The sequence below is a fragment of the Rhinoderma darwinii genome, chromosome 5 (genome assembly GCF_050947455.1).
Source record: "Rhinoderma darwinii isolate aRhiDar2 chromosome 5, aRhiDar2.hap1, whole genome shotgun sequence".
NCBI lineage: Eukaryota > Metazoa > Chordata > Amphibia > Anura > Rhinodermatidae > Rhinoderma > Rhinoderma darwinii.
Window position 1 is genome coordinate 280440168 of NC_134691.1, and position 72089 is coordinate 280512256.

At 43.3% G+C, this 72089-nt stretch overlaps 2 protein-coding genes across 3 annotated transcripts in view; both read right to left on the reverse strand.

The window, feature by feature from the left end:
- Window positions 1-5011: 5011 nt before the first annotated feature.
- Window positions 5012-47770, reverse strand: NR1D2 (nuclear receptor subfamily 1 group D member 2). 2 transcript variants are annotated; one of them, XM_075827200.1, is made up of 9 exons: window positions 47418-47770; window positions 43925-44050; window positions 27002-27307; window positions 20462-20550; window positions 18746-18890; window positions 14408-15057; window positions 13471-13656; window positions 12832-13042; window positions 5012-5767 (listed from the first exon to the last, which is right to left on the reverse strand). In XM_075827200.1, the coding sequence occupies exons 2-9, from the start codon at window positions 43989-43991 to the stop codon at window positions 5571-5573; spliced, it is 1851 nt and encodes a 616-aa protein (XP_075683315.1). In that variant the 5' UTR covers window positions 43992-44050; window positions 47418-47770; the 3' UTR covers window positions 5012-5570. The 2 variants fall into 2 exon arrangements, with proteins under 2 accessions (XP_075683315.1, XP_075683316.1); XM_075827201.1 differs by lacking the exon at window positions 43925-44050.
- Window positions 47771-64518: 16748 nt separating this feature from the next.
- The window catches only part of RPL15 (ribosomal protein L15), an 8682-nt gene continuing 1111 nt past the window's right edge, over window positions 64519-72089 (reverse strand). Inside the window, exons 3-4 of the mRNA XM_075827202.1 lie at window positions 70564-70700; window positions 64519-64869 (exon numbers count right to left, since the gene is read on the reverse strand). Of these exons, the coding sequence (XP_075683317.1) occupies window positions 64564-64869; window positions 70564-70700 (443 nt within the window). The 3' untranslated portion in view covers window positions 64519-64563. The remainder of the gene's footprint in view (window positions 64870-70563; window positions 70701-72089) is intronic.

The window sequence follows — 72089 nt, forward strand, 5'->3', positions numbered from 1 at the left end:
GCCACTGTACACACTCACCTCTGTTCCCCTTTTCATATACGATTGAGAAGCGCTCTCTTAGGACAAGTAGACAGCACCAGGACTTCAATGAAGATGAAACCTTTCTGCGGTGAACCGAAACTTTGCTCACTTGAGGTGAATTGAAGTCCTGGTGCTGTCCTATGGTTTCTTCTACATTCAAGTTGGGGAACTGATTCATCCTCTGGTAATGTGCACATGGCCTAATATTTGGTGGTGTTGGAGGTCTGTGTTCATTTGTGTCTGGAATTTTATATATACATACATACAAAAATAGCACACTGAAAGTATATTAGGGCCCATATAAAAAATTAACACAAAGCTTTTTGTAGATTAGAAACAAAATCATGCAGTGCTGTTATTTTGTCATATCTAAGTACTAGCAAAAAAAACAAAAAACATGTACTAGCAAGAAACATGGACAGCAGCAACTGCACTTTATTAAAGAAGATCTCCACCTAAATTTATTTTAAAAAATATGGTTAAAATGGCAGTAAAAAGCATAGTTCAAACCCCCATCATTGCCCCATCTCTGTCCTGATTTAAGTTGAAGACCCGAATACGCTTAGACCAAAGCTGTTGCTGACAACTTATCTTAAAAGTCTTTCGTTGTTAGGCAGTGTATCCCTAGCAACCAGGCTGTCAGACAAAACTCAACGGTTTAGCTGAAAACAAAACTATCACTGTGCTGACAGCAGGGAAGGAAAAGGCAGCTTGGAAGTCATACCGTGCCATTCCCCATTTCAGTCTGTGGTATTAATTAGATATTAAATTATGTGGAGAATCTCTTTCGTTTTCTTTCTGGAGAAATAACAAGAAGTATTCAAGCACCACTAGAAGGCATGTACACACTCACTGAGGACAAAAGACTTCAAGGAGAACTCAAAAGGCTGGTGTCCACATGAGGCCCCATAGAGACAAAAATAAGACTGGTAAAGGTGACAGAAGTAGGACTAGTAATCAATATAGATTGATAGAATCAATATAGAATCTATATTATTTATTTATTTATTTCAGTTACTTATATAGCGCCAACATATTACGCAGCGCTGTACAGAGGTCCTCTTTTTTTACTGTCCCCATTAGGGCTCACGATCTAATTGATTACAAGTGGTCTCTGTGGACCTGGGACGTTTTCTGCTGCGTTCACCACCCTTCGTTGGGAACTTGCCTGCTTCCTCCTCTGTGAAACAAATTTGGATGTGCTGCTGATCTCCTGAGAGATGTAGGACTAGAAGAGCCAAGACAGCTGTAGAAATGCTGGGCTCTCATAGGTGCCAATCAGTGGGGCACCACAAATGAATGCTATAAATGGAGAGATCACTGCACATATGATAGTGGTAGTAAACTAGTTTTTTCCAAGGATTAAGGCTTTTCTTTTAAAATATTACTTTTCAACCTGATCTCCCGTCCTTTGAGGGACCAAACATTTCCTGAGATATTTAGCTGAGACAGACACAAACAGGCAGGTGATAAGGGAAATAAACCGTGTCTTAAAATTTGTCTGGTGTAAAATATGGCTCTTGTGACACGTGAGGTAATGTATGAGGCTTATGGGCATAGAGTATCTTAAAGCGCGCCTAACTTTTCAGAATAAGCTGATATATGTGTGTACATGAGGAATAATACTATTTCTGGCAATTATTTGACTGTGTGGTATTTTGTAGCAGTTTTCCTGTCTCTAATTCTCTGTTGTTTCTGAGCTAGTGGGTGCAGCCTAACTGCTATAATGTCTGTGATACACAGCACACATAGAGAAGAGAATATCCTACTCCTCAATCTAAGGAGATTATACGGCAGTAATGAGCAGTGTAGCTGTGCATCCAGCACTGGGGTGACATAAAACACTTACTAGACGCTACAGAAGCATCTCTGTGTGACTCTCTGCCTCCCTCTCACTCAGCTCCTTCTCCTCCCATTCTCCACAGATTTCAATGGGCAGCTGCAACCTGATCCTTTAGTGAGCTGATGAGGAGACGGATTTAGCAGTTAATTCAGAGAAAGTGAACAGTTAGGAGAGGGTGGGAGGAAAGGAGCCTGACTATTAGAGAAAGAGGCATTTTTTAAAAGTTTCTTATATTTGCTTATACTATTGATTTATGCAAAGATTGTTGAAAAGTTAGTGACCATTTAGCCTGTTACTTACATCTAGTAGAGGTGCCTATTTTTTTGACCTGCACAAGTGATTTCACTGGTTTTCAAAGAACTTATTTTATTAGTGTAATACTTGGCATAAAATCAGTCCTCCATTTTGAATGGCAATTTTATTTTAGAAGCAGATGGTTGAGTCGACCTGAAAGGCTATACCTATTTTCACAATGAAATATCTGCAGTTGTAGGAAATCTATACTATCTATACTAATCTGTAGCTAAAACTTTTCAGCAGGTTAATAAAGTAAAAAAAAAAACAGAAGCTTGTAGGGAAAATATTATACCTTACTATATCCTGGAATATTGTGATTTTTAAAAAGCTTTTGAATAATATACACTTGTTAATATTTTAGAACAGTGAGAACCCAGTGAAAACAATGTGATGGCATCCATTCAGTGAAATAGTCTATCCATTTGGTCTCACCCAATAAAGTCACCAAAGAATATTCATAGCTCATATTGTGGTTGTTTGTATGTATTGCATTTCACTGCACAAAATGGCTGTCTCCCACGTGTGTAAGCAACGGATGTGCATTACTGAAGCTCTCCATATCTGCTTCAAGATGTCTGCAGGTACGGAGCATCAGAATTCAAAATACTGCTCAGTCTTGCCCACATTCTAAGGTGCTACCCCAACCCCAAAATAAGACTTATCGTTCCTGGATCCCTGTTTTCAGGCTATATATTGATGATCCGTCAGTGGACAACCTAACATGGCATTGGTACACGCGTAATCTACTCAGGCCAGGCATCCCCCCTCCCCTTGCTCCGCATTATGTACCCGTTTACATTCACAGGAGTATTTGTCACATACATAGTCCTGCGTAAGAGAGGCAATACTCAACATGAGTAGACTATTCACGTGTGAGTGCCATGAAGAAGCCTCATGCCAGGCTGATCACTTTTCAACCCCATATAACACAAAAAAAACAGGAAATTCTGTTGCGATTGAAATGATGGCAGTGAGGTAATGGCCAACACTGGGCAAAACTGAACTTTTAGTTTTGCCTTGAAAGTTTCTTTATGCTGAACCAGTGCTCTTACTTCTAAAAATGTATCTAATGGGGAGACACAATCATTCAAAAAAAAAAAAAAAAATCCTAACTATATAGTTTTATAAGTCAGCTTTGCATCATATTTTATATAATTTAGTGGTGTCATGTTACACAAAGAGAAACAAAATATTATTTTACATAACATTGGCATACTGCCATTGGAAAGAGACCACCTAATAGATCGAATGCATTAGCCCTCTTTGTTGGGTAGTTTATTAACCCAATGGTGGGCCATGAAAATATAAAATGTTTGTAACAAAAAGCCCTGTAACTCATATCGGATTAAATATGTATGACATTTTTTCACAAAGCAGTGGTAATAGTTGGATCTTGTTATAACTGTTCAGCTACACATGGCTCCCTTACTACTGCAGAACTGATCGTGGACCTTTAAAGAAGATCATCCCCTTATTGCGATAAGCACTGCAAATCTTAGTTTGCGCAAATTTCCAAATATAAAGTGCATATCTCATCTATTTCAATACCTAGCACAGTCTTAAAAACATTTAAATTACATTTCTACACATTTTTTAATGCTGCACATGGATTTTGCTGGTTTGAGCACACAAGTATCTATAAAACCTTCCAACTTTTTTTCAAAGGAGACAGATATTCACAAAGGGATCAATAATCGGCAAAAGTAGGGTAGGCGCTGAACAGAAACACCCATGCTTGTGACAAATCCATTACACTACAGTAAATATCGGTCACCCCTCCCCCACAAACAATTACAACGAGTGCCATTTTGTACTGCTCATTAGCAACTATTGATTCCAGCACTTATGGGACCATGAAATGGCAATGAGGAACATTTATTCTACATCATCAGTAATATAGTATTATACATGGATGCAGATCAAGGTGGAACTGTCTCTTAAGAACACCTGTATGCACAAGCCCTTATAATAATGGGGCATTTTTCTTGTATTTGCCTGGACTTAACCATTGCTGTTACTTGCCCAACAGTCCTTTTGCACAGCAAGTCATTGAGGTTGCAGCTTGGCTGCAAAAGACCCAGTTGTACTGGGAGGCTTCCACGAACAAATGTCTGCAACATACAATTTAACATCTGTCAAAAATATACAATTCGTCCATTTTTCAATTATTGGATATCTTTATGCATTTTATAAATCTTATACATGGTAACTATTTGTAACTGCTCCCTTCACAGTTTAAAATATTGCAAGGAAGTTGGCATATATTCATCTGTAGGAATATTTACAGTCTTGAAAGTAAAAGATGATAATGTACACATAAATACAGAAAATGAATACACTCACACGTGCTAAAAATCTGGGTGACAGACAACAATCCCGATCATGGCGGAGGCACGTAACAGACCGGCAAAGCATTTGGAAATGATAAGATACACACTTTGTGATATATAGCATTTTCCTAAAAAGTGACTATCATGTGCTGGGTGTGTACTTCGCTATGAACAAATCGTATATAGCCTTGACTATGCCCAGTAGAGTTTTGGTGAAATAAAATTTGGTTCTTTAAATGGATTAAGTTTAGTAAAGCAAACTAGTGCCCCGTCTCTATTCCCGGACTCAAAGACATTCATTTGCCTTACTCTATTTTTACAGGTCCATGCCAAATTTCAAATACCGCCTACTAAATGCAGAATAAGGCTGGGTTCACACGACCTATTTTCAGACGTAAACGAGGCGTATTATGCCTCGTTTTACATCTGAAAATACGGCTCCAATACGTCGGCAAACATCTGCCCATTCATTTGAATGGGTTTGCCGACGTACTGTGCCGACGACCTGTCATTTACGCGTCGTCGTTTGACAGCTGTCAAACGACGACGCGTAAAATGACCGCCTCGGCAAAGAAGTGCAGGACACTTCTTTGAAACGTAATTTGAGCCGTTTTTCATTGAATTCAATGAAGAACAGCTCAAGATTACGGGCGTCAATGACGCCTCGTAAAATGCGAGTAGGAGCTTTTACGTCTGAAACGACGCAGCTGTTTTCTTCTGAAAACAGTCTGTAATTTCAGATGTAAAAGCCAGTTATCGTGTGCACATACCCTAAGGCTTGAGGAGTCTGTGTGTGATAATGTAACGCTGGAGCGTAAAGTGACGATTTTGTCTACGTTGTGTAGAGGCAGATAATTTGTCGGCTACACCAATATTCATGGGAAAATATTCTCTAGGACCTAATGCCTTAGTCATTTTACGAAATTCTAGTGAACTGCACATATGCTTTAGTTGACAAAAGACTTGCCTCTTCTATAGGCGATTTTTTCACTTGTTAATATATTGTGTCTGACATAACCATCGGGACACCTAATCTGTCACACATTATACAGTAGACGTCATATTAGTCATTTATAGGCCTACGGGTGAATTTTGAAAGCCAAAAGCTCCTCTGAGTGCATGTTGTTGAGAGAGCGCAGGTCTGCCAACTTCAGTAGGAGTCTGGTAAAGGTAGAGGCCTCGTTGGGATGATTTTTCATGATTAAAGTTCTCAGTGCACAGATCAGTGTTTCTTGCAATGCTTCAACAGAGTTTACATTTTCAATGCCAGAGCGATCTATGAAGCAAAATAGAAATAAAAATGAATCCTTAAGGATATTTTTAACAAAATATACAGTTATGAAACCACAAGCACAGGCTGTACATTTACATGAATACCACACTTTTTCCTTCCTTCTGGACTAAATATAGGAAAATCTTACACGCTTAGGGCTGATGCTGTGTGCACAGAACCCCTGGGGTCTATATTAAAGGTCCTGTAAACTGTCCACGAGCCCCTCTAAGGCTAAGCTCACACACAGTGTAAATACTGCTGAATTTATGTGCAGCATTTCTGCAGCGTCTTACGGTAGCAGCAAAGTGGATGAGATTTGAAAAAATCTCATCCGTGCGCAATGGAATAATTCTGCAGAAAATAAATGAAATTGACTTGCTTTGCGGATTCTTAATCTGCAGTATGTCAACTTCTGTATGTAAAAACACTGCGGAATTTCCGACCAGAAAATCTGTTCAGAAATTCTGCATTGTTTACGCTGTGTGAACATGGCCTAAGAGGCTTATAGGCATATATTGTCCCCTTGAAGCAATGTTTCTAGGGGAGAATACTGTTGTAATAGAAAATTAAATACTGCATGCCACATTATTTTTTCTTACAGATTCTCATGTAAAATGCTGTGACTCCATATTAAATCAGAGACACACAGAGGTATAGCTGGGGCACATAGGAGGTTATAGGTACTTTATTTCACACTGTGGCTTTAGTGACGCTTGTCGAAAATAGCCCTTATCGTTATCTGATTTCCACAGTGGCAGGACAATCTTAACACTATTTCAGGTAGTGCCCTGTAAGGGTATGTGCACACGACCTTTTTTCAGATGTAATGGAGGCGTTTTACGCCTTGAATTACGCCTGAAAAGACGGCTCAAATACGTCGGCAAACATCTGCCCATTGCTTGCAATGGGTCTTACAATGTTCTGTGCAGACGAGCTGTCATTTTACGCGTCGCTGTCAAAATACGGCGCGTAAAATGACGGCTCGTCAAAAGAAGTGCAGGACACTTCTTGGGGTGTTTTTGGAGCCGTTTTCTCATAGACTCTATTGAAAACAGCTCCAAAAACGGCCGTAAAAAAACTCTGAAAATCAGGGGCTGCTTTCCCTTGAAAACAGCTCCGTATTTTTAGACGTTTTTGACTCTGCGTGTGCACATACCCGGAGGGTATGTGCACACGCAGTGGTTTCAGACATATTTCGGGGCGTTTATGCCTCAAAAAACGCTTGAAAAAACGGAAGCTGAACGCCTACAAACATCTGCCCATTGAAATCAATGGGAAAAACAGCATTTAGTTCATACGGGGCATCTTTTTACGCCTCTGTTTTAAAAAACGGAGTGTAAAAAGACACTCCGTAAAAAGAAGTAGCATGTGGCTGGGTTCACACGACCTATTTTCAGACGTAAACGAGGCGTATTATGCCTCGTTTTACGTCTGAAAATAGGGCTACAATACGTCGGCAAACATCTGCCCATTCATTTGAATGGGTTTTCCGACGTACTGTGATGACCTGTCATTTACACGTCGTCGTTTGATAGCTGTCAAACGACGAAGCGTAAAATGCCTGCCTCGTCAAAGAAGTGCAGGACACTTCTTTGCAACGTAATTTGAGCCGTTCTTCATTGAAGTCAATGAAGAGCAGCTCAAGATTTACGAGCGTCAAAGATGCCTCGCATAATGCGAGGAGCTTTTACGTCTGAATCGACGCAGCTGTTTTCTCCTGAAAACAGCCTGTCATTTCAGACGTAAAAGCCACTTCTCGTGTGCACATACCCTGTCACTTCTTGAGGTGTTTTTTGGAGCTGATTTTCCATTGAACACTATGAGAAACGCCTCAAAAAACGTCTGAAAAGAAGCACCAAATTCATTTTCAGCTTCAAAAACGTCTGAAAATCAGAGGCTATTTTCCCTTGAAAACAGCTCTGTATTTTCAGACGTTTTTTGCTAAGCATGTGAACATACCCTAAGGGTATGTTCACACGATTAACAAAATACGTCTGAAAATACGGAGCTGTTTTCAAGGGAACAACAGCTCCCGATTTTCAGACGTTTTTTGAGCAACTCGCGTTTTTCGCGGCGTTTTCTACGGCCGTTTTTGGAGCTGTTTTCAATAGAGTCTATGAGAAAACGGCTCCAAAAACGTCCTAAGAAGTGTCCTGCACTTCTTTTGACAAGCCGTCATTTTACGCGTCGTATTTTGACAGCGACGCGTAAAATGACAGCTCGTCTGCACAGAACATTGTAAGACCCATTGCAAGCAATGGGCAGATGTTTGCCGACGTATTGGAGCCGTCTTTTCAGGCGTAATTAGAGGCGTAAAATGCCTCCATTACGTCTGAAAAGAGGTCGTGTGCACATACCCTTACAGTTTAGGAATGCTGCTGCAAACTGCAACCACTGAAACCATCGTGATCACATTGCCTTTAGGTTCTTTTACACGGGCCAATAATCGGGAAAACTAGCGTTCATATGGACACTCCTGCCTGATCATTGCCCTGTGTGGACAGGGCCATGATCAGCCAATGAATGGGGAAATGCAGAACAAAATATCATCGTTGTTGGTAGCACATCTACTTGTGTAAGAGATGTGCTGCCGACATGATGCAAATGCATGGGGACAACTGATCGTAGTAGTATTCGTTCGACCCCATACTAAACGATCATTGCTCCGTTTAGAGGGAGCAACGAGTGCCAAGCGACAAGCCGTATTGTCGATCGGAGCTGGTTTTAAAAGTGGTAGACATGGGAGATATCTGCCAGTGTAAAACCACCTTTTGTCAGCTACAATTTGCAGGTGTTGCCTACGAAGCCCCTTTCTAACCCTGATGCACATATGAACATTGTCTGTGCCCAGGTTCTTGGTGCATTTTGATATGTGAAGATAACCAGTTCATGCTATGGTATAATTTAGGGAGATCTGGTTTATAGTCATTATTTATTCACAATTACATTGTTTTCTTTGTCCTGCATTATATTTACATGGTCTATAAAATTAAGAACGGAGCTAGAATAATAACATCTACTTGCACCAAACAGCCCAACAATAATAATAAAAAAACATATAGACAAGACAGAATTTGAGTTTCTACTTTTCTGAGCAAGAAAGGTGTTCAGGGCAGTTGTCAGTTCCTTGCAGTACACAGCAGGGGGCGACAATGAGCACAGGTAAAAGCATCGCTAAAGGTAAAAATAATGTCAAATCTGTATTTCATTCTGAGATATGATGGGAGTCAAAGTGATGAATTGAAAAATAAAATAGATGTTTCAAAATTGTATAATGGTTGTCAGTTGTAATCGGAGCTGTTCCAATACTATTTACTTTTCCGATAAATACTCATTATTTGCTTACGTACTTTCCTTATTTATATACTTCAAGATTATCATGTGAGGAAACAGTCATTGCTGCTTTACCTTGACTAACACTTGCCCTTTTTCCAAAGACAACTAAGGACAATGATTACAATTCTGGTCATTCTTTAATATCAGTATAATAAGTTCTAAATATATTCCAAGACTGAAAACGCATGCCATTACTTTTTTGGTGCATTTCACTTTTTGAATATAGAAGAAAACAGATTTTCAATGCAAGAAAAGGTATTAACTCTTTCATTACCGGCCTATTTTGGCCCCAATGACCAAGCAATTTTCCCCATTTTTCCATCATCGCATTCGAAGAGCCATAACTTTTTTCGTTTTCCATTGACATAGCTGTATGAGTGCGTATTTTTTGCGTGATGAGTTTTATTTTTCAATGGCACCATTTTAGGGGTACATATAGGTCATTAATCATCTTTTATTAACTTTTTTTAGGGGGATGGAATAAAACCAGCAATTTTAGATTTACGCCGTTCACCGTGCGGCATAAATCACATGCTACCTTTATTCTATGGGTCCAAACGATTACGGCGATGCTAAATATGCAACTTTTTTATATTTTACTACTTTTACATTACAAAAACACTTTTAAGGCCCCCTGCTCATGCTGCAGATTTTGATGCAACTGAAAATCAGTTGCATTCATCTGTTTCTGCTGCAAGCACAAATTCTGCAACAAAATCTGCAGCGTGTGCAGGGGGCTTAAAAGAAAATAATTTGTTTTTGTATGGTTGCATTCCAAGAGCCATAACTTTTTTATTTTTCCTTTCATGTAGCTGTATGTGGGTTGTTTTTTGCGGGATGAAATGTAGTTTTTATTATACCATTTTGGGTTACATGAGACTTATTGATTAACTTTTATAAAAATTTTCGGGAAAGGGGGATGGAAATAAATGCAAGTCGTTTTTACGTCTTATCTTATGCCGTTCACAATGTGGTTTAAATAACGTGTTAACTTTATTGTTCGGGTCGTTACGATCACGGCAAAACCATATATGTGTATTTATTCGTTTTTTTTAAAATACTTTTGTTTAATTCTTCTTTTACTGTGCAGTTTTTTCATTAACTTTTTTTACATTAATTATGTTTTCAGTCCCATTAGGGGACTTTATAAAAAGGCTAATGCTTCGGAATAAGGCTCCTTAGTGACCGCCGTAAAAAAGCGTATCGGCGGTCACTAAGAGGTTAAGACACTATTAGCTTTTCTTGTTGACCTCCCAATTATGGATTCCAAGGACTGACATTGTGCTGTATAAATTATAGGGCTTGAGGAACTGGATAAAAAAGATAGATAGATAGATAGATAGATAGATAGATAGATAGATAGATAGATAGATAGATAGATAGATAGATAGATAGATAGATAGATAGATAGATAGATAGCCGTCTGTTCATGATATATATATATATATATATATATATATATATATATACACACACACACACAGTACCATTAGACACTATGGAATGGGAAATAATTAAACCAACATATTGTAGGATTGACAGAACCTGTAAGATTCTTTTTAAATAACTAGATTCATTGATTTACTGATGGATCCAATATTTTGCTTTATATAACAGTATATACAACAGACTTGATGGTTAATGCCACTCAAACACAATTTCTGAACTGAATGCACATGAAAGGTGAACTGTGAAGGAGGTAAACCCTTCTGTCTATAGATTTTCCACATTAGTTTGAAGAATCTCAGTGGGTTAGGTGGTAAATATCCAGATTATATCATAACACCCACATGTATAGGTCTTCTTTGGTTAAACACTGGTAGGAGATGGTTAAAATGAATCCCTCGTTAAAGGGGTGTTCCAGGAAATAAAGAAAATTAAATAATTAAAAAATGCATTAAAATAAATACTTTTATAAATACCTTAATTTTTTTTATAAATGCTCGTCTTGTCGAGGGGGTAATCATTAGGTTAATTAAAATGGCCGCCATCACATTAGTAAACACAAAACTCGTCCTAAACTGGAGAGCACATGCAGCAGTACGGGTTATGTCAGAACACAGAGCTCACATAAGCCCTACTTCCTGCTCTGGCGGTCTCATCCCCCCTCTTCACATCTTCAGTTGGGTCTGCGCACACTCTGTTCCTGGATAAACTCTGAGCTGTGGCGTAACTACCGCCGTAGCAGCCGTAGCGGCTGCTACGGGGCCCGCGGCATGAGGGGGCCCGTGTCGCCCGCCGGCACGGGCCCCCACCATGGCCGGAGGCTCCGCTAGCTGACACTATGGCTACTACAGCGCGACGCCACTGAACAAGACTACGGCAGAGCAGGGAGGTATCTCCCCACTCTGCCATTAAAGGGGTTGTTCCTACAAAAGACATGTATCCCCTATCCACAGTCCCCTGAAGTTCTCCATGAGAAACCTCGGACTTCCGGGGTCTGTGTCGGCAGCTCCGTAGAAATGAATGGAGCGCCGGTCGTGCTTGTGTGCATGCCAGACCAGCGCTCCTTTCATTTTTATTGAGCTGCGCAGACTCCGGAAGTCAGAGGTTAGACATGGAGAACCTGGGGGACTTTCTCCCCGTTCTCCTTATCGCTGGGCGTCCCAGCGATCACACATGTATCCCCTATCCTGTGGATAGGGGATACATGTCTTTTGTAGGACACACTATGGGTCAGATTTTTTTTGGGTGTTGGGGCTGCATGGCGTTACCTACAGGGGGGCTGTATGGCGTTACCTACACGGGGGGCTGTATGGCATTATCTACAGGGGAGGGCTGTATGGCGTTATCTACAGGGGGGGGCTGTAAAAAAGGCACTATCTACAAGGGGGGGGGGGTTGTGTGACACCCAGGGGAGGGGGGGGCAGTCAAAAGTTTGCTATGGGGCCCAGTCTTTCCTAGTTACGCCCCTGACTCTGAGGCACTCCGACACAGCTGAGATGGTGTGTTGACTGTGATATATATATATATATATATATATATATATATAGTCTATATGTCGTTGTCGTCTGTCAGGCTGACTATTTTGGCGGTCATGTCCCAGCCAGAGCAGTAAGGAGGTCTAACACCGATCTTGTGCTCTTTGTCTTGACGTAACCCGTCCTGCTGTGTGTGCTCTCCATTATGGGATGGATTTTGTGTTTACCAACAATGGCAGCGGCCATTTTAATTTACCTAATGATTACCCCCTAGACAAGACGAGTATTAATAAATAATTGAAGATATTTATAGTAATGTATTTTTTAATTATTTCATTTTCTTGATTTCTCAGAGAACCCCTTTAATGCGGTAGCACTTTACATATCATTTTTAGCATAACAACTGCACATCCATCATGTTCATAAGATTGGATAATATTTGAGGTTTTAAGTGTAATGACTACAATCGGCTTCCCCAAAAAATACTTTCATGATATGTCAATCGGCCATTTCATAAAAGTCAAATCAGAGGGACTCCAGCCACTGATGCCAAGAACAAGCTGAATCTTGTCACAATCATCTTGGAGAGGTAGGTGCGGGACCACCTTTATCTCGGGATGGCTTTTATACTTTATGACTGACAAGTCGTAAAATTATTTTTTGACGCCACATCTTTAAAGATTTTTGATGTAGTCAATAACACTTTATTTGCAATAAAACAGACATCAGCAGGATTGTAGATCATGAGATGTGTTAGAAGAGGACAAGCAACGTAAGGGTGAAAAATAGAAAGTTTCCTTCTGTTCTTACCAGCAGAGACGAGGACAACTGCTGTAAACAAACTCATCTCCTCCTCACTAAGCTGGAGAGAACTAAGCTTCGCACTGAATTCAAAAACAGAGTTCAGCAGCTCCCCAGCACCCATAGAGCGCAGCTCATCCACACTGTACTTCTTCCCACTAAGAAAGGTGACAGTACGCTCCTTTGCGTCAAACAATGACACAAACCGTACCATCAATACCTGGCAAAACAAAAGAAAAGGTTGTAACAAGCTTTTTCAAATAAAATTTTCAAAGAAATTAACATAGTGTAGGTTTTATATTTCCCGGTACACTGTCGTGTAAAGCAAAATTTAATGAGGACCTTCAGTGATGAGGACCTTCAGTCGACAAATTCAATTTCCTGACACATGAACAGTGAATTAGAGCAAAAACATTTTTCTTTCCAAAAAGTGATTCTTGTTATCAGGTTCTTGTGAACTCATAATGCTTCTTTCGTATATTACTATTTATTATATTATAATATAGTGGTTGTCCATAGAACATGGCTCTGTCAATATAACCAATTCTCATAATACATATGGATAGACAGACACAAACGGGAATTCATGTTGATATCTCTCATTGCTCACTTTACATTGAATAAATACGTTCATAATAAAAATCCAACCTCAAATGTTCCAGCCTTCAGCAAGTTGACCTGATCATACTGGGAAAGGTCTTTAAATCCTGGAATGCGCTTGGCAAATTCTACAACTTCTTTTACAGCTGGGGTGAAACTCATAGAGAACTCTTCCCAGATCTGAGGTCCCGATTTATTTGGGTCCATGAATGGAGACATACTCATTGGACAGACCTGCAAAAGGTATGAAAGTTAGTAAGACCATGATCTACGGAATCCTTCTAACCAAAATTATCTAGATTTCTTACTGGAGGATATGACAAAATAATATTTTTACTTTTTTTTAAAATTATTACAAAATTTGAGCAGTTCTTGTTTGTCATTTTTGTTACTCGAAGGAACATTAGGAACCTAGAAATGATCGATAAACGTAAGCAGGAGATATATTTGCCCCCACTCTTTGTCAGTCTGCAGGATATTCTATATGTTATGGAAACAGTCTTATAGAAATCCTTCAGAGAACACATGGGTAACTGCTGATCTGTTACATTTTCAACTCGGGAAAGCCTGACTGGCTTAAACAAGGTGCGCAGCCTAACCATCTTTTTGTCTTACTGCAGACATGGCAAAGGGGGGAGGCTCCTGCTCCAGCCAGTTGTCTTACAACAAGACACAAAATAGTGAGGAGGAGGGGGAGAAGGGCATGGCTGACCTCCTGAGACACACAGAGAATATTTCTTTATATATTTCTCAGTTTTAATTGTAATATAAAATAAATGGGACCAAAGAAAAGAAGATGAAGGAAGGAATTGCTGGGATATTTATTTATTTTTTTCTGCGCATTTTCTATGTTTAGTGTTTCTTTAACTTCATGGTAGCAATCCACTTATTTCTTTAAATATATTTAGCATGTCTAAGAATTGAAATGTAACAAAAAAAAAAACTTTCATGGCAATAAAAAAATAATAAGCAATGAACTCTGTACCAGATGCATTCTCCTTCCCCTGTTGCAAGTATAGCCATTCATGTTGTTAGCCTGAGATACATCATACACGGTTTCTTTACTGCATCCTTTGTGGGAGAAACCATTGAAAATGTTTATATTCTGTTCATTGGAGTAACAAACAGCATGGATGTTCGAATAACCCATGGTGTTCTTGTCCCGATGCGGTCCATTTATATAATTCTGGCTTTCACTGGCGGGACAGCGAGAAGTGCTGAGACCATTATTGAAGTGGATATTGTTGCTCTTGGTAATGTGTTTTAGATTATTTATTCTGACTTCAAGCTGATAGCTTGCTTCATTTTTTATTTCAGAAGGCTCCTGGTTATACATAATTGTCTCTCTGTGAGCTCTAGTTACCGTACCAATAACATCTTCTTTGCTAACGTCTGAAGATGGAGGAGGTGGAGCAAGAGAAGAAGGTGCAGGTGGAGTTGGGCTTTTATCTGGGTAATTCTCTTGAAAAGGGTGGGGCAAAGCTGGCAAAAGTAAAGGTGAAGCCTGATAATCTGGCAATGCTTCTTGATGTTCTGAGCTACCAAACTGGCTGTACACCATGGTCTTCATGGCAGTCTGCATTTCCATCAGCATTCTTTGCTTTTCGCGTTTTGGAATGCGACCAAAACGAACTGCTGTCAAGTAAGAAGAGAGTAAAACGTGAAAAGAGATATCTTTACTTAAAAACCATGTCTGATAAATTACATAAAGCGGATTCAAATATTATTCAACCTCATCTGGCAGAGTAACAAAGAGTTTTCAAGTTTATTTAGGCTCTGTTCTCAATAAAGTCATGGCTTTCATTTATAACAGAGCCATAACAGCTATGCCGGTTCCGCCTTCGTACAGATAGCGGTGAATCCTGGCTGACCTTATTGATTTTAAAGCCCTAAAATCTGTCTAAAACTTTTCTGCTCAAATTATATTAAAAAAAATATCCATTTACTGGATTGGAACATATTTTCGACAACATGTGAACTAAGTCAGATTATTTGAGACTACAGAATGAACGGACAGGCAGTCAGCATAGGCCAACATGCTCCTGCTGAGATTATAACTTATCTTGTAGGCTGGTGAGCAGAATTTGAGGTATGAAAGTGACAAAGGGCGTGAAGTGCTGCAACTGGTAAGGGGGTTTTGGAGTGCAGTGTCGTGGGGAATGGGTTAGGTGTGTTGGTGCTTGTAGCTAGAAGCTAAAAAGTAGGAAGGACACAACCACGGACACTGTGTAACAGGCTTCAGCAACTTGCTTTAATGCATACATTGCTTCAATATATACTGCCTGGAAAAAAATAATTAACCTCTAGACATCCACTTATGCTCCAGCTGCCGATGCCCCGCACAGCTGGAAGGTATGTATACATGGTGCTCTTTAATGGATGATCGCCCTCTTTAGCCCTCTGTCATTAGAGATCAGGCTGACACTGTGAAGTGACGGATCTGAAATGATCAGCCCCCTGTTACAAAATACACTAAGCACAGTGCTCAAAGTGAGCGCTATGTTCAGCACTGGGACCAGAATACAGGAAGCTTACTTAGGGCGGGTTCACACATGGCGGAATTTCACTTAAATTCCGCTGCGGACACTCCGCAGCGTTAATCCGCAGCGGAGCCGTTTCTCCATTGACTTTCACTTTAATTTAGCAGTGTTCGTTTACACGATGCGTACAATTCCGCTGCGGAGCATAGGCTGCGGAGCGGAATTTGGTGTCCGCAGCATGCTCTGTCTGTTGCGGAGCAGTGGCGGACTGGTTGCGGACTCATGGCGGAATTTCTCCATTGACTTCAATGGAGAGTCAAAATTCCGCAATGAAGTCCGCAGATCTTATGTGTGCTGCGGAGCGTATTGTTTTTACTACCATGACATTTCTTCATTCTGGCTGGACCTATGTATTTCTAGGTCTACAGCCAGACTGAGGAAGTCAATGGGGCTCCCGTAATGACGGGAGCGTTGCTAGGAGACGTCTGTAAATAGTCACTGTCCAGGGTGCTGAAAGAGTTACGCGATCGGCAGTAACTGTTTCTGCACCCGGGACAGTGACTACCGATCTCAATATACATGTATCTGTAAAAAAAAATATAAGTTCATACTTACCGAGAACTCCCTGCGTCTGTCTCCAGTCCGGCCTCCCAGGATGACGTTTCAGTGTAAGTGACGGCTGCAGCCAATCACAGGCCAAGCACAGGCTGCAGCGGTCACATGGACTGGAGCTTCATCCAGGGAGGTCGGGCCGGATGCCGAAAGAGGGACGCGTCACCAAGACAACGGGCGGTAAGTATGAATTTCTTTGACTTTCACTAGGGAAAGTGCTGTCCCTTCTCTCTATCCTGCACTGAATAGGGAGAAGAGAAGCACTTTTCCTGCAGTCCGCAGCGGCCAGTCCGCATCAATTTTCTGCACATTTTGTGCAGATCCGCTGCAGAATCTGCAACGCAGATTCTGTGCGGCATTGATGCGGACAGTTGCGGAGGAATTCCGCCATGTGTGGTCATGCCCTTACTACGTTTGAGCCATTGCTATGGAAATCCGTGACATTGCATCTTCTAATGGTGATCTAATGGGTCAGCAGGCATTAGATCACTATTATCTGTGATCTGCATACAATTGCATACTTTGTTCTCCGGCGTTATATTGATGATGTAGGTGGGGCAAAGCGCACATATTTTCTATTGCTATTCATAGGAGAGACTGGGGATTATTTTGTGACGTAAATGTGTGGTATGGTTAAAATGTCCAGCATTTGCATCCTGAGGAACTTAATTTACTTGCCAATAAGACATTTTGGGCCAGATGTACTAATACGGTCGTTATGCCAGTCGTAGTCAGAAGCCTGTAGGAGTAAGATGCAAATAATTTATTAAAAGACGCACATCTCTTAATAAATTAGTCGCATCTTCGGTTGTCCTTTTGCCGGACAGTGAAATTTACGGCAGCTTCAAGCATAAATTATAGTAAATCTGTCGGGCCGTGGTGGCCGCGCCCCTTTGGTAAGTCACACCCCCTTTAAAAAATAAAAAACAGGGGCGGGCACTGCGTAAAAGTGAAAAAAGTCGCACATTTTTGCACTTAACAGTCGTGCCGCTAAAGTGACGCAAAACAGCTAAAAAAATTAGGATGTTGCACCTATAATGCATTCTGCCTTAGGCAACAGAATGAAGAAGTCAGTGATCAGCAAGTTAGGTCATGTTGTTTCACTTCTTTGCTGGATTGCTCATAAATGAACCTTTAAGCAATTGCAGCCTCTCCCTGTATGTCATCATTGAGGCTCTATAACATATGGACAACACTGATGTGCATGTCAGTAACAGCAAGTACAACTGATGGCTGAGGAGATCATCACAGGCGCCATGTTATAGGTATGCTCCTCACAGTTTACCACCTGCATTGATGGGCACGCTGATGCAAAATGATGTGATCTCAACACATGCTAACAATCATTACGAACCCATTGGTGCACCACGTCTACTGTAGTGACTGATGAGGGGTGAGAGAAGAACCAATGGTGCGGGATTAACTGTATGGTTGCCCCGTCTCAATTAGAGAAAGATACATTTTTCTTTACTTGTAGTGCTGCTGCCAATACTTGATAGTGGTGAGGAACATGCCATAGTCTAAGGACTTTTGTGACCTGCTTTAGTATGTGTGATAGTCTTAGATTCATGAAACAATTCCTCTATATCACATACCCAGGAGTCTCCCCAAGGACTTAACACACTTCCATGGACTAGTAAATATGCCTCTTGATATTGTCCTTTGACATTGTCTTGATTGTGAATCTTTGCCAAATTTCATAAAATAGCCTTTAAAAAGTCATTGTGGAATTGTAATGCCCATTGTCAACGCCACCTACTATATCTATCCGTAGTCTCTGTCTTACCTGCACTCAGTCCCTCCCTTGAAGATCGTTCACATTTCAGAAGTAAACAGCAATGTTTTGGTTAATCGTTCATTCCTTCCCACCTATATTGATGGCCACTAGCCTCTACACATGTTTTATGATATAAACTGTAAGAGTCAATAAAATCAGTTTACCTACATATAACTAAGTACTGTATAAATATTCTTATACTACTTTACACAGGTCTATTGTGATAAGAATCTGAACACTAGAACACTCAATAATATTGAATTTAATAATAACTTCTACTTTGCACTTCTATGTACTTCTCCAACCTCCGCAGAGAAGAAAAGAGCAACGTCTTGAAATGCTATTAGAGGGGTTCGATAATTACAAGATACATTGTAATCGTAAGGAAATATTGAAGAAAATGACTGGATGCGTCCCCCTTTTTTTGTTCTTTAAACGCCAGATTGGTACATACCATCTCTTGACATGCCGACGGACAGACACTTCTTGAAACGGCATTGCTGGCAGCGATTTCGGTTCATTCTCATGATAGAACAGATCTCATTCTTGAGGCACTTTTTGTACTGGATGTTTTGTTGAATGCTTCGTCGAAAAAAACCCTAAGAGCACGAGATGGTTTTATTAGGGTCAATCTCCAGTACAAAACCAAACGATCAGTTGTGGCTGGAGAAAAGACCTTCCACAACCGCACATCCCCCCATAGTATCTTATCATGTGTAGAGCTGCAGGAGACAGGTCCTATGTTCAACCAACACAAAGGAGAAAATCTATTATCACTGTCTTAAACTTGGACTGCTTAAAGGACAGGTGTCTCGAGAAAATATTTTTTTTTATATATATAATATTGCTTTTAGTGTGTTATTAAAATAAACTTTATTTATTTGTGTTTTACTTTTTTCTTTCTTTTACTTCACTATGGGGGCTGCCATTTTTTTTTCATCTCTGTATGTGTCGATTAACGACACATACAGAGATGGAATACAGCACATAGATCCCCATATAGAATGCGAACAGGAGCCGTTCCATTCACTATAGCATACGCCGTCTGTGTGGGAACGGCGCATGCGCCGCTCCCACACAGCCGAAAAGGAAGGTCTTCGGCAGAGCGACATCTGGCGCCATTTTCATGTGGTCCGGAAGCCGGACAGTAAGAGGTCGCGGCTTCCGGACATATGTTCCAGGCAGCGAAGACGCAAGGAGTAGGATCGGAGGCAGCAGCGGCGGCAGGAGCAGGTAAGTTATGTTTGTGTATGTGATGTGTGTATTATGTTAGTGTTATACTGTATGATTACCACTGTATCTAATCCTCCTACACTGTGTGCCACCATTTTCTGAGCGAATGCACAGTGTAGGAGGATTAGAAGATTCAACCACCTCCTTCTCCTGGCACTAGCCAGGATAAAGGAGGGGGCATTGTGTGAGTACACTAGAGCGTGTGTGTCTACACTAAATTTGCAGCATAAAGCAATGAGGTTGCTTTACCACATTGCAATGCTGCAATTTTGGGAATTGCTCCCTCTAGTGGCCAGCACATGGAAATGTTATAAATGAGAATCTAATTTATAATATTTCCTGACTTGTGAAAAAATTAAAACAATGTTTAATCACTTAAATACTAACTGTTTAACTCAAAAAAATAAATAACAATTCTAGCCCAGTCAGTTCGAAGATGCACCACATTTATTACAGTGGCGGATGCTGGATGATAAATTTGACTTAAAAACATGTTAGACACTTTTGTTTTCCTTACGCCATCTCTTAGTTGTCTTACTTTAGACCAATAAATTGCGCACTCTGGTGCAATTTAAGCCACACCCATTTTCATTAAGCCACGCCTCTTCTAGACTTTTCAAAACTGTCTAGTAAGACACAAAGTATCTAAAACCTATAATAAATCTGACGCAAGTCCTGTACGCCAGTTTTTAAGCGCAAATTGAGCCAGTATCAGGTGTGTTTAGCTTAGTAAATTTCCAACGAAGTGTTCTTTTTCTGGCGGATTTACTTTTAAGATGTTTTTTTCCAATGCAGTAATATGAAGCATAAACATGTTTTTACTGAATTGTATACTTATATATTTCTAAATTCTATATTTTCTAAAGCAGGGTTAAATTTAACAATAAAAATGTACATTTTTAAAAGATAAAATTGGTAGAAATAATGACACACTTACCTTACAGCCTTCACAGGCGTGGACTCCATAGTGGAATCCAGACGCTACATCCCCACACACTTTACACAGAAGTATCATTCCGTTGAATTCTGAAAACATCAACACATCAGGATTAACACTGTCACATTATGTCAAATAACCAACATATATCTGTCCTGCATTGTATTGTATTTAAAGGATAATCTAGAAAACCATATCTTAAAAACATATTCTATTTGTTGGCTTTGTTTGCTAAAAAGTGGAGAAAATGTCAGACGATGTTATTGGTGGAGGTTTGTTTCCATATTTCGTCTTCCGACTTAGACATCTCTGTCAGAATCTCCTATTTACTGCAATGGGACTGCATGTGCATGCAGGACACACCACCACTGATGACATCTTCTCAGTCTCAGTGACATGTTAGAAAATGTTTAGAGGTGAACTTTAATTTTAACACATTTTCTCAACTTCTCCACAAACAAAGACCTTCCCTTTATGGAAAATGTCTCTACCGTCCTGTTACTATCTGGTGGTGTCATTATTCAGTATAGTTTTTTTCTTTATTATGTGGATAAGAAGGATAAGGGGTATTCCATCAATGTCCAACTTCAGTTATTCTCTTTAAAGGGGATCATAAAATTAAAAAAACAGCGCCTTCCATGTCCATTGACTGTGTGCAGGATTACAGCCGTACACTTGATTGGGGCTGCAATACCGCACACAGCCCATGGACAAGAGTGGCGTTGTTTCTAGAATAAAGGAGCTATGTATTTCTAATGATTTACAAACCCTTTAAGGATTCAACTATAATACCATACACAGTGGCAAATGATAGATAGATAGATAGATAGATAGATAGATAGATAGATAGATAGATAGATAGATAGATAGATAGATAGATAGATAGATAGATAGATAGATACAAGAAAATGTTAATCGCACTGTCAGCTCATAAAGATGGGGGTGCAAGCCCGCCAGGGACACGACCAAAGTCACCCAAAATATATATTTCCAAGAATCAGGCAGCACTCCAGAAATGTAGCAAAAATAGAAAAATGTGCTTTATTCCATCCGTCAAAATTAGCAACGTTTCAGCTCTACCATAGAGCCTTTATCAACCTAGTGAACACGTGTTTTAACAGCATATATATAGGGAAGCCTCAATCAAGAAGGAAGTGTTTACATCAAGTGATAATTAACCATAAAGAGTAAATATGGCAAACAGCAAATACATAATATTAAAATAGTGGTATAGGAAATACATGTGGTATCGTAATAAACACATATACAGGTCTCGATTTACAAATAACATAGTGGCAATAAGTGTATATCCGTGATTGTACACAATTAGGCATAAAGGACACCTGTGAGTAAATAGAAAGTAACATATGGAGACACTCACCATGATGATACCGGCCATTGAGTTTCAATATATAATGTGGATAGGTACCTATAGAACCACCCACTCAATCCTGTATAGGTTATCTGTTTGAGGACTACAAGGTTAGTCACATAGACAAGACTATTCAAAGCTCATGGTTGCTATAAAAGAAAGATGCGGTTGCCACTCTACAATTAATAAGGTTCAAACTGACCTCAATCTAAGGGGAATATAAAGGGCAAAATACCCTCCTGTTTAATCCTTACTCATCCTGCCCATATGAACATAAATAGACACAACAGTTCCAATATCCAATGTATACACCACTGACCTATATAGATAACAGTATTAGGGTATGTTCACACGGCCTATTTACGGACGTAATTCGGGCGTTTTTGCCCCGAATTACGTCTGAAATTAGCGCCTCAATAGCGCTGACAAACATCTGCCCATTGAAAGCAATGGGCAGACGTTTGTCTGTTCACACGAGGCGTATATTTACGCGCCGCTGTCAAATGACGGCGCGTAAATAGACGCCCGCGTCAAAGAAGTGACCTGTCACTTCTTTGGCCGTAATTTGAGCCGTTATTCATTGACTCCAAGGAATAGCAGCGCTAATTACGCCCGTAATGGACGCGGCGTTCAAGCGCCTGCACATGCCGGTACGGCTGAAATTACGGGGATGTTTTCAGGCTGAAACATCCCCGTAATTTCAGCCGTTACGGACCCCCGCCGTGTGAACATACCCTTATATTTCAGAATATAATTTTATTGAAAAAATACAATACAATCATTATTAGCCGGTTACACTTCTGGTGAGTTCATCCATGATATTTGAGAGCAATGGATGAACTCACCAGAAGTGTAATCGGCTAATAATGATTGTATTGTATTTTTTCAATAAAATTATATTCTGAAATATAATACTGTTATCTATATAGGTCAGTGGTGTATACATTGGATATTGGAACTGTTGTGTCTATTTATGTTCATATGGGCAGGATGAGTAAGGATTAAACAGGAGGGTATTTTGCCCTTTATATTCCCCTTAGATTGAGGTCAGTTTGAACCTTATTAATTGTAGAGTGGCAACCGCATCTTTCTTTTATAGCAACCATGAGCTTTGAATAGTCTTGTCTATGTGACTAACCTTGTAGTCCTCAAACAGATACCCTATACACAGGGGCGTAACTAGGAAAGACTGGGCCCCATAGCAAACTTTTGACTGGGGCCCCCCCCCTCCCGTGGGTGTCACACAACCCCCCCCATGTAGATAGTGCCTTTTTTACAGCCCCCCTGTAGATAACGCCATAGGGCCCCCCTGTAGATAGCGCCATAGAGCCCCCTCCCTGTAGATAGCGCCATACAGCCCCCTGTAGATAACGCCATACAGCCCCCCCTGTAGATAGCGCCATACAGCCCCCTCGTGTATATAGCGCCATACAGCCCCCCCTGTAGATGGCGCCATACAGCCCCCCCTGTAGATGGCGCCATACAGCCCCCTCTGCAGAGAACGCCATACAGCCCCCTCCCTGTAGATAGCGCCATACAGCCCCCCCTGTAGATAGCGCCATACAGTCCCCACTGTAGAGAACGCCATACAGACCCCTCTGTAGATATCTACAAAGTGGGCTGTATGGCACTATCTACAGGGGGAGGGCTGTATGGCGCTATCTACAGGGGGGACTGTATGGTGTTATCTACAGGGGGGCTGTATGGCGTTATCTACAGGGGGACTGTATGGCGCTATCTACAGGGGGGACTGTATGGCGCTATCTACAGGGTGGACTGTATGGCGCTATCTACAGGGTGGACTGTATGGCGCTATCTACAGGGTGGACTGTATGGCGCTATCTACAGAGGGGGCTGTATGGCGTTATCTACAGAGGGGGCTGTATGGCGCTATCTACAGAGGGGGCTGTATGGCGCTATCTACAGGGGGGGCTGTATGGCGTTCACTACAGGAGGGGGCTGTATGGCGCTATCTACAGGGGGGCTGTATGGCGTTCTCTACAGGGGGGACTGTATGGCGCTATCTACAGGGGGGACTGTATGGCGCTATCTACAGGGGGGACTGTATGGCGCTATCTACAGGGGGGCTGTATGGCGCTATCTACAGGGGGGCTGTATGGCGCTATCTACAGGGGGGCTGTATGGCGCTATCTACAGGGGGGACTGTATGGCGCTATCTACAGGGGGGACTGTATGGCGCTATCTACAGGGGGGCTGTATGTCGCCATCTACAGGGGGGCTGTATGGCGCCATCTACAGGGGGGCTGTATGGCGCCATCTACAGGGGGGGCTTATGGCGTTCCCTACAGGGGGGGGCTGTATGGCGTTCCCTACAGGGGGGGGCTGTATGGCGTTCCCTACAGGGGGGGGCTGTATGGCGTTCCCTACAGGGGGGGCTGTATGGCGTTCCCTACAGGGGGGGGCTGTATGGCGTTCCCTACAGGGGGGGGCTGTATGGCGTTCCCTACAGGGGGGGGCTGTATGGCGTTCCCTACAGGGGGGGGCTGTATGGCGTTCCCTACAGGGGGGGGCTGTATGGCGTTCCCTACAGGGGGGGGGCTGTATGGCGTTCCCTACAGGGGGGGGCTGTATGGCGTTCCCTACAGGGGGGGGGCTGTATGGCGTTCCCTACAGGGGGGGGCTGTATGGCGTTCCCTACAGGGGGGGCTGTATGGCGTTCCCTACAGGGGGGGCTGTATGGCGTTCCCTACAGGGGGGGCTGTATGGCGTTCCCTACAGGGGGGGCTGTATGGCGTTCCCTACAGGGGGGGCTGTATGGCGTTCCCTACAGGGGGGACTGTATGGCGTTCCCTACAGGGGGGACTGTATGGCGTTCCCTACAGGGGGGGGCTGTATGGCGTTCCCTACAGGGGGGACTGTATGGCGTTCCCTACAGGGGGGACTGTATGGCGTTATCTACAGGGGGTCTGTATGGCGCTAACGCCATACAGTCCCCACTGTAGAGAACGCCATACAGCCCCCCCCCCCTGTAGGGAACGCCATACAGCCCCCTCCTGTGGGGAATGCCATACAGTCGTCCCCCCTGTAGGGAACGCCATACAGTCCCCCCTGTAGGGAACGCCATACAGTCCCCCCTGTAGGGAACGCCATACAGCCCCCTCCTGTAGGGAACGCCATACAGCCCCCTCCTGTAGGGAACGCCATACAGCCCCCTCCTGTAGGGAACGCCATACAGCCCCCCCCCCCCTGTAGGGAACGCCATACAGCATCTGTATACTCCTCTAGAAGCAATGTTTCTGGAGGAGCATTTCTCTAATTCAGAACGCAATTTATTGTATCCCAATTATTTCTCTTATGTTCCCGCATAAAACCGTGAGAAAAAACCTGTGTATGTCCCTGGTATAAGCCAGTCGACTTCTAGGGGTGCTCTATTATGTATTCGTAGAACGTGGATCTTTAGTACAGCCTGTGGATGACAGCGACGGGAAACATGCCCTCTGAGGCTGTGTTTACAGCAGCCTTTATCTTTCTAAGGCACAACAGACACAGAGAAGAAGAAGGGGGAATTTGATTTCCCTGTTGCTACTCCATTATTAGATTACTCTCACTCAGCGTCCCCAACCCCCCAAAAAAATGCGACCTACAGGGTGTCCTACAAAAGACATGTATCCCCTATCCACAGGATATCCACAGGATAAGGGATACATGTGTGATCGCTGGCAGCGATAGGGAGAACGAGGGACCGAAAGACCCCCAAGTGCTCCATGACTAACCTCTGACTTCTGGCGTCTGCGCAGCTCAATAAAAATGAAAGGAGCGCTTGTCACACATGCGCAGAAGCGCGACCGGCGCTCCATTCATTTCTACGGAGCTGCCGACAGACCCCGGAAGTCCGAGGTTTGTGATGGAGAACTTCAGGGGACTTTCAGTCCCCCGTTCTCCCTATCAATGCCAGCGATCACACATGTATCCCCTATCCTGTGGATGTCCTGTAGATAGGGGATACGTGTCTTTTGCTTACTGGCAGAGCAGGGAGATACCTCCCTGCTCTGCCGTATTGATCAGTGGCGTCGCGCTGTAGCAGCCATAGAGGCAGCTAGCGGAGCCTCCGGCCATGGTGGCTACTGCTGCTACGGTGGTAGTTACGCCACTGCCTATACAGTATTGAGTGGGTGGTTCTATAGGTACCTATCCACATTATATATGTGGCTAATGTGCGTTTTTCGTACCCGTTCATCCTTTGACTTTTCCTTCTTAATTGAAGGGTAAGTCTATGGTGCGCTCCTATGTATGTATGTACATACAATTGCTCATTTGGTTGCATGCATGCATGTAAATAGATTAAGTTGCCTTCCTACATGATATAGTTACATACGTATAAATAGGTTAAGTTATGGGTTAAAAGGTGTGCAGTTTGGTCCTATTTGTGGACATTTTCCAGATTGTACTCTGGCTTTGGCACTGTATATCCTACGATCACAGTTTGCACCGCATCTTCCCTGCGTTTTCCTTACATTTCCTATGCCAATTGGCATGTAGCGATACTGACGGCCGGTTTCTACCTGCCCTTATCGAATATGGCGATTTAGACACACTACTTACGTTGGCGCATGCGCGGACATGCGCAGTTGAGTGATACACTTCTGACATATTTGGTCCCCTGGGCATGCGCAGTAGCGCAAAGGGGTCGCCGTGAATAGCGCGGTTGTATTGAATCTCAATGGCCGGTATAATCATGGTGAGTGTCTCCATATGTTACTTTCTATTTACTCACAGGTGTCCTTTATGCCTAATTGTGTACAATCACGGATATACACTTATTGCCACTATGTTATTTGTAAATCGAGACCTGTATAGGTGTTTATTATGATACTTTTTTAATATTATGTATTTGCTGTTTGCCATATTTACAGTTTATGGTTAATTATCACTTGATGTAAACACTTCCTTCTTGATTGAAGTTTCCCTATATATATGCTGTTAAAACGTGTTCACTAGCTTGATAAAGGCTCTATGGTAGAGCTGAAACGTTGCTAATTTTGACGGATGGAATAAAGCACATTTTCTATTTTTGCTACATTTCTGGAGTGCTGCCTGATTCTTGGAAAAGATGATAGATAGATAGATAGATAGATAGATAGATAGATAGATAGATAGATAGATAGATAGATAGATAGATAGATAGATAGCATATCAAATAGTCTTACTAGTGGTGACTCCGCCATGGCCTTTGGTCAGGATTGCTGCACTAGAATAGGTTGTTTTTATGCACAGTGTGTCCACATGCTGGTTCTTCTGTGATTCCTCTATGGTGGTGAGGGTCCCACTTGGAAGGTCACTTCTGCTGGTACCATTCCCGATGCTCCCACGGCTGCTACCCTCAGAAGCAGAGCTGCTAGGGGAGGATGGAAGAGAAGACGACGAAGACTGAAAACTACTGTTGGAGCTCTCACTGTGGCAGGAGGAAGGGCTGGAGGCTGAGCTTGAGGAGCTGATGTATGCAATAACACCACCTAGACAATAAAAGATATTGTGAGATGTCATACAAATTAAACGACATAGAGATATTTATTCTGTAATGTTAGTGTAATAATGAAAACAATGGGTCAAATCCACTGTGTAGATATTAGACAGTCTAAACGTAGGGCCCTTTTACACCGGCCAATTATCGGGCAAACGAGCATTCACCGAACGCTCAATTCCGATAATTGCCCTGTGTAAACAGTGCAACGATCAGCCGATGAACGCGCAAACGCCCGTTCATTGGCTGATTGTATAGTTTTGAATGCCTTAAATATTATCGTCGTCGGCAGCACATCTCCATGTGTAAACGGAGGCGTGCTGCTGACATGATAGAAATTTATGGGGATGAGCGACCGTGGTAGCGTGCACTCGTCACCATATTAGTTCCTTCTGAAAGGAGCAAACGAGTGCTGATCATCGTTGCTCGGTTCTCGTGTAAACGGCCCACGTTGGGCCGTGTAAAAGTACCCTTAGACCAGGCAGGCAGAAAATGTACCTAATTATCCCAGTGGTACACGGTGTATGATAAATTTGGTGCATCTAGGTAGACTTGCTAGACACTTTACCTACGTACAGTGAAGGAAATAAGTATTTGATCCCTTGCTGATTTTGTAAGTTTGCCCACTGTCAAAGACATGAACAGTCTAGAATTTTTAGGCTAGGTTAATTTTACCAGTGAGAGATAGATTATATATTTAAAAAAAACAGAAAATCACATAGTCAAAATGATATATATTTATTTGCATTGTGCACAGAGAAATAAGTATTTGATCCCCTACCAACCATTAAGAGTTCAGCCTCCTCCAGACCAGGTACACGCTCCAAATCAACTTGGTGCCTGCATTAAAGACAGCTGTCTTAAATGGTCACCTGTATAAAAGACTCCTGTCCAAAGACTCAATTAATCAGTCTGACTCTAACCTCTACAACATGGGCAAGACCAAAGAGCTTTCTAAGGATGTCAGGGACAAGATCATAGACCTGCACAAGGCTGGAATGGGCTACAAAACCATAAGTAAGACGCTGGGTGAGAAGGAGACAACTGTTGGTGCAATAGTAAGAAAATGGAAGACATACAAAATGACTGTCAATCGACATCGATCTGGGGCTCCATGCAAAATCTCACCTCGTGGGGTATCCTTGATCCTGAGGATGGTGAGAGCTCAGCTGAAAACTACACGGGGGGAACTTGTTAATGATCTCAAGGCAGCTGGGACCACAGTCACCAAGAAAACCATTGGTAACACATTACGCCGTAATGGATTAAAATCCTGCAGTGCTCGCAAGGTCCCCCTGCTCAAGAAGGCACATGTACAGGCCCGTCTGAAGTTTGCAAATGAACATCTGGATGATTTCGAGAGTGATTGGGAGAAGGTGCTGTGGTCAGATGAGACTAAAATTGAGCTCTTTGGCATTAACTCAACTCGCCGTGTTTGGAGGAAGAGAAATGCTGCCTATGACCCAAAGAATACCGTCCCCACTGTCAAGCATGGAGGTGGAAACATTATGTTTTGGGGGTGTTTCTCTGCTAAGGGCACAGGACTACTTCACCACATCAATGGGAGAATGGATGGAGCCATGTACCGTCAAATCCTGAGTGACAACCTCCTTCCCTCCACCAGGACATTTCAAATGGCTCGTGGCTGGGACTTCCAGCACGACAATGACCCGAAACATACAGCCAAGGCAACAAAGGAGTGGCTCAAAAAGAAGCACATTTAGGTCATGGAGTGGCCTAGCCAGTCTCCAGACCTTAATCCCATCGAAAAGTTATGGAGGGAGCTTAAGATCCAAGTTGCCAAGCGACAGCCTCGAAATCTAAATGATTTACAGATGATCTGCAAAGAGGAGTGGCCAAAATTCCATCTAACATGTGTGCAAACCTCATCATCAACTACAAAAACCGTCTGACTGCTGTGCTTGCCAACAAGGGTTTTGCCACCAAGTATTAAGTCTTGTTTGCCAAAGGGATCAAATACTTATTTCTCTGTACATAATGCAAATAAATATATATAATTTTGACAATGTGATTTTCTGTTTTTGTTTTTTTTTTTAAATATAATCTATCTCTCACTGGTAAAATTAACCTAGCCTAAAAATTCTAGACTGTTCATGTCTTTGACAGTGGGCAAACTTACAAAATCAGCAAGGGATCAAATACTTATTTCCTTCACTGTACGTACCTAACTTTTTAGGTGACTTTTCAGAATAAACTGTCATGTGTATATATAAGGAATAACACTATTTATGGCCATGACATCACTTGTATTCTGCATTATTTAGCAGTTTTCCCCTCTGCAGGCTATGTCTCTAATTCTCAGTCGTCTATCTGAGAATCCATCACCAGGGTGACAGAAATTTTAACAGCAGGTGCAGCAGCGTCTCTGTGTGTTTCTCACTGTGCTCCTGCTCCCCCACCATATTCTTGGATAGGTGGGCAGTGAAGAGACACCCCCCCCCCCTCCACCTTCTGAAGCCTGTTAATTCTGTTCTGCAACCAGGGACAAGCTTTGCTTGACAACAGGGGGTGGACAGCAGATTACAGCAACGGAGACACCCAGTGGGAGTACATTCACACAGAATTTGCATGGATAAAACAACTACATTTTAATAGGAAGTAAATTACAAAGTTGATCAGAAATACTATTAGATTAGCATAACTATTTGAAAAGTTAGTGTCCTTTTAATTCAGTGCTTTTTAAGCCTGGCCCTTTTTGCTAAGCCCCGTTCCTCTTTTTATGTGTCTAGAGAGGTGCAACCTTCTGTTCTAAAATGATATGCGCCAAATTGTGGTGCAATTTTTCAACACATTCTAGGAACACATTGCTAAATGTGCCCCGATGTTTTCATAAAATATATTGCTAGGAAAAAAGATATGTGCAGTCACTAACAAAGAAAGTTTAATATCTGGTGTTTATGCAGCTACTTAGGGTTTGAGCTCTGGTCTTCTTGCACAGATCCTTGCCACATCTGCCTGCACTGCTTACAAGCAGAATTCTGATGGTCAAGTGCATTTTTATTGCCAAAATGAGAGGGAGATAAGAAGCTGCCAAGTGCTTCTGGATCTGCTTATTTCCTGGTTGTAAAACCTTAGCTTCCATTTGCATCACCATTGAGATCAATGGTGATGGAAACATTGCTAATGGTTTCCGTTTGTCACCATTCCGTCAGGTTTCCGTTTTTTATGACGGAATCAATAGCGCAGTCGATTTATAACCCAACCCTGATCTATATTTTTCTACAAATGTCTCTGACCTGTTTGGAAGGCCCCTTGGTCTTCATGTTTCTTGCTTAGCGGTGCTGCATACCTTGGGGGCCTTTCAGAACAGGTGTATTTATACTGACATCATGTGACAGATCACGTGACACTTTGATTGCACACAGGTGGACCTTATTCAATTAATTATAGGACTTCTGAAGTTAATTGGTTTGACCAGTGTAAAGGATCTGCCAGGCACAGCTTCGGGGTTAACGCCCATAGGTAATCAGTCTGCACCTGAGTCTATGTCTCTGAGATTGACTCCAGCTTCCACCACTCAGGTTGGCAGGCTTAGGAGTGGGAGAGCCTATCGCAGCCTGGCCAGACTCAGCTAGCTCCCGCCCTCTGTCTATTTATACCTGCCTTTCCTGTTCCTCCTTTGCTTGTGATTCTTCTCGTGTGGTTTCCTTGCCCAGCTACAGCTTCTGACTATTTGATCCTGCTCCATACTGACCCTGGCTTACTGACTTCTCTCCTGCTCTGCGTTTGGTACCTCGTACACTCCTGGTTTTACTCGGCTCGTTCACCTCTCTTGTTGCTCACGGTGTTGCCGTGGGCAACTGCCCCATTTCCCTTAGCTTTGTATACCCTTGTCTGTTTGTCTCGTGCACTTACTGAGCGTAGGGACCGCCGCCCAGTTGTACCCCGTCGCCTAGGGCGGGTCGTTGCAAGTAGGCAGGGACAGAGTGGTGGGTAGATTAGGGCTCACTTGTCCGTTTCCCTACCCCTATCATTACATAATCACAAGCCCATTACCTAGTCTACCCTGGTCCCTGTCTCTACTATGGACCCCCTTGAGACCCTGGCCAAGCAAATGCAGGGTCTCTCCCTACAGGTCCAGGCCCTGACTCAGAGGGTCAACCAGCCTGACGCTACCATGGTAGTGCCCCTCACCTCACCTCTTGAACCCCACCTCAAGTTGCCTGACCGGTTCTCAGGGGACCGGAGGACTTTTCTCTCCTTTCGGGAGAGTTGTAGGCTCTACTTTCGCTTAAAGCCTCACTCCTCAGGTTCTGAGAGCCAGCGGGTGGGTATAAATATTTCCCGGCTCCAGGAAGGGCCCCAAGAGTGGGCCTTCTCCTTGGCTCCTGACGCCCCTGAACTTTCCTCCGTTGATCGTTTCTTTTCTGCTCTCGAACTCCTTTATGACGAGACTGACAGGACTGCCTTTGCCGAGAGTCAGCTGGTGACCTTACGTCAGGGTAAGAGACCTGTTGAGGAGTATTGTTCTGACTTTAGGAAGTGGTGCGTAGTTTCTCGGTGGAATGACCCTGCCTTAAGGTGAAAGTTTAGGTTGGGTCTGTCGAACGCCCTGAAAGACCTGCTAGTTAACTATCCCTCTTCTGACTCCCTAGACCAGGTTATGGCTTTAGCGGTACGACTTGACCGACGTCTCAGGGAACGACAACTTGAATGTTTTTGTGTTTTCCCCTCTGACTCCCCCATGATGCCTCCCGAGGTCCCGTTGCTTCGCTCTTCCACGGAAGACTCGGAGGTACCTATGCAACTCGGGGCCTCCGTGTCCCCCCGACAACGTAGAGAGTTCCGCAGGAAGAATGGTCTCTGCTTCTATTGTGGGGATGACAAGCATCAAGTGAACACCTGTCCTAGGCGTAAGAATAAGCAGCCGGAAAACTTCCGCGCCTAAGTGATCATCGGGGAGGTCACTTGGGCGCACAGGTATTTCCCGTAAATATGAAACGTAATAAAATCTTGCTTCCCTTTCAGGTCTCTTTTGGTGGTAGGTCTGCTACCGGCAGTGCCTTCGTGGATTCAGGGTCTTCTGCTAATATCATGTCTGTGGAATTTGCTATGTCTCTAGCTATGCCTTTGATTGATTTGCCTAAACCTGTCCCGGTAGTGGGTATCGACTCCTCTCCTCTTGCTAATGGTTATTTTACACAGCATACCCCTGTTTTTGAACTCCTTGTTGGCTCCATGCATTTGGAGCAGTGCTCTGTACTGTTTATGCAGGGATTATCGTCCGATTTGGTTTTAGGCCTTCCCTGGTTGCAGTTGCATAATCCCACATTTGACTGGAATACTGGGGAGCTTACCAAATGGGGTAATGAATGCTTGACGTCATGTTTTGCTGTTAATTATATTTCTCCCCCTGAGGAGGTGAACACGCTACCTGAGTTTGTGCAGGACTTCGCTGATGTTTTCTCTAAGGAGGCCTCCGAAGTGTTACCTCCTCATAGAGAATACGATTGCGCTATCGAATTGGTACCAGGAGCTAAGCTCCCTAAGGGTAGGATATTTAATCTTTCTTGTCCCGAACGTGAAGCCATGAGAGAGTATATGCAGGAATGCCTGGCCAAGGGTTATATTCGCCCCTCTACTTCTCCGGTAGGTGCTGGCTTCTTCTTCGTAGGGAAGAAGGATTGTGGTCTTGGGCCATGCATTGACTACCGTAACTTGAATAAAGTCACTGTAAGGAACCAGTATCCCCTTCCTTTGATTCCTGATCTCTTTAATCAGGTTCAGGGGGCCCAATGGTTCTCTAAGTTTGATCTACGGGGGGCGTATAACCTTATCCGCATCAAAGAGGGGGATGAGTGGAAGACTGCGTTTAACACGCCCGAAGGTCATTTCGAATACCTCGTCATGCCCTTTGGGTTGTGTAATGCTCCTGCGGTCTTCCAGAATTTCATAAATGAGATTTTAAGGGATTACCAGGGGGTATTTCTTGTAGTGTACCTTGATGACATACTGGTGTTTTCCAAGGACTTGTCCTCCCACATTGAGCATGTCAGGAAGGTGCTCCAGGTCCTTCGGGAAAACAAACTGTTTGCGAAAACCGAAAAATGTGTGTTTGGGGTGCAGGAGATACCATTTTTGGGTCAAATCCTCACTCCTCATGAATTCCGCATGGACCCCGCCAAGGTCCAGGCTGTGGCAGAATGGGTCCAACCTGCCTCCCTGAAGGCGTTACAGTGTTTCTTGGGGTTCGCTAATTATTACAGGAGATTTATTGCTAACTTCTCGGTCATCACTAAGCCTCTTATGGACCTCACTCGCAAAGGTGCTGATCTCCTCCACTGGCCTCCTGAGGCTGTCGAGGCTTTTGAGGTCCTTAAGAAGTGCTTTATCTCGGCCCCGGTGCTGGTTCAGCCCAACCAAATGGAGCCATTTATCGTGGAAGTTGACGCATCCGAGGTGGGAGTGGGGGCTGTCTTGTCCCAGGGTACCAGGTCCCTCACCCATCTCCGTCCCTGTGCCTACTTCTCCAGGAAGTTTTCGCCCACTGAGAGTAACTATGATATTGGCAACCGCGAACTCTTAGCCATTAAATGGGCATTTGAAGAGTGGCGCCACTTCCTGGAGGGGACTAGGCACCAGGTAACGGTCCTTACCGACCACAAGAATCTGGTTTTCCTAGAATCTGCCCGGAGGCTAAACCCGAGACAAGCTCGATGGGCGCTATTTTTTACCAGATTCAACTTTTTGGTTACCTATAGGGCTGGGTCTAAAAATATTAAGGCCGATGCACTGTCGCGTAGCTTCATGGCCAGCCCCCCTTCGGAGGAAGATCCTGCTTGTATTCTGCCTCCTGGTATAATTATCTCTTCTATTGATTCTGATTTAGTCTCAGAAATTGCGGCTGATCAAGGTTCAGCTCCCGGGAACCTTCCTGAGGACAAGCTGTTTGTTCCCCTGCAATTCCGGCTAAGGGTACTTAGGGAAAATCATGACTCCGCACTATCTGGTCATCCAGGTGTCCTGGGTACCAAACACCTCATTGCCAGAAACTATTGGTGGCCTGGGTTGCCTAAAGACGTTAAGGCCTACGTCGCCGCTTGTGAGGTTTGTGCTAGGTCCAAGACTCCCAGGTCCCGACCAGCGGGCTTACTACGTTCTTTGCCCATTCCCCAGAGACCTTGGACCCATATCTCCATGGATTTTATCACCGATTTGCCTCCATCTCAAGGCAAGTCGGTGGTGTGGGTTGTAGTAGACCGCTTCAGTAAGATGTGCCACTTTGTGCCCCTCAAGAAACTACTAATGCCAAGACGTTAGCTACCTTGTTTGTCAAACACATCCTGCGTCTCCATGGGGTCCCTGTCAATATTGTTTCGGACAGAGGGGTATAATTTGTTTCATTGTTTTGGAGAGCCTTCTGTAAAAAGTTGGAGATTGATCTGTCCTTCTCCTCTGCCTTCCATCCTGAAACTAATGGCCAAACCGAGAGGACTAATCAATCTCTAGAACAATATTTAAGGTGTTTTATCTCTGACTGTCAATATGATTGGGTCTCATTCATTCCCCTCGCCGAATTTTCCCTTAATAACGGGGTCAGTAACTCGTCAGGGGTCTCCCCCTTTTTCTGTAATTTTGGGTTTAATCCACGGTTCTCCTCCGTTTCACCTGGTAGTTCCAACAATCCCGAGGTAGAGGTCGTTCATCGGGAACTGTGCACAGTCTGGGCCCAGGTTCAGAAGAACCTAGAGGCGTCCCAGAGCGTACAAAAAACTCAGGCTGATAGAAGACATTCTGCTAACCCCTTGTTTATGGTCGGGGATCTGGTGTGGTTATCGTCTAGGAACTTGCGCCTTAAGGTCCCGTCCAAGAAATTTGCTCCCCGGTTTATTGGGCCGTATAAGGTCATTGAAGTCCTCAATCCTGTCTCCTTCTGACTGGAGTTGCCCCCATCTTTTCGAATACACGACGTGTTTCATGCCTCCCTCCTTAAACGCTGCTCCCCGTCCTTGGCTCCCTCGAGGAAACCTCCTGTTCCCGTTCTCACCCCTGAGAGGGTGGAATTCGAGGTGGCCAAGATTGTGGACAGCAAGATGGTCCAAGGCTCCCTCCAGTACCTGGTCCATTGGAGAGGATACGGGCCTGAGGAGAGGACTTGGGTACCCGCCCGGGATGTTCACGCTGGGGTATTGGTCAGGAAGTTCCACCTTCGTTTCCCCAATAAACCAGGTCCACTTAGAAAGGGTCCGGTGGCCCCTCATAAAAGGGGGGGGTACTGTAAAGGATCTGCCAGGCACAGCTTCAGGGTTAACGCCCATAGGTAATCAGTCTGCACCTGAGTCTATGTCTCTGAGACTGACTCCAGCTTCCACCACTCAGGCTGGCAGGCTTAGGAGTGGGAGAGCCTATCGCAGCCTGGCCAGACTCAGCTAGCTCCCGCCCCCTGTCTATTTATACCTGCCTTTCCTGTTCCTCCTTTGCTTGTGATTCTTCTCGTGTGGTTTCCTGGCCCAGCTACAGCTTCTGACTATTTGATGCTGCTCCATACTGACCCTGGCTTACTGACTACTCTCCTGCTCTGCGTTTGGTACCTCGTACACTCCTGGTTTTACTCGGCTCGTTCACCTCTCTTGTTGCTCACGGTGTTGCCGTGGGCAACTGCCCCATTTCCCTTAGCTTTGTGTACCCTTGCCTGTTTGTCTCGTGCACTTACTCACTTACTGAGCGTAGGGACCGCCGCCCAGTTGTACCCCGTCGCCTAGGGCGGGTCGTTGCAAGTAGGCAGGGACAGAGTGGCGGGTAGATTAGGGCTCACTTCTCCGTTTCCCTACCCCTATCATTACAACCAGACCTTATTTAGGGGTTTCATAGCAAAGGGGGTGAATACAGATAACTTATGCGGTTTTTGTTTTGGGTTTTTAAACAAGGTATTTTTTTATTCATTCCACTATAACTATTTGGATTGTTTTGTCAGGTCTATTACATAAAATCACATTTAAAATCTATTTTAATTCAAAGTTGTATTGCAACAAAACAGTAAAAACCACAAAAGGTTTAAAAAACATGTCTCCCTTAGTTCCTTAGATCAGCTCCTATGGTCACATAATTCTCGGTGGGCAGTCACACTCCCTCCAATACTAAAAACACATGTCCTTGTGTCTCTTTTAAAGGGACTCAAAGTGGCTAAACGCGTGTTTTCTCCGCACAGAAAAATCCATTTTCTATAGAAATGTGTGACCTCCTCTCCTACTAATAAGTACGCCACCTGCTTATCATTGTATCACATTACAAATGTTTATGAGGACAGCATACATCCTTGATAGACAAATAGACAATTGGACACGGATATAGATGTTTCACACGCTTTAGACACAGATTTAGTAAAACACGTGTCTGCACAGGTGGGAGAGCCCCATGAGAACTAATATATTTGACAACGACGTTTGTCAGTCAGCTATTTCCTGTCCCAAGGACTGAATGTAGGATAAGGCCCTGTTCACATTACGTTTCTTGCATACGCTGAGAGTATACATTAGAGTATATAAAAAAAGTATTCAAACGTAAACCTTAGCATATCCATGGACCGTAATGGGTCAATTGTATTCCAAAAGGGTATCCTTTGGGCTACGTTTGACATTCTTTACATTGGCATATTGAACTTCTTTACAGTACAGAATAGTCTACCACGCTATTCTATATTCCATAAAACGGTATACGCGATGTAACGTGTTTTTTTTTACATTATAGTGAATGAATGAATGACGTATGCAGAAAATGAGGCTATAATTATGCATACGTCACAACGGTATATTTTTTATTCCTAGGTTGGGGTAGTGAAGAAATTATTTTTTTTGAGCCTCGCTTATGACCCAGACACATAAAAAGATTCACTTAGATTAAAAAAAACACGTATCATTTTTTTTTCTTTTAAAATGCACACAAATGTATATGAACGTATACCTATATGTAGAATGTATTCGTAAAAGAAAACAGAGGGAAGAATAGAAAAAATTTTTGGGTCTATTTTTATCGTATACGTTAAACGTATACACTCAGTGTATGCAAGAAAAGTGGTGTGGACAGGGTTTTATTCTGGGGCACAAACAGCTGAGCTTACGAAAAATACACTGGACACAGTTACTCTAGGCAGAGATTCAGGAACAAAATCAAGTCTATTTTTGTCTGGAGGTCCACTTTAAAGTATATGTTTTCCTTGGAACATCATTTACAACTGGATAGCTAAACAAATAGATAACTTGTAAATACAGTGCATTACTTATCTCGTCTTTATTAGGCTTAACAGGGTTTTACACAGGACGATTATCGAGCAGACGAGCGTTAATATAACGCTCGTTGCCGATAATAGCCCTGGATAAACGGGAAGGATCAGCAGATGAAGAAGCAAACGCTCGATCATCTGCTGGTCGTATCGTTTTAAAAACAGGGAGATACACTGCCGACATGATTATAATGGATGGGGGACGAGCGATTGGAGTAACGACCGCTCGACCCCATCCATAGCTCCGTGTGACAGGAGCAAACGAGCGCCGATCAACGATGTCTCGTTGATCGGCGCTCGCTGCACTGGCTGCTTATCGGCCAGTGTAAAAAGGCCTTTAGTCCAAACAGGATAGAAATTCTGCAGAATACAGTAGGAGGCAAGAGGATGAGATTTTAACAAATCTCATCCACATGCTGCGGTCACATGTCATCGCTGGTGCCTGGTGAACAGAGTCTGGCGGGGGACCAGAGAAGTGTCACCACGGAAGCCAGGGGATTGGTAAGGTGAGCATAGTCTTTATTTCCGCAAGTAGAAATCCACAACAAAATGTGCACTATTTGATGCAGATTAGTTGCAGAGTCTTGCCGGATTTGATGTGGATAATGGACCCAGCCTTATAGGTCAGAGCTGCATTCACAATTCCGGTGGTTGGAAACAGTCGACAAGCTTGTCAACAGACACCACCTTTAACCCCTTAAGGACACGGCCAATTTTGGCCTTGAGGACAGAGCAATTTTTTTTACATTTCCCTCTTTGCATCCCGACGCTCTTAACTCTTTTATTTTTTGTACGACGTAGTTGTATGAGACTTTGTTTTTTGCGGGACGAGTTGTACTTTATGTAGGTACCATTTTTTGGTACAAATACATTATCGTTTAATTTCTATACATTTTTGATTAGATTAAAATGCAGAAAAAAAAGCAGTTGCGCATCAGTTTTACTTTTTTTTTTTTACACCATACAGCGATCATCATAAATAATGTTATACATTTGTTGTACAGGTTGTTACAGTCGTGGCGATACCAAATATGTCTATATTATTTCATGTTTTGGGACTTATATTTTAAAAAGTTTATTTATTATAAAAAATGTGTGTTTGTGTATTTTATTTACTTTTTATTTATTTATTTACCATTATATTTTTTTTACATTCATTTCACTTTTTTTTTAATCCCATAAAGGGATTTATCATTTTGATTTTGTAACTGCAATGTACTGGCATAGATCTATATGCCAGTACATTAGCCTGCGTACTGATTGTACACAGGCAGTTGTTAGGGCATACCTCAATATGCCCTAACAACAGGAAATATGTTCAGACAGCCCTGGGGTCCTTCACTGGACCCTGGGCTGTCTGGCCATATGAGTTGTGGGCTTTGATCGCGTCAGTTATTTTCTGTGACGCGATCAATGTGCAGTCCCCCCTCTTTGAACGCCGCGATCAGCTTTCATCGTGGCGTTCAAAGGGTTAACAGCGGAGAGAAGATGGTTCTCTCCTCTCCGCTGTCAGAGCGGGGCCGTGGCTGTGTATTACAGCCGTTGCCCCGCTCTCGATCGCACACACAGAGACGGCAGAGACTGCTGTCACACAGGACGAGTATGCTCGTCCTAATGCGCAAAGTGCTTGCCGCTCAGGACGAGCATACTCGTCCTGTGTCGGCAACCAGTTGAAGGGGTTTTCCCATAAAAGACATTCATGACATATCCACAGGATATCAAGAGAAAAATAATTTTTGAAGCAGCACTAATCCCGAATCTGGTGCGGTGCACGCTGTCAAGCCAGGCAAACCCACTCCGGCATGATGTAAATTTTCAAAAGAAGTAGTAGGACAACAGCACATGTCTTCAAATCTTCAAAGTGGTTTTTATTGTCAAGACATCCACAATCGACAGGCAACGTTTCGACCCATAGTGAGTGAGGGGTCTTTGTCAAGAGGCTTGACAAAGACCCTTCACTCACTATGGGTCGAAACGTTGCCTGTCGATTGTGGATGTCTTGACAATAAAAACCACTTTGAAGACGTGTGCTGTTGTCCTACTACTTCTTTTGAAAATATCCACAGGATATGTCATAAATGTCTGAAAGATGCGGGTCCCACCTCTGGGACCTACACCTATCTCTAGAGCGGGGCCCCCTAAACCCCGTTCTAGCTTTGTCTGATCTCGCTGCCTCCGGACCACTTCCTGGTTTAATGGTCGGAAGTTACGAAAACAGCGTAGCTGAGGTCTATGGGACTTATGGAAACAGTGTAGCTCAGCGAGCTTCGCTATTTTCGTAACTCCCGACCATATAACCTTTTTCATGGTCTGAATTCACCTGATTCAGCCGCAACAGAGAGCAGCAGAACAGGGTTTAGGGGGCCCCGTTCTAGAGATAGGTGCGGGTCCCAGAGGTGGGACCCGCATCTATCTGACATTTATAACATATACTATGGATATGTCATAAATGTCTCTCATGGGAAAACCCCTTTAAAGCTTAGCAAAGCCCCTATTAAATAGAGGGTCTCTTAGCTTCTCCTACATCAGATTATTATTAAGTGCCTTGTATAAAGACTGCACTTCCTTAAATGCATATTAACAGAAAAAGTTTGTGCAGATTATAAACCAACAAGCAGCGTATCCGACCTGAGACCCGCAGTACATTCCGTCCAAAAAATTGCACCACATTGTGGTGGAGTTTTTCGGGAGGAATTTGAAAAAACCCAAAAACCTGTTCATACACCCCCCGGCCGTTGTCATGGGGACGCGTCCCTCCTTTGCCGTCTGGCCTCCCTGGATGATGCTGCAACCCATGTGAACGCTGTAGCCTGTGATTTTTGCTGCATTTTTTTCCGGAGCGTGGGCATAAGATTTTAAAAATATTATCCACTTTGCTGCTACTGTAAATGCTGCAAAATTTCCGTACAGAATTTTGTTGCAGAAAATATGCAGCGTTTATGCTAGGTGGAAACCCAGCCTAAGGGTGCAGTCACACGTGGCGCAGCAGAATTACTTTTGAAGATTATGTGGTGAATTTGCATATTTCAGTGCAGAATTTTACATAGCATTGAAGTCTATGATTAAATTGCGCATCGCAACACATACAGAAAATGCTTCGTAAACCATTTCTGCAGCAGAAAATCCTGAACAGAAATGTAAACCATGTGTTTGTTGCAGATTTTGTTTCCACTTATAGGAATACATGGTGTAAATTTCCGCAGCGGATTTTTCCACTACGGAAAATTACGTCATGTGTGACTGCACCCTAAGGGCATGGCCAGACGTGGTGTATTTCTGCCGACACTGTCCGCATCAATGCCGCACATAATCTGCGTTGCAGATTCTGTTGCGGCTTTGCCTAAAATGTGCAGTAAATTGATGCGGATTAGCCGTTGCGTATTCAGGTGAAGAGTACTTCCTGCTGTCTTTTAAAACATTTAATCTAAGGCCCCATGCACACGAACGTAAAAACGCCCGTAATCACGGGCCGTAATTATAGCACGGGCAGGCCCATAGAAGTCTATGAGGCTCCCGTAATTACGGGTGACTACGTGTATGAACCTGTAATTACGGGAGCGTTGCTAGGCGATGTCAGGAGATAGTCTCTGTGCAGGGTGCTGAAAGAGTTAAATGATAGGCAGTAACTCTTTCAGCACCCTGGACAGTGACTACCGATCACAATATAGATCAACCTGTAAAAAAAATAAAAGTTCATACTTACCCAGAACTCCCTGCTTCTTCCTCCAGTTTGGCCTCCCGGGATGACGTTTCAGCCCATGTGACCGCTACAGCCAATCACAGGCTGAAGCGGTCACATGGACTGCCGCGTCATCCAGGGAAGTCGGGCTGGATGTTGAAAGAGGGACGTGTCACCAAGACAACGACCGGGTAAGTATGAATTTCTTTTACATTTACTACGGAAAGGGCTGCCCCTTCTCTTTAACCTGCACTGATAGATAAAAGGGGCTGCCGATTAGTGCAGTGCAATTTTGCAGCGAAAACGTGCCCGTAAATACAGGTGCAATACGGGTCGAATACGTGTGACCAAGGACCCGTATTTACGCCAGTATTTACGGGAGGCAAAAAATAAGTTCATGTGCATGAGGCCTCAGTCTGGCTATAGACCTAGAAACATATAGGTCCAGCCAGAATGAAGAAATATCCTATTTGTAAAACCAATACGCAACGCAACACACATAACATCTGCGGATTTCATTGCGGAATTTTGAAACTCCATTGAAGTTAATGGAGAAATTCCGCAATAAGTCCGCAACAAGTCTGCCACACGTCCACAACAGCCAGCGTATGCTGCGGACACCAAATTCCGCACCGCAGCCTATGGTCCGCAGCGGAGTTTTACGCAACGTGTGCACGAACTAAAAAGGTGTGGAAACCAATGGAGAAAATGTCCGCTGCGGATTTCCGCAGCGGACTGGCTGCAGCAGAATTCCAGAGCAATTCCGCCACGTCTGGCCGTGCCCTTAGGCTCACTACAAAATAAATAATGAAAAGTATTTTAAAAGTTAGTAAACATTTTATGTAGATGAAATATATATGTAAACAGTAAAATGGTGTTAAAAGGTGAACATACAGTTGAGGTGTTCAAGAATGTTTAATTCCTTTTTTATTATCATTTAGAGGAGTATACCCATGTCAGACATTTATGGTATAGGAAATGTCTGGGATTCACACCTATTCCAAGCTTCTACGTTTTCGTGGAATTGACAAACTGCTTCTAGGATCAAGAGGAGGTGACTGGGGTAAGAAGCTTGCACAGTTGGAAAGCCGATGGATCTTTAAATTGGGCAGTTTAGCACCATTGGGCTTGAATGAAAGTTTGGGTTTTAATGCCTCTCTGTGAATATCCTCTTTTTAAAGGGTGGAGGGAAGGTCAGCCGTTTATGGATTAATATCGGTTACTTTTCATTCTATTTTTATTATATATTAATTGCTTCTCCTATTTTAGTTTCGATATTCCCTTTCGCTTTGTCGTTGGGCTAAAGCAGGGGTCTCGAACTCGGCCGGGTAAGTGGGCCACATATAGAAAAAAATTAGAAGTTGACGGGCTGCATTTCAACAATCCACTTTTCCAGTGTCGCTAAATGCAGTCCAGCGACTCAATTGGCAGCGTTTGGCAAACACATAAATGTCAAGATTGGGCAGCCCCTTTTAAGATAGTGCCACAGAGCTCTCAGTAGATACTGCCATAGTGTCCTCTGTAGATACTGCCACAGTGCCCTCTGTAGATAATGCCATAGTGCCCTCTGTAGATAATGCCACAGTGCCCTCGGTAGATAATGCCACAGTGCCCTCGGTAGATAATGCCACAGTGCCCTCGGTAGATAATGCCACAGTGTCAGGGGCTTGCCCAGAGCTGGAGTCCCAGAGCAGAGCCGCTTCTAGCACTCTGTCTGGGACTCCAGCTCTGGGGAAGCCCTAGACATCGCTGTCCATATATGGACAGCGATGTCAGGGAATTCCACAGAGTCCAGGAGCAGAGCCTGTACTAGCGGCTGTGTGTCCCGCGAGCCGCAGATGACAGCCTCAGGGGCCGCATGCGGCCCGCGTGCTTGAGACCCCTGGGCTAAAGGGTAACTATGAAGTGAGCAATAAACCGCAGAAATCGTAATTCCACATGTGGTGATCAGGTTGAAAATGATTGAGACGACTGATACTATTAAATATGGACTCTAAGAGCACTATATATCTGCCATCTTCATAAATTGTGATTTATATCATAATATGGGGTATTTTTCATACTGTACTGGTAAAACCAGAATTCTTTTAGACTATGTATCCATCTTCAAAATATTGTGAATTGCTGGTACATAAGATGTTAGTCAATATTATGGCACGTAGCACTTTATTATTTTTATCTCTTCACTGTTTTTGAGTTTATTTTTGCACCTAGCATCTTGGTATGCGCTTTTTAGCAATACACTTTTTTTTATACACACGTCGAGTTAAACTAAGTGACGCAAGAGTATATTTTTTTGCAATTAGCACTTTAAAGAATGAATATTCAATATGATATATACATTATCTCGTCGTTTCACTATTTTAACTTTCTGTAAACTATTTCTTTGTCACTGAGAACTTTTTTTTTTCACACTTTCTTTATAATATACAGGTTATTTGTATTATAGATCGGCTTATACTAGTATACGGATGTATGAATATGTTACATAAGTATTGGTAGACACAATCACATCCTTTATATTTACCATATATTTTCTTCCTGCGGTCTCGGGTCCATGCGCGGTGGTGCACATGCCTGGTATGTGCCTTTCCATTCACCCTTGCTATTCCGCCACACGTAGGTAAATGGGCGGGTAACTTTCCCTTTCGCTGATTGGCCAGCGTTATGGGTCTTCCTCTTTCACTTACTTGCTGACGGAATGACGTGGTGGCCATTCCAACATGGTGAGGTCATCTGGGCATGCGCTGTTTTCATTGCGCCTGTGCACGTGACCGGACAAATTCGATAGGGTTCAGGTTTGTTGTATCACATCGCTGGAGTCAAAGGAAAACATTGTTTTTCTACCACTTTGTTCTAGCGATCAGTAAGGGTCAAAGCAGTTGGCTCCAATTAATCAGACATTGATGGCTTATCCTAGTAATACGCCATCAATAAATTAAGTGATAACACTATTGATTATGATTTTTTCCGTCCAACAGACTGACAGATAATTTAATAATGATCTTCAATGCTGGATTTTTGGGGGGCTTATAGTGTGTTGTAATGTGAAATGTGTTACTTACGGCTGACGTGTAGGCGATGGGGCATTATAAAAGAGCATTAAATGGGATGTTTAATTTTTTACTTTTGTCTGTAGGTGAATTTTCGACTGAAAATCTGTTCCAGTCATCAAATAGATCTTGCGGAAATCCATACACCTGCTGCAGAAAAAACCGCATACAGATGAATGTAAACGATTTTCAGTCGCAGGAAAAGTTCTGCAACAATCTGCCGCATGTGACTGCACCCTAAGGATGTCAGACAATTATCAAAGGCCCTGAGCGTCATGATGACTATTCCAATTTTGAAGAATTTTGTCTAAATATTTTGAGTACAGATGAGTGGGTACCATGCAGGGTTGGGACAAGGGGATGGTGAAGGTAAATCCCCTCCTAGGTTGCCACCTTGCCACGCTGTGAGGGGCACAATTATTCAATGGCTGCTTCCATCAGTGATGGAGGCACTAATTGGCACAGGAGGCCTGGGGAGTGGTGAGCACGGTTGGCTGTAAACTCACCACTCCCTAGTCCTCTATTGTGCCAGGCGCTGGGCCTGTTGACATCCAGCATCAGGAGGTCGCATGCGGCAGCGCACATAACATCCTGATGCTAGAAGCTCATGCCACTAATCACAGGGGGCACATCATGTGGCATTGTCTACAGGGGCACAGTGTGTGTTTGTGTGTGTGTGTGGCTTTATTTATAAGGGGCACAGCGTGCACATGTGGTGCTTTATTTGTAATGGGCACATCTTGTGGCACTATTTTCTGTGGACACAGCGTGTAGCACTCTTTTTAGCAGTCACTGTATATTTGGTGTTTTAATTGTATGGGGCACAGCTTATGGCACTATTTTCATGGGGCACTGCATGTGGCACTATTTTTTATGAGCCACTGTTTGTGGGTGTGGCACTTTTTATGGGGCTGTGTGTGTGACAATTGTATTCAGGGCAGTGTTTGTGACAATTGTATTCATGGAGAACAGTATGTGACAATTGTATTCAGGGGGCACAGTGTGTGACATGATAGTATTCAGGGCACTGTGTTTGTCACATTTGTATTCAGGGGAACAGTGACAATTGTACTCAGGGGGACAGTGTGTATCACAATTGTAATCAGGGTGTAACAATTGTATTCAGGGGAAGTGTGTGACACAATTGTATTTAGGCGTCACAGTGCTCGACACGATAGTATTCAGGGGCAGTGTGTGACAATTGTACTCAGGGGGACAGTGTATGACAATGGTATTCAGGGGAATGTTCAGGGGGTGAACAGTGTATGACACAATTGTATTCAGAGGCAGAGTATGTGACAATTGTATTCAGGGGGCACAGTGTGTGACACGATTGTTTTCAGGGGGCAGTGTGTGACACGATTGTATTCAGGGGCACAGTATGTGACAATTGTATTCAAGGGGCACAGTGTGTGACACGATTGTTTTCAGGGGGTACAGTGTGTGACACGATTGTTTTCAGGGAGCACAGTGTGTGACACGATTGTTTTCAGCGGGCACAGTGTGTGACACGATTGTTTTCAGGGAGCACAGTGTGTGACACGATTGTTTTCAGGGGGCACAGTGTGTGACACGATTGTTTTCAGGGAGCACAGTGTGTGACACGATTGTTTTCAGGAAGCACAGTGTGTGACACGATTGTTTTCAGGGGGCACAGTGTGTGACACGATTGTTTTCAGGGAGCACAGTGTGTGACACGATTGTTTTCAGGGAGCACAGTGTGTGACACGATTGTTTTCAGGGGGCACAGTGTGTGACACGATTGTTTTCAGGGGGCACAGTGTGTGACACGATTGTTTTCAGGGAGCACAGTGTGTGACACGATTGTTTTCAGGGGGCACAGTGTAGGTATTACTAAAAAAACAAAACTTTATACAATTGTTTTCCCATTTATAAATGTATAGCCAGAACATAATTAACCAAATATATATTCCAAAGTAGATCCATAACTGGCACAATTGGAGCATGACAAACCATTAAAAACCAATGGTTCATTGACCACATTTCACAAAATCATGAGAAAGTCCCAAAAGTGGAACTCCCCTTTAAAGGTACATTTGTCACACATGGAACAAAACAATGATCTTACTAGACCCTGGTGACAGTAAAATTACCCAGCCCCTCATAGCATTCTCCTTTATGTCACAACACATTTTTATTTTTAGCAATATATTCCTTGAGCACTGGTGGCTGAATGTAGAAACCATTGTCCGTGTGACAGTTATTAAAAAGCAATAATACGACAGTCCAGCTCCGTTTTATCACACAGAACACGTGACGTCCGGTTAATCCTGCGGGCACCACGTCCCTTCCACAATACACTCAGCCGCGTCTCAGTCACATGGCCCGACTCATGCTGGCGGATTCTGACGCACGTGTACTCGAATGCCCCGACAGACATGCCCCGGCGTCCAGCCAACCAGCGAGCGCCTGAAAAGAATATGAAAGGGGCGTGGTCCCAGTCAATGCGTCTCGGCGCTGATTAGCTGGAGGGTTCGAGTCCGGAATCCACGTGTTACAGAAAGTAGGTCATGGCAGAGCGCACCCTCCAGGAGCCTCACGTGGAGGGCCGCTCGGCGACCCGTCTCATTATGTAATTACTACGTCACGTAGAATGGCGTCCAATCAGATGCCGCGCTGGGCCGAACGTAAACACGGCCCGCACATGGCTAGGGCAGCCAGTCCATGTGAACGTTCTGAATGACTGGATCCCGGCTGCAGACGCTGGCGGCCGTCCCTCCTCCCTGTAACCCATTTTTCCGTCGTCTAACCACACCTTGCCCAGTGCTACAGCGTTATCATCCCGTACAATATAGCAATGGCAACAGGTATCCCTCCAACTGAGCAGGCATTGCAAGGCATGCTGGGACTGGTAGTCTGACAACAGCTGGATTCAATTACTACACAAGCACACATACGTCCCTAGTTATCCTACACTATCTGGAAATTAAAGTGTTAAACGATGCAACTCCTGTACACTCACAGCAGCTATTTAGTGTGGCGTCTCCATGAGAATGTTCTTTAACTCTTTCCTTCCCAGAACACGTAAACAAATCTATTGGAGCTTCTGCACCCCCAAAATCATCTTCGTGCCCACCCCTATGACACCACATCCAGGTATGACACTCACCTGCGGTACTCTCCATGTTACAGGCTTGATGAGTCTGGTCAGTAGGGGGTTCTGCTGGGCAGGTGGAAGCTCCCCCTCCAGTGTCCTCCTTCTCTCCCTCCTGTCTTCAGCTGCTCATTCTGCCAGCAGATCCATGTTGGGGAGAAGATTTGGTGCCAACCCTCCTTCCTCCTGGGTACTGCGGATGTGCAGCAAGTTGTCTTGGTGTCCATACAATCTGATGCCAGCTATAGGCAGGTGTCTGTGACCTGGGGATCTAGATTAGGACAGTGTTGTCCCGTCTGTCCTGATTCTCTTCTCTTTCCTAGGTCCCTGTAAGTGCTGTGACTCTTTTTGGCTCTTTCCTATGACACAGCCTTCTCCAGAGGCGGATCTCTGGGCTTGACATACAATATCCACAGCAAAACAGCTCCACCTCCAGTGTAGGCAGTGCTGCAAGTGTCAGCTGCAGGACAGCAGGTCCTAACACATGTCTGCTGGAAATAGGCTAACAGGTGCCATGCCCATGTCTATTGTGTGTGGAGCTTTCTATAGGACTCGGTGTTATAGTTCATGATGTTATATTCACATTCCCTAAACATGAGTGTGACCGCGCACCTATGAATGCATTATGTTCTATCAGGGCCATGATCCCAGCCACGTACCTTAAATAATCCAGCCTGTCCACAGAGATTATTTTATATTCATCTACATTCGAGATTAAAGAGGATCTCTCGCCTCTCCTGACATGTCTAAATACTTGTATTTCCCATAAAATAACAATTGTGGGTCATATTTTCTCAGAACTCTGCGCTGTGACATTCCTCTGTTATTACCCATAGAAATATGTGTTCAATTGAAAACTGGGAAAGAGGTTTGTCCCTACACAGTCTCACTCTGGCAGCACTGATTGGACAGTATCAGTCTATGTAGGGACACACCCCCAACTGGTAACACCCAGTTGTCCATTTATTCATAAATTTCTAGGAGGAATAACTGAGGAATGGCAAAACAGAGTTCTAACAAAAGATGCTCCTGAATTGTTATATCATGGGAAACCATGTTACCCAAACTTGTGCCCCCCTTCTCCACCCTGCCGCGCCGTAACTATTGCTAACACTACCTTTTTGCACAAGCATTAACAAATGGGTTTTATGATTCCCCTTTCACAGGGCTGTGTCCCTACATACTGACAGTATCACACTGTGCAGGGACACAGCGCCAACCCCCCATGTAGGCAGCGCCACACACACACACACCCCTGTAAATAGAGACACACACACACACACCGCCCTGTAGATAGAGCCACACATACACAACCCCCTGTAGAGAGCGTCACACAGCCCCCTATAGATAGCATCACACAGCACTCCCCCTTATATATAGTGCCACACAGCGCTGCCCCCCCCTTGTATATAGTGCTACACTGCAGCCCTGGGATGACATTTTATCCCATATGACTGCTGCAGCCTGTGTTTGGCGGCAGCGGTCACATGGGGTGAAACGTCATCCCAGGAGGCTGGCCCGGACGAAGAAACAGAATTCTGGGCAAGTATAAGATTTTTATTTTTTCTAAATTGCATTTTTACATAACATCTGCTATCTGTTGCAGGTTTTACCTCCCCATTGAATTAAATGGGGAAAACCCGAAACAAATGAGCAGCGTTTACGCAAATACAATTGACATGCTGCGGAATAAAAAAACGCACCGCAGGTCAATTTCTGAGCTTTTTTTTTTCCACTTATCATTTACGCAGCATGTGATGAGAATTGTTCACATCTATTCTACTCTGCTGCTACTGTATTAGGGCTTGTCCACACTTAACGGAATTGCTGCGTATTTCACGCCCGGAAAATACGCAGAATACGGTAGCAGCAAAGTGAGTGAGATTTACCAAATCTGATCCTGACGCTGCGTAAAATTTCCGACCAGACATTTTGTCCTGCGGAGCGTATTTCTCGTACTGCAGCATGTAAATTCCTGCTGCGGAAAGTGGACAGAATTGCTGCGTTTTTTCAGAGGAGACGTCACCATCCTCCAACATTGAGAAAAACGCCGCAAAATACGCACCATTTTCTGCAGCCAGCAAAAATGCAGGAAATGGTGCTTTTTTTCTGCAGCAAAATTTCTGCTAGTTTCTGCGGAATTGCTGTAGAAATAGATCTATATATATATATATATATATATATATATATATATATATATACACGCACACACGAGTATGCACATTATACACATCACAGACATACACGACTATGCACATTATACACATATAAAGTACACACACAAGTATGCACATTATACACATATAAAGTACACACACACACGAGTATGCACATTATACACATCACAGACACACACGAGTATGCACATTATACACGTATAAAGTACACACATGAGTATGCACATTATACACATAAAGTACACACGAGTATGCACCTTATATACATATAAAGTACAAACAAGAGTATGCACATTATACACATATAAAGTACACACACGAGTATGCACATTATACACATAAAGTACACACACGAGTATGCACATTATACATATATAAAGTACACACACGAGTATGCACATTATACACATAAAGTACACACACGAGTATGCACATTATACACATATAAAGTACACACACGAGTATGCACATTATACACATCACAGACACACACGAGTATACACATTATACACATATAAAGTACACACACGAGTATGCACATTATACACATATAAAGTACACATTGTAAACACACATGCACTTACCATTTATGTAGGATATATGTGAGTCTTCACTGCAGCTCTTCTCCTGCTCACAGCCCGACACAGAGCCCGTCGACAGTCTCCCCTCCCCCATGTCCCGACAGCTAGCAGCAGGAGGAGAGATGTTTAGAGCAGGGAAGGGGGGCTGGAGGGGGAGCTTTTAAAGCAGCAGAGACCACGGCTGCTAAGTAGGAGCGAAGTTCCCCTCGTCTCATGACAGGTGCGGTCCTGGCACCGGGGCTCCCTCCGTTGCTAGCGACGCCACTGGGCATGAGGGGGTTCAGGTGGCTATGGGCCCCCTGGGAGCCTCGGGCGGCCGCCCGAACCGCCCTAATGATAATCCGCCACTGATGGGAAAAACAACAGTCATGTTAATCGACTGCGCTATTGATGTAGTTAAAACAACGGAACCCTTTCACAACAGTGACAAACGGAAACCATTAGCAAAGTTTCCATCACAATTGAGATAAATGGTGATGCAAACGGAAGCTAAGGTTTCCGTTTGCCTTTCTGTTGAGGGGTTCCCCCGACGGAAAGCTCAGACGAAACCCCTCAACGGAAAGACAACGCTGATGTGAACAGGCCCTTAAACAGGGCTGACCTAACATTAGATTTTGCCCACTGCGGTACCTTCTCTTGGTGTCCCCCATCCATATGGTGTACGGTTATACAGTGCCTACTTATAAGTAACATACAGTATGGTGCCCATATAATGTTCATTCAGTGGTTTAAATAACAATGCTATACAGTTCCTGTACCACTGTAAAAATATACTGTACAGTGCCACAGAATGCCTAAGAAAGTACCACCATATATCGACCAGAATCAGATCCATACATAATATAATCTAATAACAGCGCCAAAAAACATATGAAACCACCTCCCATTGATTTCAATGGGAGGTGGAGGCATTTTTTCCCCAGTTTAGCTTTTAGATGCTCGTGGGAAAAGGAAGTGACATCGTTTTACTTGCCGTGGTTTACGCCTCCTGCCTCCCATTGAAATCAATGGGAGGCAGAGAAAATGTTTTTCGCTGGGTTTTTTGCCCGTGGTGCTCAATGGTCGCGGCCGAAAAACGCCATGAAAAACACCACAAAAACCGCGGCAAAAAGGCAGATTTTTCTGCAGAACAGGGCCTTAGCCTGGATTCACACAGGACGGAAATGCTGCAGATTTTGCTGCAGATTTCACCTATTTTACATTGAAAATGTGAAATTCACAGTGAACATCCAATACAGAATGAGCATGCTGGGGATGTGAATATCCGCAGCATGCTCTTATTCCTACCCGGAAAATGTTAAGCAGCATGAGCAGCATTTGTTCAAATCTCATTAACATGGGTAGGACTGTAATCCGCTTCGGACTTTCCCCCCGGAAATTCTGCATGGAAAATGTGTGGTATTTATGTCCTGTGTGAATTCAGACGTAAATGGACGCTAACTTTTCAAACAATTTATGCTAATCTAATAGTATACCTGATATATATCAACTTTGCAATTTACTTACTGTTAACATTTAATTGTTTTATCCATGCAAATTCTGTATGAAGTCACTGCCACTAGGTGTCTCCCTTCCTGTAATCCTTGGTTACAAATCAGAAGAGACGGATTGCAGAAGGTGGCGGGTGTCTCTTCACTGCCTGCCTACACAAGTCTATGGAGAGAGAAGGGATGAGCAGGGGGGGAAGTAGAGAGAGAAGACATAGACACTCTGTCAATAAAAGTCTATGGAGAGGGGAGGGGAGGGGTGACAAGGGGAAGGAAGCAGGAGCAGAGTGAGAAAGACACAAGCTTCTGGTAAGATTTCTATGTCACCCAAGTGCTGGATTTTCAGCTAAACTACTCCGTAGTGCTTTATAATCTCCTCCATGCCGGTGCGGCTTCTATATATGTGATATATAGAGACAGGTGAGCAGGATTCTCCTCTTATATGTGTGCAGTGTATGGAATACATGATAGCCATAGACTCCTCACACTAGCTCGGAGACAACTGAGAATTAGAGAGAGAGCCTGTAGTAAAACTACTAAAAACAATGCCATATACAAGTCATATAACGGACAGAAATAGTGTTATTCCTCATGTATACACATATGACAGCTCAAAAACAACAACCTAAAAGAATTGAGTCAAAGACCAAATTTTAATAAAGAATTATAAATTTTATTATTGCACAACACAAGAAATAAATATATTTACTCACAAGTTTAAAAAGACAAGGATGACTACCACAGTGTGGAAAAAGAAGCCAGACACATGTACAGTGAAGGAAATAAGTATTTGATCCCTTGCTGATTTTGTAAGTTTGCCCACTGTCAAAGACATGAACAGTCTAGAATTTTTAGGCTAGGTTAATTTTACCAGTGAGAGATAGATTATATAAAAAAATAAAAATAAAATCACATTGTCAAAATTATATTTATTTATTTGCATTGTGCACAGAGAAATAAGTATTTGATCCCTTTGGCAAACAAGACTTAATACTTGGTGGCAAAACCCTTGTTGGCAAGCACAGCAGTCAGACTTTTTTTGTAGTTGATGATGAGGTTTGCACACATGTTAGATGGAATTTTGGCCCACTCCTCTTTGCAGATCATCTGTAAATCATTAAGATTTCGAGGCTGTCGCTTGGCAACTCGGATCTTCAGCTCCCTCCATAAGTTTTCGATGGGATTAAGGTCTGGAGACTGGCTAGGCCACTCCATGACCTTAATGTGCTTCTTTTTGAGCCACTCCTTTGTTGCCTTGGCTGTATGTTTCGGGTCATTGTCGTGCTGGAAGACCCAGCCACGAGCCATTTTTAATGTCCTGGTGGAGGGAAGGAGGTTGTCACTCAGGATTTGACGGTACATGGCTCCATCCATTCTCCCATTGATGCGGTGAAGTAGTCCTGTGCCCTTAGCAGAGAAACACCCCCAAAACATAATGTTTCCACCTCCATCCTTGACAGTGGGGACGGTGTTCTTTGGGTCATAGGCAGCATTTCTCTTCCTCCAAAAACGGCGAGTTGAGTTAATGCCAAAGAGCTCAATTTTAGTCTCATCTGACCACAGCACCTTCTCCCAATCACTCTCAGAATCATCCAGATGTTCATTTGCAAACTTCAGACGGGCCTGTACATGTGCCTTCTTGAGCAGGGGGACCTTGCGGGCACTGCAGGATTTTAATCCATTACAGCGTAATGTGTTACCAATGGTTTTCTTGGTGACTGTGGTCCCAGCTGCCTTGAGATCATTAACAAGTTCCCCCCGTGTAGTTTTCGGCTGAGCTCTCACCTTCCTCAGGATCAAGGATACCCCACGAGGTGAGATTTTGCATGGAGCCCCAGATCGATGTCGATTGACAGTCATTTTGTATGTCTTCCATTTTCTTACTATTGCACCAACAGTTGTCTCCTTCTCACCCAGCATCTTACTTATGGTTTTTTAGCCCATTCCAGCCTTGTGCAGGTCTATGATCTTGTCCCTGACATCCTTAGAGAGCTCTTTGGTCTTGCCCATGTTGTAGAGGTTAGAGTCAGACTGATTAATTGAGTCTGTGGACAGGAGTCTTTTATACAGGTGACCATGTAAGACAGCTGTCTTTAATGCAGGCACCAAGTTGATTTGGAGCGTGTAACTGGTCTGGAGGAGGCTGAACTCTTAATGGTTTGTAGGGGATCAAATACTTATTTCTCTGTGCACAATGCAAATAAATATATATAATTTTGTCTATGTGATTTTCTTTTATTTTTTTTATATAATCTATCTCTCACTGGTAAAATTAACCTAGCCTAAAAATTCTAGACTGTTCATGACTTTGACAGTGGGCAAACTTACAAAATCAGCAAGGGATCAAATACTTATTTCCTTCACTGTATATAATGGGGCTACTGTAATAGCATATGCATAAAAAGGATATATATAAGAGACCAAGGTACATAAATAGATTAATAAATTAATTAATTAATTACTAACACCTGGGTATACTTATCAAAAAAAGGCTTGTGTAAGGTCCCAAATGATGGTATATGGTTATACTCATTAATGTAGCCTAACATTTGATAATGCATAAATCATTAGTATAAAGTGCACATGCAGTTGAGTGAGAGCAGCTTACCCATATTATAACACACTGTTGTCTGGCATCACACCCGACGCGCGTTTCGGCGAGGTACGCCTTCGTCCGGGGGTCAACATATGACAGCTTATTCTGAAAAGTTAGATACGCTTTAGGGCTTGTCCACACGTAGCGGAATTGGTGCTTTTTTTCCGTCCGGAATTGCGGACGGAAAAAACGCAGAAGAATACAGTAGCAGCAAAGTGGATGAGATTGAATAAATCTCATCCACACGCGTAAATACTGAGTGGGAAAAAACGCTCAGAAATGGACATGCGGTGCAGAATTTTATTTCGCAGCATGTCAGTTGTATTTGCGTAATTGCTGCCTATTTGCTGCGGGTTTTCCAGATTGAATTCAATAGGAGGTAAAACCCGCAATAAATAGCTTATTTGCTGCGGGTTCGCAGTGATTCAGCCGCAAAAAACGCACCTCTGAATAAAAAAACCCCACTATACTTACCTACGGGGTCTGTGTTTCTTCCTCCAAGCCAGCCTCCTGGGATGACGCTTCATCCCGTGTGACCGCCGCTGCAGCAGTCTCCTGGGATGAAACGTCATCCCAGGTGGACGGCCTGCTAGAAGACAGGTTAATGCAGCAGTTTTCCACAGCGGACATTGCGGGCGAAAAACTGCACCACAGTTCAAATTTATTGAAACGCTGATTGTGAGCCAGGTCTTCGGAGCAAATTCCCAGACATACTCCTTGTGGAAAGACTTCTCAGAGGAGTGGAGGTTGTTATAGCCACAATAGGGGGCACACCTCCATAACAACACCCATGGTTTTGGAATGGGATGTCCAACGAGCTCATATAGGTGTGATGGTCAGGTGTCCACATACTTTTAACCATATAGTTTTACATAGGTTTTCTTCATTCTATAACTGAATCTTTGGCTCCAATGCATCTTTCATCAGGTACCTGCTGTCCTCTTGAGACAAATAAGTTCAAAACAAATATAATAGTGTTGTAATAATCACCAGGAAACTATGGCAGAGACATATATTTGGATTGTTAGGCCCCATACACACGACCTCCATAATTGCAGACTGAAATATGGTCCGTAATTACAGACCCATTCAGTTCTATTGGCCGCGGACACCTTTCCGTATCGCTACGGATAGGTGTCCGTGCCGTAGAACTGTACCGCAAAAGATAGCACATGTCCTATCTTTTGCGTTTTACGGGCCGGGCTCCCATACTTTGTATGGGAGAACAGGCCAAAAATGCGGGCTGTGGCCAGTGACTGGCCGTGCCCGCTATCGCGGGCCGTGATTATAGGTACGGCTGTGTGCATGAGGTATTAAAGTGAGCAGTTCAGACCTGACTGATGAGATATTACACTATTCTGGCATAGATAAAAGAGCTTTTGTTTTTGTGTGTGAATGACATATCTCCGGAAAGTAGATGCGGACATAGGCTTAAATGACTAAGGGAACACACAATTACATAACACTAAACATGTTTATCTTTAAACAAAGTAGCAGGATGTGTTCGTTTTGTACTTGTTTTTCCTATTCTTACCTAAAGTAGACAAAAGACTCAAAATCTTATTTAAGCCCCATTCACATTGCGTTTTTTCCCTGTTGTCGAAGATATACGTCAGAGGACCTCTGAAGCAGTGTGATATGTCATCCGAACCCCCCCCCCCCCCTGGGCAGAGCGCTACCTGAAGCGCTGTGCCCAGGGAAGCTCCTGAAGTCAAGTCACTGTCCATACATGGACAGTGATGTCAGCATCTTTGGGATGCAGGAGTCCCTTGCCTGGGACTCCGGGATTGGTGAAGCCCCTGACGTCTCTGTCTATATATGGACAGTGATTTAAGGAGCTTTCAACTACAGAGTCCCCGGCCAGAGTATCAAAATCTCTCTGGCCAGGGAACTCTGGGTCTGGATAAACCTCTGTTGTCACTAAAGGACAGTGACGTCAGGGGCTTCTCCAGTCCCAGAGTCCTCGGCCAGAGCGATTCTGATGCTCTGGCCAGGGACTACGTAGTTGAAAAGTCCTTACATAACTGTCCAGTGATGTCAGGAGCTTCCTAAGGGCCATGTTATAAAAACGTATACCGAGCATTATACTTTTTTTTTGCGGGATCCCTCAGGGTAGAATAGCATAGTCTACTACACTAATACATCCTTAAAAAAAAAAGGTATAATGATGTATACCCGCCCGACATAAACCAAGCCCTATAGACACATTTATCGTGTACGTCGGGAGCTTTAACCCCTTAAGAACTGGCTTATTTGGACGTTCAGGACTGAGCGATTTACTTTGTTTTTTTTATCGATGCATTCCAAGAGCCATATTTATTTTAATTTCCGTTAGACATAGCCATATGAGGGCTTGTTTTTTGCGAGACAAGATGTATTTTTCAATGGCATGATTCTGTCATTGTTTTGTTCTGTTCACCAGACAGTGTAACTAACATGTTGACTTTATTCTAAGGGTAGTTATCATTACGACGCTACAAAATATATCTTATTGTTTTATTACCTTTGCACAAAAAAGCTGCATTCCGAGAGCCATAACTTTTTTATTTTTCATTGTTGCAGCTGCTTTTTTTTGCTGAACAAATTAAAGTTTTTATTTGCTCCATTTTTGGGGTACATAGAATCATACATAACATAACTTTATTCTATGGTTTGTTACAATTGTAAATTCCAAATGTGTATTTTTGCATGGTCTGCTACTTTTAAAGAGTAACTGCACTTTGATCAAACTTTTGATATGCCATAGAACCCTATCAGATGTTTGGATCAGTTGGGGTCTGGGTGCAGAGACCACCTCTGTGGCCAAAATGAAGGTGCAGAAGTGCCGTGCAACTTCAGCTGTGATCAGTGCACCACGTCAGCCTGAAAATGGCTCACATAGAACGACTATATGAGCCGTCTTAACATGGAGCGCAGATCAGAGCCGAAGATGCAGGGCGCTCAGTTGATCACTTCTGCACTTTCATTTCTTCGACAATGGTGGTCTCAGCACCCAGACCCTCACTGATCTAAACTTCTGATATATCTCTATGACATATAAAATGTTTGATGAAAGTGCAGGTACCCTTAGGCTGGGTTCACACAACCTAATTTCAGACGTAAACGAGGCGCATTATGCCTCGTTTTACGTCTGAAAATAGGGCTACAATACGTCGGCAAACATCTGCCCATTCATTTGAATGGGTTTGCCGACGTACTGTGCCGACGACCTGTCATTTACGCGTCATCGTTTGACAGCTGTCAAACGACGACGCGTAAATTGACTGCCTCGGCAAAGAAGTGCAGGACACTTCTTTGCAACGTAATTTGAGCCGTTCTTCATTGAAGTCAATGAAGAGCAGCTCAAGATTACGGGCGTCAAAGACACCTCGCAAAATGCGAGGAGCTTTTACGTCTGAAACGACGCAGCTGTTTTCTCCTGAAAACAGTCTGTCTTTTCAGACGTAAAAGACAGTTCTCGTGTGCACATACCCTAAAAGAAACCAAATAATTGCTTAATTGAAAAAAAAGGGGTTTATCTTTTCTTACTATAGAAGAACTCCCAAGAATTTTTTTATTTTTTTGCCCGTTTTTAATGGGCATCTTGCAAATTATATTTATTTGATGACCGAGAGTCTATTATACAAAATGCAGGCTCCGTTCGGCTCCCCCGTGTGGTCACCTGATCTGTAAACTGACTCGCCGATTCACACAGCGTCTTATGTGTGGACCGGAAACCAGTTTCTCTATGTAAGTCTATGAGACTGAAGAACACAACTATTTCGTCTGTTTGGATAGTAACATTAGGATATTATGATGTCAGCTATAAATGATGCAATATTCCATAGTATAATATAACAGTCAGGATATCTATGAATCAGAACACTGGTAAACATCTACATATATGGACAAGTGACGCAAGGATTTCTTCTCCATCCGAACGAACGAACGAACGAACGAACGAACGTTCCCTTTACTTATTGCTGTTCACGATATTTTCTGTTCCTTTACTGCAATAGCACCACCTCTCATCTCATGAATTGGTGACAGCTGTCTACTCTAGTGTCAATCTAATGAACAATGGCTTTAAGATTCTAATAAAAATGTGCAATTATTTCATCTGTTCTTCCTCTGTCATTTAATGAGCTTCTATTAATGTAATAGTTTTACATAATTCTCTAAGCTGCGGAGCAGGAAATCCCTTGTTCTCTCTTGGGGTATGTTCACACGGCCTATTTACGGACGTAATTCGGGCGTTTTTGCCCCGAATTACGTCCGAAAATAGCGTCTCAATAGCGCTGACAAACATCTGCCCATTGAAAGCAATGGGCAGACGTTTGTCTGTTCACACGAGGCGTAATTTACGCGCCGCTGTCAAATGACGGCGCGTAAATAGACGCCCGCGTCAAAGAAGTGACCTGTCACTTCTTTGGCCGTAATTGGAGCCGTTATTCATTGACTCCAATGAATAGCAGCGCCAATTACGTCCGTAATTGACGCGGCGTTCAAGCGCCTGCACATGCCGGTACGGCTGAAATTACAGGGATGTTTTCAGGCTGAAACATCCCCGTAATTTCAGCCGTTACGGACGCCCTCGTGTGAACATACCCTTGCGGTTACATCAATACTTCAGGCAGGGTATGGTGTTTTGACGTTATTTCTTGTATATCCTGTGTTCTATACAATGTGACAGCAATTGTTCGACATTGTTCTTCCTCAGAGACCACAAACACGTGTGTAAGTCCCGTAAAGTACACGACTGACTGCCTCACCCAACAGAAATGGACTGGTTTGAAGCACTTATTTTGTTTTATTTTTTTTCTTAGGAAAATGTAAACATTTTATTTAGTAGTGCCCAAAAAAACCTAGCAACGCATACACGGTTCATCTCTCTATATATATATATATATATATATATATATATATATATATATATATATATATATACATATTTATATGATCAGCTGCCATGAAACCATAGAACTGTTTACAATCTGCAGCATTGCTGTAACTACTGTATACGTGCCCATACACCTACAATAGCTGTCGGCCAAACAGCTATTCTTCCCAACTCCCCGATACACATACAGGCTGGGTTTGGTCGAGACTGCATGTGTTTTTCTTGTGGGATCGTTGAACTCTAAGGGCATGTTCACACGGCGGGGGTCCGTAACGGCTGAAATTACGGGGATGTTTCAGCCTGAAAACATCCCCGTAATTTCAGCCGTACCGGCATGTGCAGGCGCTTGAACGCCGCGTCAATTACGGCCGTAATTAGCGCTGCTATTCATTGGAGTCAATGAATAGCGGCTCCAATTACGGCCAAAGAAGTGACAGGTCACTTCTTCTACGCGGGCGTCTATTTACGCGCCGTCATTTGACAGCGGCGCGTAAATATACGCCTCGTGTGAACAGACAAACGTCTGCCCATTGCTTTCAATGGGCAGATGTTTGTCAGCGCTATTGAGGCGCTATTTTCAGACGTAATTCGGGGCAAAAACGCCCGAATTACGTCCGTAAATAGGCCGTGTGAACATACCCTAACTTGCCAAAACTTCTATCTGTCGTTGGGAGGCAGAGTCAGGAAACCATCATACACAGTGTCGACCAATCCCACCATCGGCTGGATTTTCTCTAATGTGTATGGGCACCTTAAGTTTCCGCTGTAGCCAGATGTTGTAACGTAGTAAATGCGATTTTATGGAATCCCATTCGCACAGTGTGCTTGATAACCACTTTTTTTTCAGAGCATACAGAGTTTTTGTTTTTTTCAACTGCAGCATGTCCAATTGGTCACGTTTTAACACGGGTTCCCCCATTGACTTTAACGGGGAAAACTGCTTTGTTAAAACTTCGTGTAAAAATCGCAATGCGGTTTTCCATAGAAATTTTTTTTACAAGTGTCCCTTTAAAAATCAGCAACCACTGCAAAATCACAACATAAACCGTGAGTACTTAGGGTATGTTCACACGGCTTAGCAAAATACGTCTGAAAATACGGAGCGGTTTTCAGGCAAAAACAGCTGATTATCGGAAGTTTTTGTAACTACTCGCGTTTTTCGCAGCATACTTTACGAAAAACGGCTCCAAAAACGTCCCAAGAAGTGACATGCACTTTTCCGCAAGCGTCTTTTTACGCGCCGTCTTTTGACAGCGACGCGTAAAATAACACCTCGTGGGAACAGAACATCGTAAAACCCATTGAAAGCAAGGGGCAGATGTTTGTAGGCATAATGGAGCAGTTTTTTCAGGCATAATTCGAGGCGTAAAACGCCCGAATTACGTCTAAAAACAGTGCGTGTGAACATACCCTTAGGGTATGTTCACACGGCCTATTTACGGACGTAATTCAGGCGTTTTTGCCCCAAATTACGTCTGAAAATAGCGCCTCAATAGCGCTGACAAACATCTGCCCATTGAAAGCAATGGGCAGACGTTTGTCTGTTCACACGAGGCGTAAATTTACGCGCCGCTGTCAAATGACGGCGCGTAAATAGACGCCCGCGTCAAAGAAGTGACCTGTCACTTCTTTGGCCGTAATTGGAGCCGTTATTCATTGACTCCAGTGAATAGCAGCGCTAATTACGGCCGTAATAGACGCAGCGTTCAAGCGCCTGCACATGCCGGTACGGCTGAAATTACGGGGATGTTTTCAGGCTGAAACATCCCCGTAATTTCAGCCGTAACGGACGCCCTCGTGTGAACATACCCTTACATGTATTTGCTATGCTGCGAGTGTGGTATGGCCGGGTTCCCACGGGGCCGATACGCTGCGTAAAAATCACGCAGCGTGCATTCTTTTCATCACTTCTTATACACCCTAGAATCCTATTTGCAGCTGCTGCCTGACATTGAGTACTGCTGCTTCGCTTAGGGTATGTGCACACAATAACTGCATTTACGTCTGAAATTACGGAGCGGTTTTCAGGAGAAACCAGCTCCTGCATTTCAGACGTAATTGCATGTACTCGCGTTTTGCAAGGCATCAATTACGGCTGTAATTTGGAGCGGTTCTTCATTGAAAAACTGCTCCAATTACGTCCCAAGAAGTGTCCTGCACTTCCTTTGACGAGTCGTCCTTTTTTTTACAGGTCGTCGGCACAGTACGTTGGCAAACCCAATGAAATGAATGGGCAGATGTTTGCCGACGTATTGGAGCCGTATTTTCAGACGTAATTCGAGGCGTAAAACGCCTCATTTACGTCTGAAAATAGGTCGTGTGACCCCAGCCTTACTTGTTACCAGAATACCCTGGTCCTTCTCTTGTTCTGTTATCCCCAGTTTTATTCCATTTAATGTATTGGAATTAATGCGATTATTGCATCCTAAGTGCATTACTTTACATTTCTCAACATTAAATTTCATGTGCCATGTTTTTGCCCCCCTGCTGCCAGCTTAGCTAGGTCTTTCTGTAATATTTTTAAGTCAAGCTGCGTTAAGTATCCTACAAAGTTTTGTATTTTCAGCAAAAACGGACACCTTGCTATCAATCCCATCCACAAGGTCATTAATAAAGATTAAAAAGAATTGGGCCCAACGCTGATCCTCATGGTACCCCACTGCTGACTTCAACCCATTTTGAGTAAGTTCCATTTATAACAGTTTTTTGTCCCTTAATCAATTCTTTACCCACTTGCATATATGGTCCCCCAGTCCGTGTCTGATACTGTTCCACACAACAGTCTTGTTCTGAAGCTACAAACGCTTTTGGAAAAACCAAAATATATCACATCAGCCGTATGACCAACATCCAGATTCGCACTTACCGCCTTCATAGAAACCGAGCACATTATGAATCCATGCTGGTTATCAGACTTTTCTCCACTATATACTTTTGCAGTTCATCTCTTAGAATACCCTCAAATATTTTGCATACCACAGATGCCATACTTAAACAGTAGTTACTCAGTTCCACCTTTTTACCCTTAACTATTTTTCTATCCAGTGTGGCTTACAACCTACAGAAGTTTGGGGACCATTATTCTAAAGAACAAAGGTGAACAGTTGCTCATCTAATAACCCCACTCCTAAGCAGCTCACTTGTCCACTCCATGACTCAAAGCATTAAACTTCTGCATTTTTGTCCTTTAGTTGTAATAGGTGCAAGTTGACCCAGGAATTAGTGGCACTCATGAGTACAAAGTGCTGGGCAGCGTTTTCACCATGTGCCAGTTTACTTTCAGAAACCATATGGGCATGAGTATTTTATTTATAATACAGGTTTTATTTGAGTATGTCTCTAGTGAGAATTCTGTTCCCAAAATTCCTGTCAGCCAGAGGATAGGCCATCAATGCTATAGTCCTGGAGAACCCCTTTTAATAGACATGCTGGTAGCCTGCAGACACCACTACAGGGTACTTCTGGGCCTACTGCTACAATGGGAAAATAATCAGAATTGGTGGAAAGGAAAAGTAGTTGCCCATGGAAACCAATCAGATTCCATCTCATTTTTTTTTTAGCGGCCTCTTGAAAAATGAAAGAAGCAATCTGATTTGCCACCATGGACAACTACTCTACTTTTCCTTTGCAACAGTTTTGATACAACAGTAAACTCCCTCTAGTGGCAGATGCAGGCAGCACTTTCAATGTCTATTTAGGTAATTTAGGACCATCAGAAAAATGGCGCTGCACCACTATAAGCCTGGGTAAGCATTGCAGGCAAAATGCATTTAGCCATGATTTTAGTGAAACTCATTTTGCCCCAATGTGAAAACTCAGCTTGAGAGAACAGATCTAATAAAAAACAAAATTTTTAACCTGTTCAAGGTTGGGCATTTATATTAAAGCACACATGAGCTTGGGAATGAAATACTATTCCTGCCACTCCACTACTGGTGACCAGATATTAGGTAACCCAGTAAGGCCTCATGCACACGACCGTAGTGGCGTGCACGGGCCGTGATTTGTGGCTCAGATGGCCGTGCCTATTCATTTCAACGAACCTGGACAGCTGTAATAAGACATGTCCTATCTTTTTGAGGTCTAGGAAACCAGTCGTGTGCATGGGCCCATTGAAGGGAATTGCGGCCGCAAAAATACTTCCGTGTGCATGGGGCCTAAATTGTGCCAAATGTATCAAAATGGCACACATAGCTGGGCATGTTAGACAGTTCGTCCTTATGCCACCTATAGACTGGCATACAGTGTGTGATTTTTGCAAGTCTATTAACATGTGGTGTGTTTTGCATCCTAGCCTTGTCCCTTGAAAATTTTAAACAAAAATCAAGGCAGATATAATAACTGTAGAACAATCTTTGCCCACACCACTAGATCACACAATAGCCTGACATTTCCAGTGCTGTAACTGGTTACAGCATTGCCATGTGAGCTGAATACAGCGGTCACATCACTACTAGTATCCACGAGTTACAAGACAGTCGTACTGCTGGAGACCAGAGGCTGGAAGTAGTGTATACACCGGGGATCAGCAACCTTCAGCACTCCGGCTGAGACTACCAGCCAAAGGCGTTCAGGACATGCTGGGAATTGCAGTTTCACAATAGCTGGAGTGCCGAAGGTTACCGACCCCCCTGATATACACTCTCCTTTGACAGCAAAATAAAGCAGACTAATATATCCAGCTTCCCAGTCTTGTTAATGCAGTTTTTTCTTGACTAGTGTTGATATAAAGAGTTGCCATTTATACAGTGTGCGTGCCTTCAATATGACAATGCCCAGTTCAAACAGATCGGTCACTGCATTTTTATGAAACTATGAAAGTTATTTAAAAATGTCAATAATCGATTATCCTATAGTAGAGCAGGTCTCACATAAATCGAGACCTGGTCTACAAGATGAAATGAGACGATACTTGTTTATTTCGCTGATTAAACTGACTGGGAGAGCAAGAGAAGAGGTATGAGTAGGCCAAGTGCTTTTCTAAGTAACCTGGCCAATATTAAGGAAATCCAAATTACAGCACACATTTACATATTTGTCATCAATAAACATGTATGTTGTGAACAGAATAGTGTTAAGAAAATAAACCACTATCTTACAATATACATTTAGGGCAGAGGAGAGGGGCACAATTTCTAGAACACTCAATTTTTTAGCTATTTCTTTGGAGACTCAAACACCAGGGGGGGGGGCTCTTGGGTTATGAAAACTGGTGCAAAGCAAAAGTGGAATAGTCGCCCTCCGCAACCCATCAGCTTGCTTTCTTTTCAAAAAGGCCTCTGAATAAACCCGATGGGTTATTATGGGCAACTAGTCCACTTTTGCTTTGCACGAGTTTTGATAAGTCTGCCCCAAAGTTTTTCATTATCCAGAATAATCACAACTAGAATCAAACATTTGTCCAAACATTTAATTTGTCAAATTTACAAGTACTATCCCTATTAGCGGTAACGGTGAAGCTGAAGAGTGTTGCGTCTTCTCCAGGCAGCACGACGAGAGCCACCAATGGTGAGATGGAACTTGTGGCCCTTTCCAAGCCCACGGCTCTTCTTGCCAGCAGATGTAAGGCCACGCATCTCTCTGTGCTTGTGCACAGACTTTGTGATCCATTGGGTGTCTGGATTGCGTCTGATTGCCTTGTGGAAGGTGTCAATGAGGATGACTTCAAAGAACTTGTAGGTGGAGTCCTCACCAACCCAATAGGAGCCAAGAACTCGCAGTCCTCCACAGTGACGGCCAGCGCGCTCCTACAAATGGAAGCAGAGAATATCAGATGTGCTTTCTTTTATACAGTATGTAATGCAGGATTATGGCGGACACTTCAGGTTCATTCAGTATAGTAGGCTCAGTAAACAGGTCAGGTCACATGGGGTCTGTGGCATTTGTACAGTTAATTTATAGTTACAGCTGTTTAATTCCAGAACATGTTGCAGGGCTAATTTTGTCATGTATATAATAAAATAAGCCAATTCATTATTTACTAGTCCAAAAATGATATTTCCAGATTTCTAAAGCTTTACCTAAATACAATTAAAAATATTTGAGGCAACCAAACAGAATTGTACATAAACTAGTCTCCCCAAAAACTTTCTAACGGCTCAAGCTTACCCACTGCGATATTCTGTTATTGATGCCCCTCTAACCTCAGTGTATTCACATTATGTTTGCAGTGTATGTCAGCAGGACTTCCTGACATACCATTGTATAAAGTGGTGTCACCTAGAAGCTCCCATGCTAAAGTATGCAGTGCAGCTTATGAGAAGTTTTTTGCGGGATGCCTCTGCATGAATAACCGTCAACTATGGAATTACATATAGTTGAGAAAAAAACAAGTGTACTATTGTATGTCAGCCCTACATATACCGAAAGGACGCTTCTGCCATTTGTAGGCCGAATAGGCCAGATGGATATATTGGACATATGCGCTGGGAGCTTTCCTGACACATACGCCAAATGTATACTGCAAATTACCCTTAAAGTTATCTGGGCCAGTCTGGAGCCATCAGATGCACATTTGCTCGCTCCACTTGATGATCAGCCCCCTCTGCTACCATTAATATCTTTAAAATTATTCCGCCCTGCAAGTTAAAGGGTAACAAACGTTCAAACTTTTGACATGTCAGGAGTTTATTGGTGGAGGTCCGAGCACTGAGACCCACCAATCGCTAAAACGAAATGGCAGAAGTACTCGTGAGCGCTCAGCCTCTTTGTCCCTATTTGGCTTTTTCCGGACATCGATGTAGCGGTGTAGGGACTCAATAGAAAGTCAGTGAGTGCCTACTCCGCTACATCGGCTTTCCGGAAAAAGCAGAACAGAAATGAAGTTGCTGAGCGCTCACACAAGCAATTCTGCCATTTCGTTTTAGCGATTGGTAGATGTCTCCGTGCTCGGACCCCCACCAATCAAAACTTCTGACATGTCAGAAGGTTGTTGAACGTTTAGTTACCCTTTAAAGCGCTAGATTTTTTTTTTGTCTAAATGTAGTTTTGTGTACTGGCTAATCTTGTGCTGTATTTAATGGGCAACCCCTTCGTTCCGGGCTGCTGTGGGGTCACATGATAATTCTGACTCCCTGTAGTCTGCAGTAGGGACCAGAAGTTAGGCTTTGAATGCAAGTCCATAAAAGCCTCGATGTGAGAATCCGACTTTCATAGAAAAACTGACATGTTTACAGTACAGGTCACATAATTGCCCACGTTGGCCCAGAACACCCGTGAAGTACAGCACCAGGCAAGCCAATACACATCACTACATTACATTTACAAACAGGGCGCAGAACACCACAAGCCGGAGTGCTTCTTTGAGACTTCAGTGTTTCCCAACTACCGTTTTTAAGTCTACACCTACAATGGTAACTAAGTTGAACTCCTGAAAAATGCTGGGTGCTTCAAGGGTAATGTCACAAAACAACTAATTAGGACATTACCTCTACACTGAACTAGGGATGTCACGATACCAGAATTTGGACTACGATACAGATACTTTGTGTAGTATTGAGAATTGTGATACCAAAACGATACTTTACCAACAGTAATAAAAAAAATAAGTTCTTCCTTTTTCTGATGTGATGAATGTGTTAATAGTAATTAACCCCATCATATTTCTCAATGGACAACATTGGGTTGTTGTGAGGTACATGTTGGGGTTAATTTCTATTAATGTGAGGCACATGGAGGTTTAATTCATCACACCGTGCCTTACATTAATAAGTGAAAGAAAGTAAAATTTTTTAGTGTACACATCATAAATGGCAAACAAAATAAAAATTGTTTTGCCGATTACAGCTGCGCCAATACCGAATGTGTATATTTTATGAATGGACTTATTTTAAGGTTTATTGTAAAAAATGTGTGCTTTTTTAAATTTAACATTACTTTGTTTTTCCTTTTTTTTTTTTTTAACTTTAATGTACTGGCATACATCTATATGCCAGTACATTATCCTGTGTGCTGATAGTACACAGGCAGTTGTTAAAACATACCTCAGTATGCCCTAACAGGAAATATGGTCAGACAGCCCTGGGGTCCTTCAGTGGACCCTGGGCTGTCAGCCCATATATGGTATGTACCTCGATCGAGTCACAGGGATTTCCTGTGACGCAATCCAAGGGGCACCCCCCTTCTCATTTTCCCCTTGAATGCTGCGGTCAGCTTTGATCGCAGCATTCAGGGGAATAGCGGCGGCGATTGTTTCATCTGCGCCATTAGAGCAGGGCTGCGGCTGTGTAATACAGCCATTGCCCCGCTCCTGACAACAAGTGTGCGGTCATCATGAGGTGATGTGGCCGGTGCTGCACTAATGTGCGCAGGCACTGAAGACAGAACATGGGGGTGTTTTGCAGTGCGCCCACCATGTTTTGTCTTCAGTGTCGCCACTCATTAGTGCAGTACTGGTCGCATCATCTCATTCTGACCGCGCACACTTGTCAGGACTCAGGAGCGGGGCAATGGCTGTATCACACAGCCACAGCCCCACGCTCATACATTCAGTATCGAAATACATGAAACGGTATCAAACCGTTTGAGGGTGCACGACATCGAAACAGTATCGAAGTTTCGATGCACCGTGCATCCCTATACTGTACTTCAAGGTTCAGCATACCCTCACAGGCAGTCTAAGGCTGTGCTCACATCTGCGTTCTGGTTCTCTGTTCTGCTGTCATAGGAGCAGATCACGGGAAAACCGCAAGCTCTGGATCAGTCGCATGACAGACAAAAGAACCTAACTGAACCCATTGACTTTAATGTGTTCCATCGGGTTTCTGTCACGGTATCAGTTGGATTGACAGAAAAAAAAAAAAAAAAAGAGTCATGCTGTGCTATTTTGTCCAGTAAAAATGTCAGAATTTAATGGAGCCACCAATGCAGATATGAACAGAGTCTAAAGCTGCAATAACCACTATTAACTAAGCAGGTATCAGAAAGGACTCCGGGGACAATACAATGATGCATCTTCAAGCTAAACTGTATTAAATCAGCAAGAGGTAAGTGTTCTTGTCAAACAATACATTGTATTCAGTCACAACTGTTTAAATTTCACATGTCACATAGTAAGTATAGCCAATATAGTGCCCATTCCCAGTATACACACACACAAAACCAATGGTATAGGTAAGAACCAATCCATAAGAAAAGACACTAAACTAGCCACATCACCCACCAGAACTACAATAGAAGCTAGAAAACTCCAGGATCCACATGTATTTTCCTGCCTTTAAAGTAGCCAGGAAATGGAACTCGCATACCCCATAAAATAGTCCTAAAAACATAGGTGCAATAAGCAAATTTCAACACAATGGCTGTCTGGGTCACAGAATTTGCCCAGCCTTAAATCCATCACATTTATTAGGAACTTTAATGGCAGCCAATAGCCCGACAGAGGCCAAAAGTGTGTGCTTTTGGCCTCCATTGGCAGGTATATATATATATTTTTTTGAGGATGGAAAAGCATAGACTATGCTTTTCAATCCCAAGTGATACTGCAAAAAATAGTATACCTTGCGGCATGTTTTTACATGAGAGCCCATGGGTGACCTATGAGACATGTCACAGGCATCCGTTAAACGAGTAAGTCATTGGTTTGTCAAAAGCCTTTCATGATGCATAAGTTAAGCCACTATTCAGGCATCCGTCACACCCTGTGTTTAATGTAGACGTTGGGAGCTTTTCCTGGCTTAAATTTGAAAAAATAAGGGCAAAAAAGTGGTGTACATGGCACTCTATTCGAAGTCATTCTTCTTGATCACACGACACTGATACCACCCACTATCAGCATCTACTCCCAGTTAAATGCCCAATCACATCTAAGTATTAGGTTAAAAGGTTTCCAAAATATAACCATGCAACGAAATTCTGCGGATTGTCAACACACTGACAACATCCTTAACCAGTTAAATTATACCAGTCACAAGAGAACCTCAAACTCTCCTTACAGGTCACCCCCAGTTGTAGATTGCCAAAGCACAGCCTTCGCTTGATGAGATGTCAATTAAAGGTCACTAGTGGTTAAACCAGGTTAGGATACTTTAGTGTTCATGCTGAATGTCACAGAATACTATGAAAGTATCCATTCATTTATAGAATGTGTCAGTATAAAGGCTATGTAGAGCTTTGAAGGTTTGTTTTTTTACAGTAAACGTGTACAGTATGTTAGTAGTTTGGTTTACTTACTCTATGTTATTGATTGAGGTCTATGCGCTACAATTCACACCATTATAGGGGAAATCGAGGTTTAAGCCTATACACACATGTCCATGTTCTACAGCAGTGTCTAATCCACAATCTCTTTGCACAGCGGTGTTAACCCCACACTAGAATGTTGAGATGACCACTTGAGATCGCCGCAGAAGCGTGAAGGACCCGCTCGCAAACAGTCAGTGTTAGGGTATGTTCACACGGCCTATTTACGGACGTAAATCGGGCGTTTTTGCCCCGAATTACGCCCGAAAATAGCGCCTCAATAGCGCTGACAAACATCTGCCCATTGAAAGCAATGGGCAGACGTTTGTCTGTTCACACGAGGCGTATATTTACGCGCCGCTGTCAAATGACGGCGCGTAACTAGACGCCCGCGTCAAAGAAGTGACCTGTCACTTCTTTGGCCGTAATTGGAGCCGCTATTCATTGACTCCAATGAATAGCAGCGCTAATTACGGCCGTAATTGACGCGGCGTTCAAGCGCCTGCACATGCCGGTACGGCTGAAATTACGGGGATGTTTTCAGGCTGAAACATCCCCGTAATTTCAGCCGTTACGGACCCCCGCCGTGTGAACATACCCTTAAGCTGAACTGACTGATTCAGCTGAGAGAATGATACAACTCCTATGTATACAAGATACATCCAAGCTGCATCGTAAAAATAAAATAAAAAATTGTTTAAAAGTTGCTGAAGGCCTAATTCACATCAACGTCTTAGGCTCCATTAGGGACATCGGTCTCCACCGGAAACAATAGCGCAGCATGTAAAGCCACGAACACACCGACCGAACCCATTATAGTCAACGTGGTGTAACAACCAGCACTTACGGTTATTCCCTTCTGCTTCTGACGGAGCAGAATGGATGAACAAATGCAGATGTGAACTTGGCCGAAAACACCTAAGACACTGATTTAATAACAAATACATCCGGAATTGCCTCGTATTGATTTTAATGGGAGGCAGTTTTTCCAACGAAGCAGGGGAAATAAAGTGTCATGCTCTTCCTTCAGGTGTTTCAGTCTCTGACCTAACATTGACGTCAATGGGAGGAAGAGAAATTTGTGGCTTTTTTGTCCGTGGCGCTCATTAGCAGTGGCCGAAAAACACGGCAAAGAGTGCAGACAGGTCAAAATCTGCCTCAAAAGTCCTGAAGGAATCTTGAGGCAGATTTTTCTGCAAAAAAAAAAAAAAAAAAAGTCAGTGTAAGAATGTAAACGGTAATAATGTATGATGCTTCCATACCTCAGCAACAGATTGCAGGCTGCGGGCAAACTTCAGCTGGTTTATACCATGGTGCACAGGCTTGCCATAGGTTGCACCCTTGGGCACTGGGCGTTTGCGGCCACCACGACGAACTCTGATGCGGTAGATAACGTAACCTATATTTAGAAAGAACACCTTAAAATATGCAGAGAAAACCATAACAAATGACATTCTTCATCAAGCATTCTATACGGATGATTATAATTCCTAGGAGTCGTTTACTAGAGAAATAGGGTGGTAATGACATTTCTGCATTACTCTGAGCCAGCATAAGGCCCTTTTATACAGGCAGATTTTTTTTGTGGTAATCATGAGCACAGCATGTCGATGGGTGCCCATTCGTGCCAATGAAATGGAGAAATGATTGGAACGTATGGAAAATGAACCATAGTCCATATGATCGTTCGTCCCTGAACATTGACACGGGGATATGTGCTGCCATCTTTGGGTTGCATAAAAGTCAAAATCAGCCGACAAATGAGAATTTGCTCGCTGATCTGACAATGATCGGGGGAAAGAGCAGTCGTACAAACGCTTGATCACCGGCCAGTCTAAAAAAACTTTTGGAAGCTACCAGACAAGACAGACAACTAGGGCTATTAGAGGGAGGAGGTAAAAGAAAATAAGCGTGCCTATAATAAATAAAGTGTGATAAACCACGTACACAGATAGAGGAGAGAATTGGGAACGTGCAGCATCATGTAAAGGCCTCATGCACACGACCGTAGTGTTTTTCTGGTCCGCAAATTCCGGGACCGTGTTCCGTGAAATGTCATCCGCAGTTCATCCGTATGTAATCCGCAGTTCATCCGTATGTAATCCGCAAAATGCGGATGAAAAAAAAAAAGCCTAGGTAAAACAGGACGACGACAGAACTCATTCCCGGTCGTCGCCTAACAACATTTCCGCAAATCCGCAAACTGCGGATGACACACAGAGGTGTATGCGCAATTTCCACGGGCCCATTGACTTCTATGGGCATGTCCGCATCGAATTTGCGGCCCGTAATAAGACATGTCCTGAAAACACGGATAGTGTGTATGGGCCCATAGAAATGAATGGGTCCGCAATTCTCCCGTTGATTTGCGGACGCAAAAACACGGTCGTGTGCATGGGGCCTAAGAGTTCGGTTCACATTCGTTTTTTTTTTTATTACAGTCACGGATAATGGTATTTAAGGCAAATACAGCAGAGGCTCAATATTTATTCTTCCTGTCAAATACCAGAACCCGACAGACTTCAATAAAAGCCAATATGACTCGTCATAGCCCATTCTGAATGGGAGCGGTGACACTAGTGTGTACAGACCCCAAGTGAGGTCAGCGACTCGAAGCCACGCAGAGCACTGAACGAGATAGGAAATATTTCTTGTTTCATGAACAGATGAGAATTAAGGACGGCAGGGAACGTCTTTGTGACAATGTATCAAATGCTGAAGATCATATAATGCAGGGAATGATCCAATCAGTAGCGGTGGCAGCACTGTCACTGTCACATTCGGTTCA

Bases quoted from the DNA above. Each gene is read 5' to 3' on its own strand.
- NR1D2 (XM_075827200.1), bottom strand. From the start codon at position 43,991: ATGAAAACAGCGCATGCCCAGATGACCTCACCATGTTGGAATGGCCAC. The intron at 13,043-13,470 runs GTTGGATTTTTA...TTGTTTTGCCAG, and splicing joins TGAAGGCTGGAACATTTGAG to GTATTGATGGTACGGTTTGT. The intron at 5,768-12,831 runs GTAAGAACAGAA...TTTGCTTCATAG, and splicing joins AGTTGTCCTCGTCTCTGCTG to ATCGCTCTGGCATTGAAAAT.